General features: G+C 42.0%; 1 long non-coding RNA gene across 1 annotated transcript; it reads right to left on the bottom strand.

Annotated features, from left to right (window-relative positions):
• Positions 1–20,546: 20,546 nt before the first annotated feature.
• On the bottom strand, positions 20,547–58,118 carry LOC140191697 (uncharacterized). The gene is made up of 3 exons (XR_011883881.1): positions 57,995–58,118; positions 30,531–30,650; positions 20,547–20,612 (listed from the first exon to the last, which is right to left on the bottom strand). It is a non-coding gene; the product is annotated as an uncharacterized lncRNA (long non-coding RNA).
• Between the last annotated feature and the right edge of the window lie 2,395 nt (positions 58,119–60,513).

Raw genomic sequence — 60,513 nt, 5'->3', positions numbered from 1 at the left:
GTAAAACCTGCCACTTGGTTGCCAATTATATCCTAGTGCATGGGTGGTAAACTTATGGCATACATAGGGATGGCATGCGCAAGGATTCTGTTGGCCCATAGTATGCAGTTCCGTCTTTTGATTCTGTAAGCCCAATCCTTAATAAAAAGATATATAATGATTATCTTCACTGCCAAACGAAGCAGAAAATTATTTTACAATTCAAGAGCAATCAGATGTTTTCACAGTAAATCTCTCATGCAGGAGTGTGATGTTGGATGATACATTTTGAAATGCTTGCAGAATGGGTGTACACATCAGTAAGCTGTTATAATAACAATACTATTTAGAAATGATGTTATTTTAAAAATCTTTTTAAAAGATTAATCATTTTTAACAGGTTTTCTAAAATTAATTTATTTCAAACTGTTATATTAGTACATATAAATGAGCAATGACTCGTCCTTCTTCCTTAACTTTCATAATTATTGTTGCTAATTCATCAATGATAATCTGTACAAAAATTGTCCTGGCACATGAGAATTTTTAGGTGATAGCCAATTTGGTCCCGCTCCTGTCCTTGGGATTGTGCAAGAAATCGTAAGAGGAATAGGCCGCTTTGCTATTCAACAAGATCATTGCCATCTTTAATCCTTATACTGTATATAACTTATCCCTATATCCCTTAATTAGTCTGAATTTTCAGAGATCTATGTATCTTAGTTTTGAATGCAATTCTTGACTGAGCCCACACAGCCCTCTGGAATATGGAATTTCAAAGATCCACCACCCTCCAAGTAAAGGCATTATTCCTCCTTTCAGTATTAAATGACCTCTTATTTTTAATATTGTATCTGAGTTCTCAGTGATTTGTTCAAAGAACATCTACCCATTGAGGTACATTTTAAAGGTCGCTCCTTATCCTTGAAAATAGTAGCATGGTTGCCTCAATTTCTCCTAATTACGAAGCAGCAGTCCTAGGGAACCCCCTTGGTGAATCTTCATCATACTCCTAAAGCAAATAGATCTTTTTATGTTACGGTTATGGATCCCGCAACCCATCTTGGTCATAGGGGCCCTGAACAGATGAGCACTGTACCAGTTGCCTCCATCTTTCATGGTTGTGGGCGAGTGCCTGGGTTGTGGCAAAGCACTCTCCAGTCTACTCTGCAATGATATCTGTCCATTTCTTCTTTTGTCTGCCCCTTCTGTCTTTTTCCCCTGCACTGTTCCCTGAAGAATGGTCTTTGAAAGACAACTTGATCTTGTTATGTGGCCATATCATTTGTTTCCTTTTTACTGTGGACAGTAGATCTTCGTAGTGTCTCGTGCTGGATGATGGTTCTTCGTACTTCAAACATTTGAGACATGGGCTGTATAAGAGACACTGAGGAGCTGTCTGACACATCACATTTCTACTAGGATCTTCTGTAATGCCCTGGTTCATATTTTTACTGTTATGCTGTATGTATTTCATTTAGCAGCTTTGTAAGAGCAGTCTGTTCTGTTTTCAGCCTGTTTGGGTTATTGTTAAAGATAAGAGATGAGAAATGTGTGCCATCCGTTTAGGATGGTTGAATTTAGGGGAGGTTTCTCTGATGAGGGACACTAAGGTTGGGCTTGGGGCTTTTATTCAGCGGGAGATGAAGGGAGAAGGTGCTGGGGAGAACCGGTCGTAGCATACGATCCAGTGGAAGACCGGTTTGTTCGAGGTGGATTGCGAGTGATGGTCAGAAGGTGGTGTGGGCATTCACGCTGCCCAAGGAGCCCAGCGCATGAGTGACAGAGAAGTTCAAGATGAGCTCCAACTTGTGCACATTTGACTGTTTAATTAGAATGGACCCTTTTTGTTATTCTCTACTAACCCTTCAGTTAAGATTGATAAATATAATTCCTTTAATCGTATGCAGTGTCCTGTCTGTTATTTCATGACACTGAGTTGTAACAGGGTAGCAAATTACACAGCATCCACACAAATGGGGATTTGGGGTGGGACGAGCCATCTCAATCTTACAAGTTTGGGCGGTTCTTGTGTGTGTCTTCCCTAGACTTACACAGCCAAGGAATCCAGGGTGTATCACTTCTTTTGCAGTTCTGCTGTCAAAGTCCATGATTTGTGTGCATACAAGAAGATGGAGAGTACAAGTGCATGCAGGAGTTTCAACCTGGATTTGAGAGCGATGTTATTGCCTCTACAGATTGGTTTTAGTTTAGCCAGGGTTGCTGTTGTTTGAGCTGTCTATCCAAGGACTTCAGGCTTTAATCCTTGATTGATAATGGCACCAAGATACTTGAACCATTTGACAGTCTCTAGTTCTTGTTCATTGACTGTGATTTTTGTCGTAATTGGCTCCTCACTGTTTCTCATTATTTGGTCCAGGAAAATATTGAACAGCGTGGGTGAAAGGAGGCAGCCTTGTCGGACTCCAACTGATGTGCGGACCCACTCTCCAACTGTGACTTGAGCAAGTACTAGCTTTGGTGTAGAGCTGCTTGCTGGTTTGGACCAGCTTCTGGCCCATGTTGTATCTCTTCATTGTGGCCCAGTGTGTATCACACCCTATCAAAGGTGAAGTTTAATGTCAGAGAAATGTATACAATGTACATCCTGAAATGCTTTTCCTTCACAAACATCCATGAAAACAGAGAAGTGCCCCAAAGAATGAACGATAGTTAAATGTGAGAACCCCAAAGCCCCTCCCCCCATGCATAGGTGGCAGTGAGCAACGATCCCCCCTTCCCCCACCAGCAAAAATAAACGCACATCAGTACAATCACCAAGCCCAAGCGTGTGCTAAACAATAGCAAAGACACAGACCAAAGTTACCCCAAAAGCTTTGCATTTCATCCAAAATTTGACAACCCACAGGTTCTCTTTCTCCCTGACAAGGGAGAGGGAGATGTCCCCCATTTTTCACAGCGAGCAGGAGGCATAACAACAACTCGCTGGTTTAGGATGTTAAAAGTCCATATGGTCGCTTTTTTCGAACTCTGTGTCCGAAGATCACAAAGATCTCGGGTCTTTGGGCCCACAGCGAAAGATTTTCTGCTCTCCCCAACGACACACGAGTCTCCTACCGTGACACTGACCCTCGATCTGCCCATCTCCAAAGCCCTGAGATCTTGGGCTTCCGAATTCGAGCTGGACTCTCAGGCCAAACCCTTGGCGTGCCGAACAACAACGGCTGGTCCTGAAACCCCGAGAATGGGTCCCATTTTCGCAAAGAATCGAAGTCTGCGTGTAACTTCAGGTCACGGTCTTCAAAAGTACCCCAAAAGGGAGAAATAAAGATATTAAAGGTAGAAATAGTACCTTCTTGAAGTCTATGAACACATAGAAAATACCCTGTTGGTTTTGGTTGTATTTCTCGCACAGTACTCAAAGGCTGAATATCTGTTCTGTTGTACTTCTTCCACTTCTGAATCAAGCCTGCTCTTTGGCGATTATTTCTTCTGCCTGTGGTTTCAGTCATCACTTCGCTTTCAGGGCTGATAAGACCTGTGGTTCTAAAATTCTGGCACTGCTGTAAGTTGCCTTTCTTGGGGAAAGTGATAATCAGTGATTTTGTCCATGGGTGTTGACCATTCCCCAGTCTGCCAGATTTTGTTGCAGATATTGATGAAGAAATATCTGCAAAAATCTTTTTTATGTACAGAGATCAAAGTTGTACATAATACTTAATCTATAGTTTCACTAAGACCCTACATAGTGGTAAAAATTTGTTTTTGTACTCTTGCAATAAAGACTAACGTGTCATTTGCCTCCAAGTTTCCTGCTGCATCTGTATGCTAGCTTTCAATGACTTGCATGTGAGGATGCCTGGTTTCTTTTGGATCAGGTGAGAGGTGTGTTGGAATATAAGGCAGAAGTGATCTAGTCTGAAATGATTAGTAGAGGGAAAATGAATAATGTTCCAAGGATCACTCTGCTCTGCACAAGCAAATTATTCCTCTACATCAGTAAGACCCGACACACATTGGAGGACAGCTTTGTCAAACAGATTCACTCTGTCTGCTACAAAAGGTAGGATCTCCCAATGGCTACCCATTTCAATTTGACTTCCCATTCCCATTCTGACATATCTGTCCACTACTGCCATGATGAGGCCAAACTCAGAATGGAGGAGCAACTCCTCATTCCAACTGCATAGCCTCTAACCTGATGGTACAAGCATTGATTTCTCTAACTTCCAGTAACTTCTTCCCCCTCTCTCTTTTTCCATTCCCCATTCTGGTTGCCCTCTCCTCACCTTCGTATCACCTCACACTAGTTCCTTTCCTCCTTCCCCTTCTTCCACAGTCCACTATCCTCTCCTATTCCTCCTTCAGCCCTTTACTACTTCTACCTGTCACCTCCTAGCTACTGGCTTCATCCTCCTTCCACATCCATCATCTTGTCAATTTGTCCCACCAATCACCTGCCATCTTGTACTTCTTCCCCTCCCCCCCCACCTTCTTACTCTGCTTTCTGACCACTCCCTTTCCAGTCCTGATTAAGGGTCTCAGCTTGAAAAACGTCAACTGTTTATTCCCCACCATAGGTGCTGCCTAACTTACTGAGTTCCATCAGGATTTTTATGTGTTACTCAAGATCTCCAAAAACCGGAGAATGTTCTGTGTTTATTCCTTGCTTTTACTGGCATTTTCTTTGGGCTAACCCAGGAAGTGAGGTTTCGCAAGAACTTGTGATCTAGTAATTACATAAGTTTATTCAGTAGGTTTTGAACTTGTCACTACAGTAAGTAGAATTTCAAGTAACTGTGTGATAGGGGCCTCTTATTTTTCTCTGTTAGGTAACCAACAAAGGTGGAGGGGATGTGCTGGAGACTCAGCTTGAACATCAGAGCCTTGAGTATAATCACAATCCAAGATGAGCTTTAATTTGTTGCTGAACTTGTTTATAAAGATCAGGAACTCAATTATCTTATGCAAGCAATAGTTTGTTTTGATAAGATGTAGTGAAAGTTTTGTAGAATTCTGGGAATTCTTTACTTGGTTATGCCTGTTGAATATTTACGCAGTGCTTTTGTTTCACCACACAGTGGCACCAGAGGTTTGAAAATGAAAAGTAGTTGCGTTCCTTGCTTGGGGATATATGTATGAATGCCCACTGTTAATATTTTAGAAGAACTATTCCATTTCAAAGAACCATTTCAAAGTTATTTGAAATAAGCAAATATATGAAAATAAGCCCCAACCGATTGTGTAATCTCTAATCCAGAATGCAGTGACATTGGTGCCTGTTCTGGTTGATTTGGAGAAATCATCATATTCCAGATTCAATGAGTTTTTGAATGTAATAAGAATCACAATTATAGGGGATCCACCGGGTGGAGCCAGCCACCTTGTATATTGCTTCTTTTAAGAGATGGGAAGTCTGTGATTTTTAAAGTTCTAACAACTTATTCTGATCCCTTTTGTTAACATTCATGCGGAAGACAATATTTCTCCATTTGAATCGATTCTCATAAGGGTTGAAGGATCACGTGGTATGCAAATGTTCTAATTTATGTATTTATTGAGATGCAACACGGAAAAGGCCCTTCCGGTCCTTCGAGCCTTAGCCTAATCATGGGACAATTTATAATGGTCAACTAACTTACCAACCAGTACGTCTTTACACTGTGGGACGAAACCAGAGCACCCAGAGGAAGCCACACGGTCACTGGTACTATGTTACTATGCCGCCCCAATTTTGATTTGTGACTGGTTGCAATCTGACTGCTGCCCTTGAATGCACGAGATCATTTAACTGATTCCATTACTATTCTTCCTCAACTATATTTATACAGTTTCTTCTTCTATCTTAAAGATGCACAGGTTGGTGAGGTTAATTGGTGGCTGACAGGTGTGTCAATGGAGGGTGGGGTGGGGTAATTGATTGGTATGTGCAAGCAAAAAAGTTCTTCTTCTTAAGGCCATCATCCCTACTAGGGCGTAGGCCGCCAACAGCAGCTTGCCAGAGTCCTCTGTCCTGGGCCGACAGAGGGTTGATCAGCCCTGTGGCTATCGCTTTCAACACATGACTTCAATATGTCTTCTTGGCGAAGATCCTTCCTCTCCCAGGGATAAGATCTTCAGAGCTTCTATTGACATTTCTGTGGCACTGGATTTTTACAAGATGAGGCTGTTAACATTTCACAGCCTGGCTTCGGACTGTCCACGGTGCAATTGAAAGTGTAAATTTTCACAAATAAAATGCCGTAGCAACTCATTTTGAACACCAACAAACTGAATGCAAAACCTTTTATTTAATTACATCATCAGGTCAGACCAGCCTCTTAAAGTGAACTCCAACTTTAACCCCGGTTGTGAATCCTGTACATTTACACCAATTACATTACACTACACAGGCACCCCCTTTCCCCTAGAATTCACTAAAACCAGCATTGTGAACCTGTCTGGAGCTCAGACGAGCCACCCAGCTCGCGTCCTGTGTTCCATGGGTGAAGGAAGAGCAGGTCCCTCCTGCTTTTCCAGAGGTGTGTTGACACGCTCCTCATCATGTCTTGACAGCAGGGGCATAGGAGTGGAACCTTTGAATCTTGGTGGGCCAGTTTAAGGCAATCTATCGAAATACATTCAGGTTTACCCCTCTTATCTATGATACAAGTATTTTCTCCTCATTCCAAATCATGGAACAGTCCATCATAAGGGGGCCTAAGGGTTTGTCAGTGTGTGGCATGATGGATGGTCAGTCAACAGGAACCCAAGAGTGCTGTATGCCATGATGGGAGGTTGAGATTGGTGAAAAGGAATTGAATTTACTGAGGATGGTAGAATGCTCTTGAGAGGACGACTCAGGCATTTGTGGCGTCAGGAATGAAATCACTGGGCACTTGTAACAGCTGCCCGTATACTAACTCAACCACAGATGACTGCAAGTCCTTTTTTTAAGCTGTTATGAGCCACAGCAGGACCCACAGGGGACAATCATGCCTGCCTCCAGTTTGATGGCACGGTGGGGCAAGGGCACAACATCTGGTTGAGACATCGCACAACAGAGAAATCCCAGCTTCCCTGAGCTTAATGTCAGCCAACCGCAGGCCTGTGACTGCTATTCAGTAAGCCTGGACCTCTGGGTCAGTAGCTTCGTCAGCTGCCATGCCAGCATAGTCAACGCTGATGTGGATGGCCTCAATGGCTGGTCGTGAGAGGCAATCAGCTACGGCATTATTTTTCCCCCTTAATGAATTGTATATCTGTTGTGAACTCTAATATGTAGGCCAGTTGGCGTTGCTGGCGTGCAGACCAAGAGTCTGCTATTTTGGCTATCGTGCTTATGAAGGGCTTGTGGTCAACGAACGCTGTGAAATGGTGACCCTCTAGAAGAAAATGGAAATAGCGTACAGCCAGATAGAGACCGAGAAGCTCACCGTTAAATGTACCGTACTTCCTTTCGGGGGGGGGGTCGGAGCTGCTGGCTGAAGAAGATGAGTGGCTGCCACATGCCTCCGACCAACTGTTCATGCTCAGCACCCACAGAATAGTCAGAAGCGTCAGTAGTAATGGCTATGAGTACAATGGAGACCGGCTGTACCAGTAGGGTTGCATTGGAAAGAGCTCATTTGGTATCACCAAATGCCCTGGTTGTGTCCACAGACCAGTCAAACACTTGATTAGGGGTATTGTCTTTAAGCGCACTATACAGGGGGAGCATAAGTTCAGCAGCTCGCGGAATGAAGCCGTGATAGAAATTCACCATGTCTAAAAACTCCTGTAGCTTTTTTGTAGTGTGAGGTGGTGGGAAATCCATAATAGCAGCTACTTTCGATGGGAGGGGGTTCTCACCTTTTGTGGGGATGCGATAGCTGAGAAAAACAATGGTTGACAACACAAACTGCCACTTAGCAGGGTTAATGATCAACCCGTGTTGGCTTAAATGCTCGAAAAGTGTGCAGAAATGAGATACGTGTTTGGATTTGGACGCATTGTGACAAGTATGTAATCTAGGTAAATAAAAATAAAATCTAAGTCTTTTCCTACAGAGTCCATCAACCATTGGAAAGTCTGTGCTGCATGTTTCAGCCCAAATGGCTTGCACAGAAGCTCAAAGAGGCCAAACAGGGTTATCACAGCTGTTCTGGGAATGTCCTCCAAGCACACGGGCACCTAATGTTAGCCCCACATTGGAAAATATTAATTTTCTGGCTAAATCTGCTGAAAAGTCTTGGATGCGTGGACCAGGTAAAGATCGGGAGTGGTGGCCTCGTTAAGGTGTTGGTAATCACCATGTGGGCAGCAACCACCATTGGACTTGGGGACTATATGGAGGGGTGAAGCCCAGGGGCCATTCAACCAGCATACAATGCCAAGTCTTTCCATGTTGGCAAAGTCAGCCTTCATGGTTGCCAGCTTTTCTGAGTCCAGTCTAAGCCCGGATATGGACTAGCAGGCCAGTTGTGGAAATGTGGTGCTTGACTCCATGTCTTGTGACTGTAGTGGAGAATGTGGGCTTGGTGAGGTTTGGGAATTCACCCCAGTGGTCGAGTAAACTCACATGCGGGGGTGCATGTGACTCACAGAGTCATTGTGGGGAGCTTGCTGGGGGAGCAGGGTAACGACCCAAAGTCCTTGACATCCACAAGCCATGTCCTTGGGTACACAGGAAATCTTCATCGAACAGAATTCCCATGTCCCATGTGTAACATCGCCCACTGAAGCAGAGTGTCATCCATCATGACTCGTAAATCTGGATCCTGCTGCCATTGATGGCCTCCAGCGAGATTTCATCGCTCTTTACCTTCTGATCAACAGGCGATGTTGACAGCACACTCACTTGAGCACCCGTGTCATACAGGGAGCGTCGCCCTGAAAGGGTGTCTGTAATGAACAGTAGACGACCCTGGCAGCTGGAACCCATGGTGTTCATAGGCCTCTGATGTCCCGATGCACTGGCACTGTCACAGCTGCAAGGCGGTCAGCATTTCCAAGCATTCACACCAAAGCAGGTGTAGTAAGAACACAGGCCCAGTGTCATCTGTTTCTCAGCTGCAGGCATCCTTATGTTGGGGGCCTTGCTGACCTGGCTTATTGAGGTAGAGAAAGGAAGAGGAATGATGCATAGTCTACACTCAGCCAGGTAGCTATCAGCCATTTTAGCAAGCTCCCTAGAGTCATTCATGGGTACACTAGCAAGGGCTATGCGAACTTGTTCAGGCATCAACTGCATGAAGAGTTCTTTAAAAATAAAACAAGGATGGTGATTTCGCAGGAGAGACAGCATGTGGTCCATTAGCACCAAAGGCCTACCATCAGCGAGGCCAGGAAAGGAGAGCAACTGTTTGGCGTACTCAGTCTCCTGTAGTCCAAAAGTCTGTAAAAGGTTAAGTTTCCAGCGATCGGTATTTATTGGGTTCAGGCTGGTGTTCTAGTAGGCTCATTGCTCTTGCAGCCATAGAATTACTGAGCAACGCGACCACATAAAAGTATTTGGTGTCGTCAGCAGTGATTTCTTGCAGAGTAAAGTGGGCCTCGGCTTGTACAAACCAAGCAATGGCATTTTGCTCCCAAAACTCCAGCAGTTTCAAAGCAACTGTGTTGGCCGACATGCTCAATAACTCCAGAATCATCTGGGAATATCAGGGTCACCAATATAATTTTTCACAAATAAAATAGCAGAGGCAATTTATGTTGAGGAAAACTGTAGCAATTCATTCACTGAACACTAAAAAACTGAACATAAAGCCTTCTAAAACCCTTTACATAATAATGTCATCATGTCAGACCAGCCTCTTAAAGTGAAACCCCAACTCAATGTCAGTGGTTGTGACTTATTACCAATTATGATACCCTACAAGAGAAAAGTTTGCAGGGAAAGTAAGTGGGGGACAGGTTTTGGAAGCATGATCAACTTGATGGGCTTAATGAACTATATTGCAGGACTATAAGACCATAGGATATACTGTAGGAGCAGAATTAGGCCATTCGGCCTGTCGAGTCTGCTCCGCCATTTCATCATGGCTGGTTTATTATCCCTCAACCCCATTCTCCCACCTTCTCCACATAACCTTTGACACCCTTACTAATCACGAACCTATCAACCTCTGCTTTAAATATACATAATGACTTGTCCTCCTCAGCCATCTGGGGCAGAGGCCACAATAAACCACCAATGGCACTTGCCTCTTGGAGATTATGGCTGCAAGCCTCATCCTGTGATTAACATACAGTCAATTACAGCTCAATTACAGTATAGGTCGAGCAGCAGTGTCAGAGATGATATCTTATCAATCAACTTTTGACTTCAATCCTTTCTAGAAATGTTTGTAGGATTATGCAGCATCTTTGATAAAGTAGGGTGATAATATTCCTAATCAATAGCTAATTGGGCTCAGTGAACAAACAAGGAAGATGATGTTGAGTTGGGCTGATGGTATAGGTGTGCTTCTCTGTTAGTGCTACTGATGAAAAGGAAATCAAAGGTCTGATGGTATGAAATGTAAGTGGTATTTAATGACAAAAGACATGAGAGTCCATTTCAAAAGTTAATGGTGATGATACACCCTAACAAGCAGGTGAATGTGGAGAACTTTAAAAAGACTAAAGTTTATACAAAAGAAATAGTGCTCATAATTTGTAACAGTGAGTAGCTCTTTTTGAAATCCAATGGCAATGGTATCTTTAAACTTTTGTAATGCATACCTTCTTGGGTAGTAAATTCCTTCTGCACTTTGCACTACTCATTCAACATAAGTTTGATGGTGGTATGTAGCAACAGACTAATTTGTTGGATCTGACGGTGTGCATATTATCAGGCATACTTAAGCTGATAAGACACAGAGTCACTACATTGGTTGTCATTTGTTTTGGGGATGTCCTGAAATCAAAAAGTTGCTGTATAAATACACCCAGGCAACAAAACTGCAAATACACTTCCACAGATTAGGGTAAACCATCCAATCTTACTGCTGCAGGAAGCTTTTCTGAATTCCAATCAGACTGATTCAGAGCATTTTATCAAAACCATAGCAGCTATCAGATTTATTAGTCTTTATACATGGTAGAGCTGGGTTCTGGCATAGAGTGTAACACTATCAGCTGGGATTATCAAACATGTGCCAGTTCAAATTTCAGCAACAAATTGGTAATTAGAACTGTAACACACAAAATGTCATCAATGAAAATGCACACCTGACACCTACAGGTTTCTTCAAACAAGCTTTGCCTTGGGAAGTGTAAAGCTATTGTGTAAGGTTGTAAGGTTGTAATGTTCTGGGTTCATGGGATTGCATTTTAAATGTTGCAATGATTGTAACCAAACTAGTTAAATGAAGCCTTTAACTAGGTGTTTGCTAATGAAGTAGAAGTAGACTGAGCTTGAACTGTGGTTTGGGTCTTAAAAGGAATTATGTATTTGGCAAGAGTATGCACGTGAAATAGTTTCTCTTTCATTTGTGACTGTTATTACTAATTGTGAAGCTAATGCTAAGTGCTTCATAGCAAATTGACAGAGCGGAATTAACTTAAATCCATATAGTTATCAGGGTTGTACAACTCCATATGAAGATTACAGCACAATGTGCAAATTTCATTTCTTTAGCTGTGGTCAAGATTTTTGGTATCATGAAATATCAAGTAATGAAAGTTTCTTGAAAGTGGTTGTATAACAGAGATTTTGTGTGATTACAACAGACTTTATATTATGACACAAATCCCAGATTGTATTCATTGCTTGTAATGTGCAATTCACAATGTAACTTTTCTTAAGATATTCCCTAGCATAATAAACCAACAACCAAATTCAAGGCTTCTCAAAACTAAGAAGAAAAGGACCAAATTTCAAATCTATGAAATGCTGAAAAGATAAACAATAATTTTAAAATTGCTGGATAGATGGAGGCATTTATTTTATATGTTTGAGTTAGTTTAGCAATGTAAATTTATCTTTCAACATGTACTTTGTTTACACTGAGTAATTAAGTCAAACAAATTAGAGAATTTTAAATGGAATGGTGTGTAAATTGTGCAGTTGCTATAATTGATGTTTTGATTTTGAATGCTCACCTGGTGTTAGTTCTGATACATTGTGTTTTTCTAATTAGAATTCTGCAACAGTGTAGCTAATCTTAGAACTGAAATAAGTCACGTTGCAGTCATCTGCCTTTTAATAACACCCAGGACAGTTCATAATTGCTTCTTTGTTCCTTTGTATTGTTACCGTAATGAACTAGCAATAACTTGAAGAAGAGTCCAGTTATAGGACATAAGTTATCTAAATCACAGTTTCACATTGCCAGAATCATTTTGAATCAGTAAAAAATCAGTGACATCTGATACCAAACCAGTTCTTTAAGTCCATGAAGTGAATACATGTGAGTGGGTTTGCACCAAGAGCACAAGAACAACAGATGGCCTTTGTTGGTCTGCTTCCTTGCTGCAACACTTCATTGCTAATCATCCAAGCGCAAAGAGGATTCCAAAGGGAAAACATTCAGCATCAAACTTACTGCATACCATTTAATAAAAACCCCATCTGGTCCAAGTTCCCCTCAAACTAGGCTTTGTATTTATATTGCTTTCCTTCACTAAGTGGCTCTTTTCCTATCAGGAGTCTTCAACAATTTGTCTTCAACCTAACTTTATTAGTCGATGGCCATGCCCCCAACCTTTTGGTTGCAGGTTCCCTTCTTGCCATAAAAATTAGAAAAAGACAGAGTAAGCATGGTGTTTGATAGTGGGAATGAGTCACAGTATTTACAAAGTACCAAAATGGGTGAGGCAGTTAGTTTGATTGATATGCTTCTTACCGCTTGATAAATATGCATGTTTACATCATGTTACCACCAGAATACATTGGATTGTCTCTGAAACAGTGTGCGGTCATAAATGATATTTCACAAGTTCAGTAAGTACTGAAAACAAAAATAGCATTTAGAACATAAATTTCTGTATGTCAAAACATTTACTGTACTACTCGCATGGGTCCCAGCTATGCCAGTCTTTCTTTCCGCTATGTGGAACGATCTATGTTTCAAGCCTACAACGTTGTCACTCCCCAACGTTTCCTCCGCTACATTGACGACTGCATTGGTGCTGCTTCATACAAACATGCGGAGTTCATCAACTTCATTAACTTTGCCTCCAACTTCCACCCTGCCCTCAAATTTACCTAGTCCGTTTCTGACACCTCCCTTCCCTTTCTCAATCTCACTGTCCCTATCTCTGGAGACAGCTTATCCACTGATGTCTAGTACAAACCCGTGGACTCTCACAGCTAGATTGAAAGACTGCTTCGCCGAGCACCTACGTTCCATCTGCCAGAGAAAGCAGGATCTCCCAGTGGCCACACATTTTAATTCCTCTTCCCATTCCCATTCTGATATGTCCATCCATGTCCTCCTCTGCTGTCACAATGAGGCCACACTCAGGTTGGAGGAGCAACACCTTATATTCCATCTGGGTAGCCTCCAACCTGATGGCATGAACATTGATTTTTTGAACTTCTGGTAATGCCCCCCCCCACCATTCCCCATCTCCTTTTCCCTTTCTCATCTTATCTCCTTGCCTGCTCATTGCTTTACTCTGGTGCTCGTCCCCCCTTTTCTTTCTTCCATGGCCTTCTGTACTCTCCTATTAGATTCCCCCTTCTCCAGCCCTGAACCTCTTTCACCAATCAACTTCCCAGCTCTTTACTTCACCTCTCCTCCCTCCCGATTTCACCTATCACCTTGTGCTTCTTTCTTCCCTCCCCCCACCTTCTAGCTCTGACTCCTCATCTTTTGTTCACCAGTCCTGCTGAAGAGTCTCGGCCTGAAACGTCGACTGTACTCTTTTCCATAGATGCTGCCTGGCCTGCTGAGTTCCTCCAGAACTTTGTGTGTGTTGCTTGGGTTTCTAGCATCTGCAGATCTTCTCTAGCTTGTGAGAAGTCAAGATGAAGAAGGCAGCCAAGTGAATTTTTGAACACGAGCTCAATCCGTAACTCTGTAAGGGCCTATGTGTCAAATTCTGCACTATAATGCAGAGCTACAGCAGAGAATGACAAGCTATAGTGTGCCTATATATCCTTGAAAATACATGGGCTACCTCAGGGGTGAGGAGAAGGGAAGGGCGTGGGTGATGGAGAAATGGTGTCAAGCAGCTTTAGGGAGTTTGTGAGTGCTGGTAACTAGATGGGATGGCAGATGCTGTTGCTTGGGGTTGGAACTGCACCCAGATGTCACAATATCGGAGCAGCTTCTTTGAAGGTTCCAAGATTTACATATCCCAGTTTTGGATAAAAGTTTGAGGTAAAGTCTTATCCCAAGTCCATGGATCCTTAGTTTGGCTGTGAATGTGCTGAGTGGGGTGATAACTCTCTCCTGGTTTAGTGGCAATTCCAGTGGCTAAACTTAAAGAATCACTGGGGCATATGGGCTAATAAGTTAAAAGGGTGGATTGTTTGGGCACTATTAAAATGTTCTGGAAGTTTGCACATTTTCCCTGTGACTGCATGGGTTTCTTCTCACAGAACAAAAGAGTGTAGGTCAGCAGGTAAATTGGCCACTGTGAATTGCCTCAATTGTGGATGAGATAGAAAATTTGGGGGCATAGGGGTAAGGTAATGTGTAGGTGGGAAGAACAAAAGAGAATAGGGTAGGATTAGACATAAGACATAAGACAAAGGAGCAGAAGTCGGCCATTCGGCCCATCGAGTCTGCTCTGCCATTTTATCATGAATTGATCCATTCTCCCATTTAGTCCCACTCCCCCACCTTCTCACCATAACCTTTGATGCCCTGGCTACTCAGATACCTATCAATCTCTGCCTTAAATACACCCAATGACTTGGCCTCCACTGCTGCCCATGGCAACAAATTCCATAGATTCACCACCCTCTGACTAAAAAAATTTCTTAGCATTTCTGTTCTGAATGGGCACCCTTCAATCCTTAAGTCATGCCCTCTTGTACTAGACTCCTCCATCATGGGAAACAACTTTGCCACATCCACTCTGTCCATGCCTTTTAACATTCGAAATGTTTCTATGAGGTCTCCCCTCATTCTTCCAAACTCCAAGGAATACAGTCCAAGAGGGGACAAACGTTCCTCATCTGTTAACCCTCTCATTCCCGGAAACATTCTAGTGAATCTTCTCTGTACCCTCTCCAACATCAGCACATCCTTCCTTAAATAAGGAGACCAAAACTGCCCACAGTACTCCAAGTGAGGTCTCACCAGCGCCTTATAGAGCCTCAACATCACATCCCTGCTCTTACACTCTATTCCTCTAGAAATGAATGCCAACATTGCATTCACCTTCTTCACTACTGACTCAACCTGGAGGTTAACCTTAAGGGTATCCTGTACGAGGACTCCAAAGTCCTGTTGCATCTCAGAACTTTGAATTCTTTCCCCATTTAAGTAATAGTCTGCCCGTTTATTTCTTCTGCCAAAGTGCATAACCATACACTTTCCAACATTGTATCTCATTTGCCACTTCTTTGCCCATTCTTCCAATCTATCCAAGTCTCTCTGCAGACTCTCCGTTTCCTCAGCACTACCGGCCCCTCCACCTATCTTCGTATCATCAGCAAACTTAGCCACAAAGCCATCTATTCCATAATCCAAATCATTGATGTACAATGTAAAAAGAAGCGGCCCCAACACGGACCCCTGTGGAACACCACTAGTAACCGGCAGCCAACCAGAATAGGATTCCTTTATTCCCACTCTCTATTTCCTGCCAATCAGCCAACGCTCTATCCACGTATGTAACTTTCCCGTAATTCCATGGGCTCTTATCTTGTTAAGTAGCACCTTGTCAAAGGCCTTCTGAAAGTCCAAATATACAACATCCACTGCATCTCCCTTGTCTAGCCTACTGGTAATTTCCTCAAAAAATTGCAATAGGATTGTCAGGCAGGATTTTCCTTTAAGGAATCCATGCTGAGTTCTGCCTATCTTGTCATATGCCTCCAGGTACTCTGTAACCTCATCCTTGACAATCGACTCCAACAACTTCCCAACCACCGATGTCAAGCTAACAGGTCTATAATTTCCTTTTTGCTTCCTTGCCCCCTTCTTAAATAGCAAAGTGACGTTTGCAATATTCCAGTCCTCCAGAACCATGCCAGAATCTATCGACTTTTGAAAGATCATCGCCTAATGCCTCGGCAATCTCCACAGCTACTTCCTTCAGAACACGTGGGTGCATTCCTTCTGGTCCGGGAGATTTATCTACCTTTAGACTATTCAGCTTCCTGAGTACTTTCTCTGTCGTAATTGTGACTACGCACACTTCTCTCCCCTGCCACCCTTGAGTGTCCGGTATACTGCTGATGTCTTCCTAAGTGAAGACTGATGCAAAATACTCGCTCAGTTCCTCTGCCATCTCCTTATCTCCCATTACAATTTCTCCAGCACCATTTTCTATCAATCCTATATCTACTCTCACCTGTCTTTTACTCTTTATATACTTGAAAAAGCTTTTAGTATCCTATTTGCTATTATTTGCTAGCTTCCTTTCATAGTTAATCTTTTCCCTCTTAATGGCCTTCTTAATTTCCTTTTGCAAGCTTTTAAAAACTTCCCAATCCTCTGTCTTCCCACTAATTTTTGCTTCCTTGTATGCCCTCTCCTAATGTAAAAATGAATGCTGATGGTCAGTACGAGCTCAACGGGTTGATGAGCCTGTTTCTAAGCTGTATCTCTTCATGATTAAGTCTCTATAAATGGGATTTCCAGTAGTATCTGCACCTTAAGAAATGGTGGAATTCTCAAGCTTCAATTCCATCATATTTTAAATTGTTAAGATAATAAAATAATGTTGGAGCCAATTTTTACCCTCATCTCTCAGATTAAGACTAATTTATTGTTATATACACATATATTACAGAGTAAACAGTATACTGTACATAATAATAAATACAATGACAAGTGCAAACTGAAATAGTGCAAAAAGAAATGCTAAAGTAATAATAATGAAATAAGTGAGAGAGGTAACAGTAAGTATGTTAGAACATTGAGAAGGGATTGAGAATGGGATTCAGAAGTCTGATAGTAGAGGAAAGAAGCTGTTCTAAGTCTTATGTCTTCTTTTCCCTAAAGACTACTGATGCTGACAATACAACACCAATTTGAAAATGAAACTAAAGGATGTTCAACACAACATCTAAGGTCAACACTACACAAAGACAAAGAACAACCCACAACTTGTTCATTCGCCTGCAGAAATGACAGAGTGAGCAGAAAGTGAAAAATTACTTAGACCATAAGACCATACGATATAGGAGCAGAATTAGGCCATTTGGTCCATCGAGTCTGCTCCACCATTTCATCATGGCTGATCCATTGCCCTCTCAGCCCAATCTCCTGCCTTCCACCCATATCCCTTCATGCCCTGACCAATCAAGAATCTGTCAACCTCTGCCTTAAATATACATAAAGATTTGGCTTCCACAGCGGCCCATGGCAAAGAATTCCACAGATTCACCACTCTCTGGCTGAAGAAATTCCTCCTCACCTCCATCCTAAAGGACGTCCCTCTATTCTGAGGCTGTGTCCTCTGGTCCTAGACCCTCCCACCATAGGAAACATCCTTCCCACACCCACTCTGTCCATATATGTATGAAATTCTTGTGACCGAGTAAACTATACCTTTTCACTAAGTCATCTGATTCTGCTAGTTCAATCAAATATACAAAACAGCTAAAGTAGTTACTTGTGGAGGGTGAACATTGCTCCATTGTCTTTGGCATGTATTGTGCAGTTAATTATTTCTGGGTTATTATTACACTTTAATAAGTTCCGTATTGCATATCTTCCCATCAAAGATGCTGTTTTCCATGTTACAAGTCAGTACTAAAAAGACCTCTGAGCTGTATTTCATCTGTGAAGTTCAGATTTGTGGAAATCTGGATCATATTTTTAACGCGTTTGATTTAAGAACTACAATATAGTTTGTAGTTGGGTATCACTTTGCTTTTCCACGTAAATGCTGCGGTTTGCAAGTGCTGAAACCAATAAAGACCTCTTATCGTAATTCAAGCTTAGTAATACTCAGAATTTTCCAACTCTCTGAAGCCACTTCCTGCATCAGCAATTTCTGAAAGCTGCTGAAAGGAAGTTTAAGTGTTTTTATCAAAGGAAAGAGGGCAGCACTTTGCCACAAGAGAGGTTAGAGATGTGACATTTCATGCCTCTTGACGACTATCTCACAAAGCTGAAAATCACTTCAATAATGAAGATCATTATTCTTAAACTGTTTTGTTGTGATCCAGTGTTGTAACCCCTTCATCTGTTTCTCAACAGCTTTTGTGAACTCAGTCTTGTGATAGTTTACAAAATCTGAATCAACCGTTACTGTTACAGACAGAGGGCACATTCTGTGCTCCCTTGAACTGGATGAAAGAAAAGTGATCACAATCCTCTTACTGCTCAAAACCATTGAGTTGCTTAGATCAGTATTTTCTTCCTCTAAAAGTTTGCAGGCTTAATGTTAGTACCACCTTTATTCCCTCGTAGATTTCTGTTCAAAATATAATTTCATTCAGTTACAGAATGAGGCCAACAGTCATTGCTCACCTCTCACTCCTTTGAGAAGGTGATAGTTAACAGCCTTATTGAAGCATCATTTTGTAAGTATCATCCAGATTTCACAACTGGAAGGTTTCAAAAGGAAAAATTATTAAGGTAAGCCTTATTCTTGAGTTCTGACTTCATTGATGTGGAGTATTCTCTGTCTCAAATGTAGAACACACAGAAGCTTCCATAACTTTTCACCATGTATTCTCTCGAGCCATTTATTTCAATAGTTGTATTTGTCACAGAACAAAAACATAACATGCTCATGGAGTCAGGCACAGGATGTGACAAACATTTCTGCTTTTATTTCAGATTTCCACCATCAATATTATTTTAATTTGAATTCTACTTGTGCCATATTCAGATTTACATAATCTTACATATTTAAGTCAGTTAATAGATAGAAATTTCCATTGACTGCGTGTAAACAAGGGCAGTGCATCTAACCCCTACAACTATGCAATGCATAGAAGAAGAAGAAGAATATCTTTATTGTCATTGTTGTGGAGCAGCTCAACGTTTTGCAGCATGACAAAGAATATATACACAAAATAAACTCTAAAACCTCAGGAGTGCATTCCAAAATTAATAATATATGGATGGGGGCTAGGACTATTGCACACCTGTCATTCCTGGAAGTGTGATGCATTTAGCTGCTGCCGTCTTAGGAAGGGGGCAGGAGAAGGGAAGGGGGTGTTATACATTTCACTGCTTGTGGGTAGAAGCTGTTAAGGAGTCTCTTTGTTTTCATCCTTAATGCTCTGTATCTCTTCCCAGAAGGTAGAGGGGAAAACAGGTGATGTCCAGGATGAGTGGGATCCTTTGAAATACAAGTAGCCTTCTTTTGAAGTCTGCCAGTATAAATGTCTCTGAGGGAGGGTAATGTTGTGCCAATAACCCGCTCTGCTACCCTCACCACCCGCTGCAAGTCCTTCCTGTTCTGTTCTGTGCAGCTGGCAAACCACACTGCACAGCAATACATCAGGAGGCTCCCTATAGTTGTCCGATAGAAGTTGATCAGCAGGTGATGAGGGAGGAGAGCGTGCTTTAGCTTCCTTAGGAAGTAGAGCCTCTTTTGGGCCTTCCCCACCTGATAAGAGGTATGGGCAGTCCAGGTGAGGCCAGCCAAGATGTGGACGCTGAGGAACTTGAAACTCTCTACTCTCTCCACCTCTTTCCCGTATATGTGCAGAGCAGAGTGCTCGACGCGCTTTAATTTCCTGAAGTCTACTATCAGCTCCTTGGTTTTTGTGATATTCAAGTCCAGGTTATTATGACAACACTATCCTGTCAAATGCTGTACCTCCTCCCTATAGGCTGTCTCATCACAGTCTGATATGATACCTGTTAGGGTGGTGTCGTCAGCAAATTTGACAATGGTGTTGGTGGAGTGAATGGTAGAGCAGTCATGGGTGAAAAGAGAATAGAGGATGGGGCTGAGAACACACCCCTGTGGTGTACCGGTGTTCAGGATGAGAGTAGATGATGTGTGTTCTCCCATCCTGACACTTTGGGGTCTGTTACTCAGAAAATCCAGTATCCATGAGCACAGTGAACTGCCAAGGCCCAGGTTGCTCAATTTCTGCACCAGTTTGTAGGGGATGACTGTATTAAAAGCTGAGCTGTAGTCCACAAACAGCATTCTTACATAGGTGTTATCCTGATCCAGGTTTGTAAGGGCTGTGTGGAGAGCTGTGATGACTGCATCCTCTGTCGATCTGTTTGCACGATACGCAAACTAGTATTTATCAAGGTCAGCAGGTATGGCAGACTTAATATAAAACAGTATGAGTCTCTCAAAACATTTCATGATGATAGGAGTTAGAGCAACTGGGCGGTAGTCATTAAGGCAGTTCACTGTACTTTTCTTTGGTATGGGTATTATTGTGGCTGACTTAAGGCAGGTGGGGGACTACAGACTGTAGTAGCGAGAGGTTGAAGATGGTAGTAAATACTCCCGCTAGTTGATCTGCGCAGTCGTTAAGAATCCTTCCGGTGACTCCATTTGGGCCAGCTGCTTTCCTCGCATTGACTCCGGGCAGGGCGGATCTGACCTGGTGTTGGTGTAATTGTATAGGGTCATCCTTCTCTGTTAGTGCTGACTGGATGCCGACTTCTCCATTCTGACTGTCAAAGCAAGAAAAGAACTGGTTCAGAGTGTCTGGCAGTGTCCTATCTGAGGAGTTTGTGACTGTATAGCATATGTAATAAGGGCAGCAACATGCGATCTTAGCTTCAGATTAGGTATCTGGGATGTGCTATCCACAGAAAAATATAGACAGCTTACATTGATTCAAACAGGTCTAGTAAAGGTTGGAAAAAACTAACAAAAGGATGGCTCCAGGCACTGCAATACACTGTAAACTGCAGTTACACCAATACTTCCTCATTGGTATTCCAGGTGACAAGAATATCAGTACAAAATCAGGTTTGTTATCACTGATATATGTCATGAAATCTATTGTTTGCTGCAACAGTACAGTACAAGACATAAAAGTTATAATAAGTTACAAAAAATAGTGCTCCTAAATGGAAAGAATCTATTTTCCAGTTGGAAATTAGCAATGGTCTTTTGATTAAAATAATTGACTTTTATTTGCTGAATCCTACATTATATTGAATTTTGCATGAATCCATTTTTGTTAATTTTACTGAATAAAGACTTTTTTTGACTTGCTAGTTGGCATGTGGCCAAGTGGTTAAGGCATTCGTCTAGTGATTTGAAGGTCGTTAGTTCGAGCCTTGGCTGAGGCAGCATGTGGGTCCTTGAGCAAGCCACTTAACCACACATTGCTCTGCGACAACACCGGTGCCAAGCTGTATGGGTCCTAATACACTTCCCTCGGACAACATCGGTGGCGTGGAGAGGGGAGATATGCAGCATGGGCAACTGCTGGTCTTCCATACAACCTTGCCCAGACCTGCGCCCTGGAAACCTTCCAAGGCGCAAATCCATGGTCTCATGGGACTAACGGATGCCTATAACTTGCTAGTTGCAAGCTCTTTTTCTTTATTTTAAAATGCTTTTCAATAATTCGTTATTGAAGTTGAGAAGTTACTTTCATTTTGAAAAAACAACTGAATATCAAGATGGAATTTAACTTCCTATTGAGTATATTCTTCCATTGTTTCTTTCTCTTATATCCACGGAGTAATCTGGTGGAATTTGACATTGGTTAAGGGACATGTTGCTCTGCCACTAAACTGGTTTATTTTGGTTATATTTCAAACTTAGTAAAATTTGTCATCTTACAAATGAGGAAAATGTGAAAACTGTATTTCAAACAGTATAAGCAGGTTTCTCATTGAGTTGGGAGTCTTTCGAACACTGTCTTTCAAAAGATAGTGAAAATTAAGTCTATGAATACTTTAAAGGTAGAAGCAGACAGATTCTTAATGAGCAAGGGGGTGAAAGGCTACCAGGGTAGATGGGAATGCAGAGTTGAGGTTACAATATTCCTTGGTCCAGGTGTGAGTGCTGGATTGGTTTAATCCAGCTTCTCTGTGTGTTTGTGAGTCACCATGTTAATGAAAGTTACTGTGATAATTTGCTATCCCATACAGTCAAATCCACCCTAAAAGGGCACTCCAGACACAATTAATAGATACACCGAGCAACTCTTCAATCAACTGCTTTATCCACAGCGCCTTTCTTTTCTATCCCAGTTCACTTTGACCTTATTTCTCCTCTTTCAGTTCATCATCCCTGTTTACTAATTCTCAGATACTCTCTTCAATGGCTCTGACTCCAGTTCCACTTTTGCCTTGAGCCTGATGCTCACCATCAGTTGGCTTCTCAAGCTCCATTGTCCCATTCCTTTCTTCACCTCAATATCCAACACACACAAATAATGGCTTCAAGCTTCTCATTCCTGAGGCACAACTCTTAAGCCCTGAAGTGCCCCTGATTGCCATATCCCATAAGCAACAATGGCTTGAAGACTTGAAATCACGCTTGTAGCTCCAAGTGTTCTAAATGGCAGCAGTTCATGGATAGGTCCTTCAGCCCACTGAGTCCATGCCATCCCGTATATTTATATAGGTCCTACATTAAGATCTTTGTTTATTCTTCCTGCATTGTACTGCATCTAAATATGACATGTACACGATATATGATGCGCACACATGTGTTACAGGCTTGTTGGTACAAGAAGAATAGCCAAGAAGCAGAAATTTAAACAATTTTCTATGTTTCTTAGTGATTCATTATATTCCCAGTAGAAACCAGAGATTGTTGGCATAGTTAAAATCAGATGGAGTTTGCTGATCTGCCAAACAAGGACCGGATTTTTGGCCTACACCCACCTCTGGGCTCAGCAGAGGCATATTTAGAATCTACAAATCATGTATTGATCAAAATTGTGTCCTTAATTGGTGCAGAATGGTTGTTCTAAATGAAGAGATCAGCACCTTTAGGGGATATTAATGAGACTTTCCTCAACTAAATTTGACTTGTTTTTAAATGTCTCTTATCTGGACTTTGGGAAGCATACAAGGTAAACAGAGGTAGGAATAAGTGGATATTTAAACATGGATGATTGATTTGATTAAAGTCTCAACTCTCTGACATTTGATAGATGGTTTCTGTGATAAGATAGCTTTGCCTCACCCAATCAGGTACTTCCAAACAAATCTACTATTTTTATTAATTCCTTTTTAGTTGACTCCGAAATTTTAGAAGTTCGGAGGTTTTCGCATCCTAATGATAAAGAGTTCTCATTCTTTTCTCATGTATATCACAATTACTCTAGAATTGATAACTTTTTTATCGTCTCTCAATTAATTTTGGTCTGTTACTGCCTGTGAGTTCGATGTAATCACTGTCTCTGATCATGCACCCTTGAAACTTTCAATCAAATTAACTGATGTAACTTTCAGCACTAGACATTGGCGGTTCAATTCTACTCTGCTTCAGGACTTAAACTTTGTTAACTTTATTAAAGAACAGATTGCCTTTTTCTTTTCAACTAACTTTACGGAAGAAATTTCCAATGGGATAATATGGGATACTTTCAAAGTATATATCAGTGGGCAAATTATTTCATATTCTGCTGGATTGTAAAAAATGAATTATTAATGAAATATGTACATTGGTTGATAAGATTAAAGAAATTGATAAAAAAATATTCTGCTGCTCCTAAACTGGTGCTTCATAAAAAGAGAGTTGAATTTCAGATGCAACACAGTTTGTTATTAGCATCCCCGATTGAAAATCAATTACTTAAAACTAAGAGTCAATTTTATATACATGGTGATAAATTGTGTAAATTACTCACCAATCAATTGAAAGCTGCTTCGGCTAAACATCAGATTATTAAAGTTCGTAAACGGGATGGTATTTTGATAGTTGACCACGATGAAATGAATAAATCTTTTCAAAAATTCTATACCTCTTTTTACCAATCAGAATTTCCTGACAATTCTACCATAATGCATGAATTTTTAAGGAAATTGAATATTCCAAAATTACCACTTAATGAATGTTTAACACTAGATGCACCCATTACGGAAGAAGAAATAATGAAAGTAATTTTCTCAATGAGTTCTGGTAAAGCACCCGGTCTGGATGGGTATACAGTAGAATTTTTAAAATTTTTTTCAAATCTACTTTCTCCTTGGTTATGTAGAATCTTTAAGGATGCCTTATTTGTAGGTAAATTACCACAGTCCTTTTATGAAGCATCTATTTCTTTAATTCCTAAAATAGATAAAGACCCCACTGAATGTGCATCATATAGACTTATATCCATGTTGAATGTGAACTCCAAAATCTTTTCCAAAATATTAGCAATTAGATTGGAAAATGTATTGCCACAAGTTGTCTCTGATGACCAGACAGGATTTATTAAAAATCGTTATTCGTATTTTAATGTTAGGAGGTTAATGAACATTGTATATACTTATGTCTCCCCTTCCCCCACCACCACTCTGCAACCCCGTCTCCCTCAGATCCCACCGTCAGCTCCTGGGCCCTCAGAGGCTCCATCTTCCTCTCATCCCAACCATCCCCTCTCCACTGACACCCCCAGCCTCCCCCCTCCCCCCTCTGATCCCAGCTCTCAAGATTCCAGCCTTGAACTCCAGGCCGGGTCTTTATGTGTTGCTGTTGTGACTCCCGTCTACCCTTCCCCCAACACCACTCCGCAGCCCCGTCTTCCTCAGATCCCACCGTCAACTCCTGGGCCCTCGGAGACTCCATCTTCCTCTCACCTCAACCCCCCCCTCCATTGACACACCCAGCCTCCCCCCTCCCCCCTCTGATCCCAGCTCTCAAGATCCCAGCCTTGAACTCCAGGCTGGGTCTTTATGTGCTGCTATTGTGACTCCCGTCTCCCCTTCCCCCACCAATACTCTGCAACTCCGTCTTCCTCAGATCCCACCGTCAGCTCCTGGGCCCTCGGAGGCTCCATCTTCCTCTCACCCCAACCCTCCCCTCTCCATCGACACCCCCAGCCTCCCCCCTCTGATCCCAGCTCTCATCCGTGCCAGGTCTTTACCATCTCCTCCGACCTTCAACTGTCGGAGGCAGAACGCTCTGTCCTCAGTAAGGGCCTCACCTTTGTCCCCCTTCGCCCACACCTCAGCGAGTTCCGTGTTCGCCATGATGTGGAACTTTTCTTCCGCCGTCTCCTTCTCCAAGCCTACTTCTTCTGCAAGGACTCTTCCGCACCCACCGATGACCCCTTCTCCCGTCTTCAACCCTCCTCTTCTTCATGGACACCCCGCTCTGGTCTTCTGCCTGCTCTGGATCTCTTTATCGCTAACTGCTGACGGGCCATCAACCGTCTCGACTTCACCGCACCTTGTCCCCATTCCAACCTCACTCCTTCGGAACGCTCTGCTCTCCACTCCCTCCGCACTAATCCTAACCTTATTATTAAACCCGCCGATAAGGGGGTGCTGTTGTAGTCTGGCGTACTGACCTCTACCTTGCCGAGGCACAGCGACAACTCGCGGATACCTCCTCTTATTTACCCCTCAATTGTGACCCCAATAAGGAGCACCAGGCCATTGTCTCCCACACCATCACCGACTTTATCCGCTCAGGGGATCTCCCATCCACTGCTACCAACCTTATAGTTCTCACACCTCGCACTTCCCGTTTCTATCTCCTACCCAAGATCCACAAACCTGCCTGTCCTGGCTGACCTATTGTCTCAGCTTGCTCCTGCCCCACCGAACTCGTTTCTGCATACCTCGACACGGTTTTATCCCCCCCTTGTTTAATCCCTTCCTACCTATGTTCGTGACACTTCTCACGCTCTTAAACTTTTCGATGATTTTAAGTTCCCTGGCCCCCACCGCTTTATTTTCACCATGGATGTCCAGTCCCTATATACTTCCATCCCCCATCAAGAAGGTCTCAAAGCTCTACGCTTCTTTTTGGATTCCAGACCTAATCAGTTCCCCTCTACCACCACTCTGCTCCGTCTAGCGGAATTAGTCCTTACTCTTAATAATTTCTCCTTTGGCTCCTCCCACTTCCTCCAAACTAAAGGTGTAGCTATGGGCACCCATCTGGGTCCTAGCTATGCCTGCCTTTTTGTTGGGTTTGTGGAACAGTCTATGTTCCGTGCCTATTCTGGTATCTGTCCCCCACTTTTCCTTCGCTACATCGACGACTGCGTTGGCGCTGCTTCCTGCATGCATGCAGAGCTCGTTGACTTTATTAACTTTGCCTCCAACTTTCACCCTGCCCTCAAGTTTACCTGGTCCATTTCTGACACCTCCCTCCCCTTTCTAGATCTTTCTGTCTCTGTCTCTGGAGACAGCTTATCCACTGATGTCTACTATAAGCCTACTGACTCTCACGGCTATCTGGACTATTCCTCTTCTCACCCTGCCTCTTGCAAAAAACGCCATCCCCTTCTCGCAATTCCTCCGTCTCCACCGCATCTGCTCTCAGGATGAGGCTTTTCATTCTAGGACGAGGAAGATGTCTTTAAAGAAAGGGGCTTCCCTTCCTCCACTGTCAACTCTGCTCTTAAACGCATCTCCCCCATTTCACGTACATCTGCTCTCACTCCATCCTCCCGCCACCCCACTAGGAATAGGGTTCCCCTGGTCCTCACCTACCACCCCACCAGCCTCCGGGTCCAACATATTATTCTCCGTAACTTCTGCCACCTCTAACGGGATCCCACTACTAAGCACATCTTTCCCTCTCCCTCTCTCTCTGCATTCTGCAGGGATCGCTCCCTACACAACTCCCTTGTCCATTCGTCCTCCCCATCCCTCCCCACTGATCTCCCTCCTGGCACTTATCTGTGTAAGCGGAACAAGTGCTACACATGCCCTTACACTTCCTCCCTTACCACCATTCAGGGCCCCAAACAGTCCTTCCAAGTGAGGCAACACTTCACCTGTGAGTCGGCTGGGGTGATATACCGCATCCGGTGCTCCCGATGTGGCCTTTTATATATTAGCGAGACCCGACGCAGACTGGGAGACCGCTTTGCTGAACACCTACGCTCTGTCTGCCAGAGAAAGCAGGATCTCCCAGTGGCCACACATTTTAATTCCACATCCCATTCCCATTCTGACATGTCTATCCATGGCCTCCTCTACTGTAAAGATGAAGCCACACTCAGGTTGGAGGAACAACACCTTATATTCCGTCTGGGTAGCCTCCAACCTGATGGCATGAACATCGACTTCTCTAACTTCCGCTAATGCCCCACCTCCCCCTCGTACCCCATCTGTTACTTATTTTTATACACACATTCTTTCTCTCACTCTCCTTTTTCTCCCTCTGTCCTTCTGAATATACCCCTTGCCCATCCTCTGGGTCCCCCCACCCTCCCGACCTCCTTGTCTTTCTTCCCGGACCTCCTGTCCCATGATCCTCTCGTATCCCTTTTGCCTATCACCTGTCCAGCTCTTGGCTCCATCCCTCCCTCTCCTGTCTTCTCCTATCATTTTGGATCTCCCCCTCCCCCCCAACTTTCAAATCCCTTACTCACTCTTCCTTCAGTTAGTCCTGACGAAGGGTCTCGGCCTGAAACGTCGACTGCACCTCTTCCTAGAGATGCTGCCTGGCCTGCTGCGTTCACCAGCAACTTTTATGTGTGTTGCTTGAATTTCCAGCATCTGCAGAATTCCTGTTGTTTGTATATACTTCTTCATCTAAAACTCCAGAATGTGTTATTTCGCTTGACGCCAAGAAGGCGTTTGATAGGGTTGAATGGGAATATTTATTTAACATGCTTGAGAAATTTAATTTTAGCCCAAAATTCATATCTTAGATTAAATTGATATATCATAGACCTTTGACTTCTGTACTTACCAATAATCAGAGATTCCCCCTTATTTAGGCTTTTTCGAAGTACTAAAGGTCCTTTAAGCCCTTTACTATTTGATATTGCTTTGGAGCCCTTGGCAATCGCTCTTCATGATTCACCCAATATATTTGACATTATTTGTGGGAATGGGACGCATAAGGTATCACTATATGAAGATAACTTGTTACTATATATCTCTAACCCAGAGAAATCCATCCCTGCAGTAATATCAGTTTAGTAGTTTTTCTGGTTATAAATTGAAACTTAATAAGAGTGAGTTTTTCCCATTAAATATGCAAATTCCACTCTATAGACAATCACTATTTAGACTGGTTACTGATTATTTTACTTATTTGGGTGTTAAAATTACTAAGAAACATAAGGATCTATTTAAAATTAACTTTTTACCCTTAATTGATCATGTTAAACAACTGCTTACTAAATGGTCCCCATTGTCCTTATCATTGATTGGTTGAATCAATGCTATTAAGATGGTGGTTTGGCATTGCTGAACTTTAGATTCTATTATTGGGCAATTAATATTCAATATCTATCGTTCTGGACACAAGATTTGTATGAAATTCAATGTCCACGATGGGTGAACCTCGAGTGTAAGTCTGTACAGGGGTTTTCATTGGCTTCTGTTTTAGGGGCTCTGCTTCCCTTTGCACTTACTAAACTGAATAAACAAATGATTAATCCAATAACTAAACATACAATACGATTATGGTTTCAATTTTGTAAATTTTTTGGATTGAATAAATTTATCCTATCAAGTCCTATTATATCCAGTTTTTTCATCCAAACATCCAGAACTGATCAAGCTTTTCTTTTATGGAAAATGAAGGGAATAACATGTTTTTGTGATTTATTCATGGATAATTGTCTCATGTCTTTTAAACAGTTGTCTAATAAATATAATTTGCCTAGAACACATTTTTCCAGATATTTACAGATTAGAAACTTTTTGAATGTTATTTTACCTACTTTTCAGATACCACATCAAACTCAAATTACAGAAAAAAATTTTAGGATTAAATCCCTATCAGAAGAGTTTAATAGCAATTATTTATGATTTAATTATGAAAATACATCTAGGTATTTCTGATAAAATTAAGAATGAATGGGAAAAAGAACTTCAGACATAGAGAAATGGGAGAAAATTCTCCAACTAGTTAACACTTTATCAATGTGTGCTAGACACGCTTTGATACAACTTAAGGTGGTTCATAGAGCCCATATGTCCAAGGATAAGTTAGCTCGTTTTTATTGCCGTATAAATCCGGTCTGTGACAGATGTAATTCTGAGATAGCTTCCTTGACACATATGTTCTGGTCTTCCCTCTTTTAGAAAAATATTGGAAAGACATTTTTGATATTATTTCTGATGAAGGGTCTCGGCCCGAAATGTCGACTGTACCTCTTCCCAGAGATGCTGCCTGGCCTGCTGTGTTCACCAGCAACTTTGATGTGTGTTGTTTGAATTTCCAGCATCTGCAGAAATCCTCGTGTTTACGTTTGATATTATTTCAGTGGTTTTGTGTATTGATTTACAACCTCATCCTATTACTGCAATTTTTGGATTAGCAGTGATGGACTCTAGTCATTTATCCCTTTCAGCTTGTCATTTGATTGCACTTGTTACCTTAATAGCCAGACAATCCATTTAATTTAAATGGAAAGATTCTAATCCCCCTACTACATTTCAATGGTTTTCCCAAACTATAACATGGAAAAAAATAGGAGTGGTACTGTCGATCCTTCAGTTAAATTTGAAGAAACTTGAAGGCCATTTATTCAACATTTTCATATGATGTAAGCTGACCTTTTCCAAATCCTTTTCAATAACTTTTTGTTTGTGCATAGAGGAGTGAACTAATGACAAATAATGATTTTAACCGATGAAACATGCCAGCCCAGCCTTTGTTTTGTTTTTTTTTTTAAGTGTAGGGGGACTTTTTCTTGTATAAAATTTTCTGAATCTTTTTCATGTTCAGTTATTAAGAGATTGGGAGGCTTAAATTACATATGTTATTCGGAGTCTGTGTCTGTATACGTTAACTGCTATCAATGTAATCCCTACCTTTTTGTATCATTATTATTGCTATGTTTATCAATTCGAAACTTAACAAAAAAGATTGAGCTTTAAACATTGCAGCCTTTCAAACAAGATCAGCATAGATTTAACTGACAGCAAATCATATGGCTCTGCTGCCATGACAATGGTCAGGATAAACAGACACCTAGATTTGCCTCTTTTGTTGGAGTATCAGCAATATTAAAGACCAATCAATCAGAGTCAGCATTTGGAGCAGTTTATAAAAATACAATTAGTATGCATCCACTCAAAGAAGTTCATGCAGGTATATATAAGGTACCCTGGAACAGCTTTGATCCACACATATCTAACATTCCCAACCCTCTTCCTTCCAAGAAAGGCTGTTTATTAGAAGACAAGAGCCGCTTTCAGGCAGGGTTCATAACACTGTGAGGTACCCCAACAATGAGGTACATAAGTATTAATGGAAATACTTAGGAAGTCGGGCTACATGTGTAGGTAGTGAAAAATCAATATTTCAGGTCAGAGGCCATTTGTCAGAACTGAAAAGAAGCTTCCCTCTTCCCATAGTTGCAGCCAGACCTGCTGAGTATTTCATTTTTAGATTTTAGATTTTCAATATCTACAGTTCTTTTTGATTTTCATATACAATTCCAATTCAGGTAGAAATGTTTCCATGCAGATGGAGGTAGGGGATATGCTCACCATAGACCACAAGAAATAGGAGCGGATTTAGGCCATTCAGCCCATCGAGTCTGCTTCGCCATTCCATCATGGCTGATCCTGGATCCCAGTCAACACGATCAGGAAATTATCAACTTCCGCCTTAAACATACATAGAAAAACATAGAAACACAGAAAACTTACAGCACAATACAAACACTTCAGCCCACAAAGCTGTGCTGAACATTTCTTTACCTTAGAAATTACCTAGGGTTACCCATAGCCCTCTATTTTTCTGAGTTCCATGTACCTGTCCAGGAGGCTCTTAAAATACCCTATTGTATCCGCCTCCACCACCATCGCTGGCAGCCCATTCCACACTCTCAGCATAAAAAACTTACCCCTGACATCTCCTCTGTACCTACTTCCAAGTACCTTAAAACTGTGCCCTCTTGTGCTAGCCATTTCAGCCCTGGGAAAAAGCCTCTGACTATCCACACAATCAATTCCTCTCATCATCTTGTACACCTCTATCAGGTCATCTCTCATCCTCCTTCACTCCAAGGAGAAAAGGCCGAGTTCACTCAAACTATTCTCATAAGGCATACTCCCCAAACCAGGCAACATCCTTGTAAGTCTCTTCTGCACCCTTTCTATGTTTTCCACATCCTTCCTGTAGTGAGATGACCAGAGCTGAGCACAGTACTCCAAGTGGGGTCTCACCAGAGTCCTATATAGCTACAACATTACCTCTTGGCTCTTAAACTCAATCCCAATTTATTTTCCTTCCTCTCTCTTCTCTTCCCCCCATCCTCCCATCCATACTCATTGCTTAGACACCAGAACTCAGCTGCCACAAACCTGATTCAAAAGCGATCTAGTGGGAACTGAGGGGGTGGATAGGAAACACTTGGAGACAGATGCTGCTTCATTGCAACTCAGCATGCACATGTGAATGACACATGAAAACTAATCTTCATGACCACTCTCTCCCATATTTTCCATTTCATTTCAAATGTTGATGTTTAAGGGGATTCTTAACCAAAATTAGGAATATTTTATCTGACTGATGTGAGCAATGTTTTATGAATGGGAGTTTCTTGGGATTGTTTTTAGCATGAGGAGTCAGAGGTCTTTATGTTTCTTACATCTAGCGTCAAGTTCTTTCAGGTATTATGCAATGCTGGTTCGTTGTAGTGCAGAACTCCTGTAAATTCCACTTGTTATTCATGGAATGATCCTCATATTTTGCAAGAACAACAATCCACTTCTCATAATAGATTTTATCTGACTTTTTGAATAAACTTCAAAAAGCACAGATGTTGCAGGAAGTTTCTGCCATGACTTGAGGAGAAGTTAAAAGTTACACTTTTCAAAGATGGGCTGGATCTTCTCTCCAGAACTTGCTAGGCACCATAGAAGAATTTTTATTGGCTGTCTGGTCACTCTATAACAGTAAGGCATGCTTTTGAGCAAGAGTTCATGACTTAAATAGGTCTTTATGGAACATTGAACAGAAATGCGCTCAAAATGGTCATAATTGAGCATAAGTATAGCGGTGCTAGTCAGAAACAATAGTCTAATAATTGAACTTGAACCCGCACCATCTTTTCTATCAAAGTTGATGACCTTGCATTTTCCAAATTATATTCTATGTTCTTATGTATGTCTAATATGTTTTGCCCCTTTTCTTAACCTGTACATACTACATATCCCACAGAAATCTCTTCGCACCTTCCTCACAATGCACACTGCACCTAGTTTCGTATCCACAAATCTCTTTTCCATTCTGTATGAAACAAAGGAACTAATTGTCAAAGCTCATGATGGATAAATTAACATTGGCTGAACGTGTTAATTATCTTTACCTGTTCTGTCAACCCATGCTCAAAATGTCACAGCTTAATTTAATTACTGCACATACACTTGTATTTGGATGTCAGCAGTGGAAAGCAATATGGTGGAGGAATTGCAACACACAATTACTTGACATGTGACACAATCATTACAGGGCACACATATGACCTTTCAGTTGTGCACCCACTGTTGCCAGCTGCTGATTTGTTCTTTGCCACTTAGGAACCCATACAAAAGAATGTACCATGCAGGAGCAGGGCTGATTTAAGGATGTCATGGAAAGAGAACCATTCATTGTGTGTTTTCCTGGTGCTCTAGCTTCATTCTAGTACTGTAAACTACTCCTTATTGTGGGTTAATTACAAAAGAATCAAAGGGAAGTTGATGGGTGTGTGAGATACAGGATGAATTGCAATAGTGAGGAAAATAGGAAGGGGCTTGAACTAATAAGATTTCTCCCTTGGCAAGGATCTGATGGTGTAATGGCTTCTTCCGCATTGTTATAAAATAAAGGCATCTGAACTATCAGAGGACTGGGATCATTTGGGGATTTTAGGTTTAGGGTCCATTAAGTGAGTTCAGGAAGATGGACATTTGGGCATCAGGGGGTTGAGCATTAGGTCAGTGAGTTGGAGGGAGATGGGTTTTATACACAAAATATAGGACGCAAGTAATGGGGAAGGGAGGGAGTCCCAGTTCAGCCAGTGAAATCCATTTGTAGTGGGAATCACCATTTGATGCAAATGGACAGCAACGAATTTCCAGAGCCATAAAAAATGACCTGGAAATAGTCATTAGTGCATTTCCTAGAAATGAAATTTCTACAGCTGTATTATTGAATAAAGTACTTAGGTCAAGGAGCTTTAAAGGGCACACTTCACATTCCTGTTGTTGGGGAAGCCTTTTAGGACCGAGATTAGGAAAAACTTCTTCACACAGAGTGGTGAATCTGTGGAATTCTCTGCCACAGGAAACAGTTGAGGCCAGTTCATTGGCTATATTTAAGAGGGAGTTAGATATGGCCCTTGTGGCTACGGGGGTCAGGGGGTATAGAGGGAAGGCTGGGGCGGGGTTCTGAGTTGGATGATCAGCCATGATCATACTGAATGGCGGTGCAGGCTCAAAGGGCCAAATGGCCTACTCCTGCACCTATTTTCTATGTTTCTATGTCTGCAGTCCGCCACCAGGTCTTCGTACCTCGCAAGCTTCCTCTCATGAGCCTCTTGGCATCGGGTCTCCCATGGTACTGTCAGACTTATTATCAGAGAAAACCATATCAAATAAAGCAACAGAAATATCCATAAAATTTGAGAATAATTAAGAACTGTCTGAAGGATGAAAAGCAGTGACTATTGTTGGAAGAGTTATGTGAAAATATAGGATCAGAGTTAAGTGGGTACAATCTTGGGACACCTGACATTTCTAATCTGATTGCCAATTTTTAATCAGAAGCTATATATCAGTTAAATCGCAAGTTGGAGAAACTTTTAAGTCAGAAGGGTGGGGCCATATGGTGGGCAAGATTGTGGTCAGGAATTATAAAATAGTTTATATTTAATGCTGAGGCATTCATTCTCAGCTATTTCAAAAACTTTAATTTAGTACTTAGGGGGACCAGCTTGGAGCTCAATGGGACTTGGAAAATGCTCTATTCAGCCTTGAAAGTAAGTAGTTAGAAAGAGATCTGATGGATCTACATATACAGTTTTTGAAATAGCTGAGAATGAATGTGTCAGCATTAAATATAAACACTGTTTTCTGTTTAATTAAACTACAATCTGTGGAAAAAGAAACTACATCTGTTTCTCTTTCCACAGATGCTGCCTGACCTGCTAAGTGGTAAATCTCCTCTGTACCCTTTCCAATGCTTCCACATCCTTCCTATAGTGAGGTGACCAGAACTGGACACAGTACTCCAAGTGTGGCCTAACCAGAGTTTTATAGAGCTGCATCATTAGATCGTGACTCTTAAACTCTATCCCTCGACTTATGAAAGCTAACATCCCATAAGCTTTCTTAACTACCCTATCCACCTGTGAGGCAACTTTCAGGGATCTGTGGACATGTACCCCGAGATCCCTCTGCTCCTCCACACTACCAAGTATCCTGCCATTTACTTTGTACTCTGCCTTGGAGTTTGTCCTTCCAAAGTGTACCACCTCACACTTCTCCGGGTTGAACTCCATCTGCCACTTCTCAGCCCACTTCTGCATCCTATCAATGTCTCTCTGCAATCTTTAACAATCCTCTACACTATCTACAACACCACCAACCTTTGTGTCGTCTGCAAACTTGCCAACCCACCCTTCTAACCCCACATCCAGGTCGTTAATAAAAATCACGAAAAGTTATCATGGAAAAGGATAGAATCAGAGAGGACAGAAAAATTTTTAATTGGGGAAGGACAAATTGTGAGGCTATAAGGCTAGAACTTGCGGGTGTGAATTGGGATGATGTTTTTGCAGGGAAATATACTATGGACATGTGGCCAGAACAAAAGTCCCAGAACAGATCCTTGTGGGACACCACTAGTCACAATCCTCCAATCTGAATGTTCTCCCTCCACCACGACCCTCTGTCTTCTGCAGGCAAGCCAATTCTGAATCCACCTGGCCAAACTTCCCTGGATCCCATGCCTTCTAACTTTCTGAATAAGCCGACAGTGTGGAACCTTGTCAAGTGCCTTACTAAAATCCATATAGATCACATCCACTGCACTACCCTCATCTATATGCCTGGTCACCTCCTCAAAGAACTCTATCAGGCTTGTTAGACACGATCTGCCCTTCGCAAAGCCATGCTGACTGACCCTGATCAGACCATGATTCTCTAAATGCCCAGAGATCCTATCTCTAAGAATCTTTTCCAACAGTTTTCCCACCACGGACGTAAGGCTCACTGGTCTATAATTACCCAGACTATCCCTACTACCATTTTTGAACAAGGGAACAACATTCACCTCCCTCCAATCCTCCGGTACCATTCCCATGGACAACGAGGACATAAAGGTCCTAGCCAGAGACTCAGCAATCTCTTCCTTCGCCTCGTGGAGCAGCCTGGGGAATATTCCGTCAGGCCCCGGGGACTTATTCGTCCTAATGTATTTTAACAAATCCAACACCTCCTCTCCCTTAATATCAACATGCTCCAGGACAACAACCTCACTCATATTGTCCTCACCATCATCAAGTTCCCTCTCATTGGTGAATACCGAAGAGAAGTATTCATTAAGGACCTCGCTCACTTCCACAGCCTCCAGGCACATCTTCCCACCTTTATCTCTAATCGGTCCTACCTTCACTCCTGTCATCCTTTTTCTCTTCACATAATTGAAGAATGCCTTGGGGTTTTCCTTTACCCTACTCGCCAAGGCCTTCTCATGCCCCCTTCTTGCTATCCTCAGCCCCTTCTTAAGCTCCTTTCTTGCTACCCTATATTCTTCAATAGACCCATCTGATCCCTGCTTCCTAAACCTCAAGTATGCTGCTTCTTCCACCTGACTAGATTTTCCACCTCACTTGTCACCCTACCATTCTTTATCTTCCTCACCGGGACAAATTTATCTCTAACATCCTGCAAGAGATCTCTAAACATTGACCACATGTCCATAGTACATTTCCCTGCAAAAACATCATCCCAATTCACACCCGCAAGTTCTAGCCTTATAGCCTCACAATTTGTCCTTCCCCAATTAAAAATTTTTCTGTCCTCTCTGATTCTATCCTTTTCCATGATAACGCTAAAGGTCAGGGAGTGGTGGTCACTGTCCCCCAGATGCTCACCCACTGAGAGATCTGTGACCTGACCCGGTTCATTACCTAGTACTAGATCTAGTATGGCATTCCCCCTAGTCGGCCTGTCCACATACTGTGAAAGGATTCCATCCTGGACACACTTAACAAATTCTGCCCCATCTAAACCCTTGGAACTAATCAGGTGCCAATCAATATTAGGGAAGTTAAAGTCACGCATGATAACAACCCTGTTACTTTTGCACGTTTCCAAAATCTTGGTGTGGAGATGAAGTTAAGTCCTGGCTTGTCGTAGGATAAGTCCTGGCTCTATATCTATGTTCTGTCCTGTCTCAAGTTAGTGTTGTGGTAAAGATGAGTCCTGGCTTGTCGAAGGATAAGTTCCGGCTCTTTGTTGATGTTCAGTTCCCAGTCTGTCTCTCAGCTCCAGTCTCCGAGTTATCAGCCTCCGTATTTCAAGATGAAGGCTCCAAGCCGCAAGGATCCCAAGCCAAGCTCAAGCTCCAAGAACCCAAGCCTCGAGGATCCCAAGCCAAGCTCCAAGACCCCAAGCCTCGAGGATCCCAAGCAGCTCCAAGAAAACAAGCCTCGAGGATCCCAAGCCAAGCTCAGGACCCAAGACCCCAAGCCTCGAGGATCCCAAGCCAAACTCAGGACCCAAGACCCCAAGCCTCGAGGATCTCAAGCAGCTCCAAGAAAACAAACCTTGAGGATCCCAAGCCAAGCTCAGGACCCAAGACCCCATGCCTCGAGGGTCCCAAGCCAAGCTCAGGACCCAAGACCCCAAGCCTCGAGGATCCCAAGCCAAGCTCAGGACCCAAGACCCCAAGCCTCAAGCCATGTCATGTCCTTGCCTGGTTTCGGGGTCCGAGCCCTAGGCAAGACCCAGGTTCTGGGTCCTTGTCCAGTCTCGGGCTCGGAGTCCGAGCCTTGTCTTGTCTCCAAGCTCAGGCCTCTAGACCCCAGCCATGTCCTGTCCTGAAGCCATGTCATGTCCTTGCCTGGTTCCGGGGTCCGAGCCCGAGGCAAGACCCAGGTTCTGGGTCCTTGTCCAGTCTCAGGCTCGGAGTCCAAGCCTTGTCTCTTAGTCTATGGTTCCTAGTCCTAGTCCTGCTTTCCCTAGCCCAACTCTGCACTCTTGTCCCTGCTCCTTGCCTGAATCCTGTCACATTCCTACTCCAGTCAAGTCCTGCTCCTTGTACTTTAGTGTCTGTGTCTTGCATTTGGGTCCATTCCCAGCAACCCATTGTGACACCGACATTTTAAATATATCTGCCAGGGCCCCTGAAATTTCAACACTAGTCTCCTTCAAGGTCCGAGGGAATACCCTGTCAGGTCACGGGGATTTATCCACTTTAATTTGCCTCAAGATAGCAAGCACCTCCTCCTTTTCAATCTGTACAGTTTCCATGATCTCACTACTTGTTTCCCTTAATTCCATAGACTTCATGCCAGTTACCTTAGTAAATACAGACGCAAAAAACCTATTTAAGATCTCCCCCATTTCTTTTGGTTCCGCACATAGCCAACCATTCTGATCTTCAAGAGGACCAATTTTATCCCTTACAATCTTTTTATTCTTAATACACCTGTAAAAGCTCTTTGGATTATCCTTCACTTTAACCCAAGCCAAGCTCAGGACCCAAGACCCCAAGCCTCGAGGGTCCCAAGCCAAGCTCAGGACCCAAGACCCCAAGCCTCAAGCCATGTCATGCCCTGGCCTGGTTCTGGGTTCCAAGCCCGAGTCCGACGCAGATTGGGGCACCGCTTCGTCGAGCACCTCCACTCCGTCCGCCACAACAGACAGGATCTCCCGGTAGCCACCCACTTCAACTCTGCTTCCCATTCCCATTCAGATATGTCCATACATGACCTTCTCTACTGCCATGATGAGGCTAAACTCAGGTTGGAGGAGCAACACCTCATATACTGTCTAGGTAGTCTCCAGCCCCTTGGTATGAACATAGAACTCTCCAACTTCCGGTAATTCCCTCCCCCTCGCTTCTTCTATCCTTATTTCACATCACCTCCCTCATAGTTCCACCTCCTTCTACTACTGTGCATTGTTCTCCTGCCAATCACCTCCCTGCTTCCCCTCCCCCACCCCTTTGTCTTTCAAATTACTGTTTTTTTCAACTACCAGCATTCTTCAAACTCTCCCTAAAGTTCTTCCTTCAGTCCTGACGAAGGGTTTTGGTCCGAAACATCGACTAATCTTTTCAACTGATGCTCACTGACCTGCTGAGTTCCTCCAGCGCATTGTGAGTGTTCCTTTGACAACAGCATCTGCAGATTATTTTGTATTATCCTTCACTTTGACTGCCAAGGCAACGTCATGTCGTCTTTTAGCCCTCCTGATTTCCTTCTTAAGTATTTTCTTGCACTTTTTATACTCCTCAAGCACCTTATTTACTCCCTGTTTCCTATAGATGTCATACAACTCTCTCTTCTTCTTTATCAGAGTTGCAATATCCTTTGAGAACCAAGGTTCCTTATTCCTATTCACTTTGCCTTTAATCCTGGCAGGAACATACAAGCTCTGTTCTCTCAAAATTTCTCCTTTGAAGGCTTCTCACTTACCAATCACATCCTTGCCAGAGAACAACCTGTCCCAATCCACGCTTTTTAGATCCTTTCTTATTTCTTGAAATTTGGCCTTCTTCCAGTTTAGAACCTCAACCCTAGGACCAGATCTATCCTTGTCCATGATCAAGTTGAAAGTAATGGTGTTATGATCACTGGAACCAAAGTGCTCTCCCTACACACACCTCCGTCACTTGTCCTAACTCGTTTCCTAATAGGCGATCTAATATATGAAATACACTGTTAGGAAGTGTACGCTCATGCACTTTGGTAGAAGAAATGAAAGAGTTGACTGTTTTCTAAATTGAGAGAAAATACAAAAAACTGAGGTGCAAAGGTACTTGGGAGTCCTTGTGCAGGATTTTCTAAAGATTAATTTGCAGGTTGAGTCTGTGATGAGGAAAGAAAATGCAATGTTAGTGTTCATTTCAAGAGGACTAGAATATAAAAGCAAGGATGTAATGTTGAAACTTTATAAAGAACTGGTGAAGTCTCACTTGAAGTATTGTGAACAGGTTTGCGCCCTTTATCTTAGAAAGGATGTGCTGAAACTGGAGAGGTGCGAAGGAGGCTCACGAAAATGATTCCAGGATTGAATGCCTTGTCATATGAGGGGCATTTGATGGCTCTGGGCCTGTATTCACTAGAATTCAGAAGAATGAGGAGTGACCTTATTGAAACTATCAAGTGGTGAAAGGCCTTGATAAAATGGATGTGGAAAGGATGTTTCCTATGGTGGGAGAGTCTAAGACCAGAGGACACAGACTCAGGATAGAGAGACGTCCTTTTAGAATGGAGGAATTTCTTTAGCCAGAGAGCAGTGAATCTGTGAAATTCTTTGTCACAGGCAGCTGCGGAGGCCAAGTCTTTATATCTATTTAAGGCAGAGGTTGGTAGATTCTTGATTAGTCAGGGCTTGAACGGATACGGGGAGAAGGCAGGAGATTGGGTCTGAGAGGAAAATTGGATCAGCCATGATGAACCAGACTCAATGGCCTAATTCTGCTCCTGTACCTTATGGTTTAACTTCTGCCTTGTCAATAGTGAAAAGGTTTGATGTGCCATAATGTGTTCCTGTTGGGTTTCTGGAAATAATGACCTGACAAGGTGTTAATGAAAATGTCACTGAATGACAGAATAGGCTCAAAATACTTATTAGCTTATTGAATTCCTTTGAATGCTCATGCTTAACGGAGCGTAGTAAAATGTATGTGGATTCAGTGCAGTGTACAACATGAGGCTGCTGTGAAAATGTAATCAAAAATATATTAATATCAGTATTTGAGTCTTTTTATCTGGTGTCATGTGTGATGCCAAGCAGAGCTACCGGACGGATGAGGCTAATGAGAGAGATAATGGAAGACAATGGAGAAACATTCAAAATGCTAATAAGAGAGAAGAGAGAGATTAACAAGAAAGAAACACAATTCAGATATTGACGGACTGTTTGCTTTGAACCTGAAGTGTCTTAAGTTTGATAGACAGGTGATACCCCAGCAGGGGGATAGAAACAGCAGGTTTGCTAAGGCATGACACACCATGAGACCCTGGAAAGAGCAGTGTGCCCCCACAAGTTGGTGAGTGTTTGGAGGACCGGTTCACGGGAATTGGTCAGAGGCTCACAGGGTGTAAAGGTATGATCGGTGGGAACCTGGGGTGTGTGTCCGCCCTTGCCTTGGTGCCCGGTTCACCACGGAAGAACAATCGTATCCGGAACGGAGGGGTCACAGTCGGTGACCACAGCGGGATCAGGAGACATCAAAAGGTCTGCCCAAAACCAACTGCGTCTCTCTCTCTCTCCCCCCCCCAACGGTACAACAACAGCGATTACTTCGAACTGCACTAAACCGAACTGACCTCTGCTTCACTTACCCCTAGACTGAGATAGAGCTTGGTTGATTCCTATTATCCTATTTCTGTGTACATGTGTGTATTATCATTGCTAACCTGTTACATTTATATCTTTGCGAATAGTGTACTGCATTACTTATTTCTTTAATAAAACTTTATTAGTTCCTAGTAATCACAGACTCCAACGAGCGTTCCATTTCTGCTGGTTTGGCAACCCAGTTACGGGGTACGTAACATAAGTGGGGATCTCATCCGGGATTTTAAACGCCAAAATTGGGATTGGGTATATTGATTCGGTTAAAATTCCCGAAAGAAAAAAAGGGCAAACAGCAGAAATGGAGATTGAGGTATTTCTAAAGGCGCCAACCTTGGAGGTATTAGAGGATGCCAGGAAATCAGAATTGGCCACTGTTGCCAAATGGTTGAATCTTTTTAAGGGGAAGTCGACAATGAGGAGAGCGGAGATGCACAGAGCTATCATTGAGCATTATGTATCTAAAGGTGTGTTTCCCCAAGGGGAGCTGGAGGTGGTGTCTATGAGCAAATCTGGTGGAGAAGCAGTGCAGCTGCAGATGGAAAAATTAAGACCCGAGCACGAGTTCCAAGTAAAGCAATTAGAACGAGAAGAGAAGCAGTTAGAACGGGAAGAGAGAGTAAGGCAGTTAGAATGGGAAGAGAGAGTACGGCAGTTAGAATGGGAAGAGAGAATAAAGCAGTAAGAATGAGAAGAGAGGGAGAAGGAAAGGGAGTTTGAGCTGCAGAAGTTAAGGATGGAGCTAGAGAGGGGCCAAATGCCGAACCAAGGTGGAGGGTTCAGGGCGACCCAGGAGGTTAGGTTGGTTCCCCCATTTGAGGAGGCCGATGTTGATCAGTACTTTCTACATTTTGAAAAAGTCGCTGCAAGTCAGGGCTGGCTGAGGGATAAGTGGGCTGTTTTGCTTCAGAGCGTACTTAAGGGGAAGGCTCAGCAAGCTTACTCGGCATTGTCAGCAGAAGATGCCCAGAGGTATGATGTGGTGAAAGAGGCTATACTCAGGATTTATGAGTTGGTCCCAGAGGCATACCAGCAGAAGTTCTGGAATGTGAGGAAGCAGCGGGGCCGCACATATTTAGAGTTTACCCATGAGATGCAGATGTATTGTGAGCGTTGGTGCGCCTCGAAAGGGGTCACTGAGAATTATGACAGACTGCTACAGCTAATACTGATTGAGCAATTTAAAGGTTGTGTCCCTGAAGGTATGAGGCCCTATCTAGATGAAAAAGAGGCAGAAACCTTAGCCGCAACTGCTAAGTTAGCGGATGAATACGTGTTAACACACAAAGCGAAGTTTACCCCGAGTAAAAGCTACCACAAGGGTAGTCGAGAGGGCGGAGAGAGTCCGCTGGAAAAGCCAGAAAGTAAGCCGAGGACTAGTGAGAAGGATAAGGAAGACAGGAAGCAGTTTGGTAGGAAGTCTCCTGAGGTCGTATGTTATAATTGTGGGAAAGCCAGTCACTTTGCGTCCAGGTGCTTTGCCCCAAAGAAGGAGACGGGGAAAGGGAAAACGACTCCGATTGGCTGTATTGAGCCGGCAAACAAACCGCTAGGGGAGAAGAGGTCTGATAGAGTTCAGGAAGGGCGCAAGAAGTTTATTTCAGCCGGATTGGTGTCGGTGAAGGAGGGGTCAACCCCAGTTCCAGTACGGATCTGGAGACACTGGGGCTTGTCAGTCATTGATCTTAAGGAAGGTGTTAGAATTTAGTGCAGAGACCGAGACTGGGGAGGTCAGTGTGATAAAAGGCATTGGGAAAGGGACTGACGCAGTACCTTTGCACCAGGTACACCTAAAAAGTGACTTGGTCTCCGGACCGGTCACAATAGGGGTGAGGCCCGAATTACCGATGGAAGACATGGAGGTCTTACTCGGTAACGACCTTGCAGGTGGAGATGTGTACCCAGCAGTAAAGCTGACGAGCAAGCCTGCCAGGACTGAGGACCCGCCCATGGACTCACAGGTTTATCCCGTTTGCGCAGTAACTCGGCGCATGTCGAGGAAGGCTGCCGAAGCGAATGTAGATTTAGCTGAGACGTTTTTACCAGCCTTGTACCAGGAGGGGTTAGAAAGTGAGAAGAAGGAGCATAGTGGAGTGGAAGGAAGTGAGGGAGTTGAGGTAGATTTATCATTAGCGAGGAAGGAATTTATACAGGCACAGGAACGAGACGAGGAGCTGATGGTTTTGACTGAGACAGCTCTCTCCGAAGCAGAAATAAAAAGGGAACCCGTGGGCTATTATGTGAAGGAGGGAGTACTGTTGAGGAAGTGGAGACCAAGTACCATGCCCGCAGATGAGGAGTGGGGGGTGGTACACCAGGTGGTAGTGCCGAAAATTTATAGGGACGAGATTTTTAACCTGGCCCACAAGATACCCCTCGGTGGACATTTTGGGGTGAGGAAGACAGTCGATAGAATTATGAAAGAGTTTTACTGACCGAACATGAGGAAGGATATTATTGAATATTGTAGACTGTGTCATTCCTGTCAGGTGGTAGGAAAGCCGAACCAGGTCCTGCCTAAAGTGCCCCTTCGACCGATACCCACTTTCGGTGAATCTTTTTCCCAAGTAATTGTGGATTTTGTCGATCCCCTGCCCAGAACTGCAAGTGGGCAAGAGTATGTGATGACTATGATGTGTGCCACCACCAGGTTTCCAGAGGCGGTGCCCCTGGCAAGCATCAAGTTTCCCACAGCAGTAAAGGTGCTTGTGAAATTTTTCACTACGGTGGGGCTGCCCAGGGAAATCCAGTCAGATCAGGGGAGTGTCTTCACATCTCACACATTCCAACAGATGTTGGATGAGATGGGAGCAAAGCAGATTTTGGCCTCCACGTACCACCCGGAGTCCCAAGGGGCATTGGAAAGATTCCACGCAACATTAAAGACCATGATTAAAATTTATTGTCAAGAGAACGCTAGGGGCTGGGATGATGCCTTGCCTCTCCTGTTATTTGCTGTAAGGGACACGGTTCAGCCCATTCGAGCTCGTCTTCGGTCATCGGCCCAGAGGACCTCTGACCTTACTGAAAGAGCAATGGTCTCTGGTTACAAGTTAAATCTTAGTAAGAGTGAACTTTTCCCAATTAATAAGCAACTTCCCTTGTATCAGAACCTTCCATTTAAATTGATTAATAATCATTTTTCATATCTTGGGAATAAAATTACCTGTAAACATAAAGATTTATTTAAGACTAATTTCTTACCCTTAATTGATCATATTACTCAACTTTCATTTAAATGGTCTCCATTTTATTTAACCTTGATTGGTCGTATTAATGCGGTTAAGATGTTTATTCTGCCAAAATTTTTATATGTATTTCAGGCACTACTGATTTTTGTTCCAAAATCCTTTTTTGACAAAGTTGACTCTAAAATTTCTTCATTTATTTGGCAAAATAAAAACCGGAGACTGGGTAGAATACATCTACAGAAAGCTAAGAGAGATGGAGGCTTGGCATTGCCTAACTTTAGATTCTATTATTGGGCAATTAATATTCGACACATGAAATTTTGGTTACTTGATCAAGATACACTATCCATTCCTAAATGGGTAGTATTGGAATTACAATCTGCTCAAGGTTATGCACTTGGCTCCATTTTAGGTTCTTCTCTTCCTTTTGATTTGAAACGCTGTAAACTGGTTTGTAACCCGATAGTTAAATATACCTTATGTATTTGGTTTCAATTCCGAAAATTTTTCAATCTTAATCAATTTGGGCTTGTGATTCCTATTTTAGGCAACATATTCTTTCTCCACTCTTCCACGGACTATGCTTTTCATATTTGGAAGACTAATGGTATTTCACGGTTTTTGGATTTATTTTTAGATGGTTCCCTTATGTCTTTTGAACAATTATCTAATAAATATAACTTACCAAGAATACATTTTTTTTAGATATCTCCAAGTTAGAAATTTCCTAAGTACTATACTCTCTTCCTTTCCAACGTCACCTCCTACATATATTTTAGATACTATAATTAACCTTAATCCATGTCAGAAAGGTGTAACGGCTATTATTTATAATACTATTATGAAATTTAGGAAAGCTCCATTTGATAAGATTAGGTCAGATTGGGAAAAGGAATTGGGCTTTATTATTTCGGCGGATGACTGGTTGCATATTTTACAACTAGTCAATACTTCCTCTATCTGTTCTAAACACTCCCTAATTCAATTTAAAGTTGTCCATAGAGCCCATATGTCCAAAGATAAATTAGCTCGTTTTTATTCTCATATTAATCCTCTTCGTGACAGATGTCATGTGGAGATAGCCTCCTTAACTCATATGTTTTGGTCCTGTCCTATTCTGGAAACTTTTTGGAGAGACATTTTTAATATTATTTCAAAGGTATTGAATATAGATATCTCTCCCCATCTTATTACTACTATCTGGATTACCTAAAATTTCCAGTAATCTTTCTCCTTCAGCCCGTAGAATGATTGCATTTCTTACTTTAATGGCGAAAAGATGTATTAGTTGCACGGTGGGTTTTTTTTTGGGGGGGGAGGGTTTGGGTTTTTTTTTTCTTTTCCTTATTGATTTGTATGAAAATTAGTATACTATTATATTATCTTATATCTAAACTGCACTGTTTGTACTAATTTTTTTTGTGTATTAATATCTTTTGTAAAGTTATATTGCAACAGTGCATTAGTGCCTATATGGTTTACCTTTTGTGTACTAATTCAATAAAAAGATTTAAAAAGAAAGAAAGAAAGAAAGAGCAATGGTCCAGTCCAACTGTACAAGTCAATATGATTGATTATGTTTTAAAATTTTTAATATTATCTCAAAGGTATTGAATAGATATTTCTCCCCATCCTATTACTGCTATCTTTGGATTACCTAAAACTTCCAGTAATCTTTCCCCTTCAGCCCGTAGAATGATTGCATTTCTTACTTTAATGGCAAAAAGATGTATTTTACAACATTGGAAGGAGATTAATGCCCCAACTACAGTTTTTTGGTTTTCTCAAACGATACTATGTTTAAATTTGGAAAAAAATCAGAAGTAATCTTTACGATACTTCAGTTAAATTTGAACAGACCTGGAGATCTTTTATTTAACATTTTCATTTAATGTAACTTTTTTTTCTCTTTGACCACATTTGCATTTCCTTCTTGGTTTTTAACTGTTATTAATGGAGGTCGGGTTTGAGGTCGTGATTGTTTAAGTTGTTTAAGTCTACTTGATACCTAGTTAGCCCATTGCTTTGCTTTGCTTTGTAGGTTAGTTGCACAGTGGGTTTTTTTTGGGGGGGTCTTTTTTTGGGTTATTTCTTCTCTTTATTGATATACATGGAAAATTAGTATACTACTATATTACCTCATTATTTTATAACTAAACTGCACTGTTTGTACTTTTTTTTTAATGTATTAATATCTCTTGTAAATTTATATCGCAACAGTGCATTAGTTTCTATATGTTTTACCTTTTGTGTACTAATTTAATAAAAAGATTTAAAAAGAAAAGAAAGAAAATTTTGTGAGAGGCTTACAAGGATCTGTGACCTTGCCAAAGAAAATCTACGACACTCCCAAACTAAAATGAAACAGTGGTATGATAGGCATGCCCGCGAACGAGTGTTTCAAGTGGGCGATAGGGTCTTAGTTCTGTTTCCAGTGGTAACCAACCTCCTCCAGGCGAGATTCCACGGTTCATACAAAGTGATTAAAAAGATAGACTCTTTGAATTATGTTATTGAAACGCCGGACAGACGTAAGCCGACACAATTAGTACATATTAATATGTTAAAAGCTTACCACGATCAGAAAGCAGATCTAGTCAGTGGTATCACAAAAATAAGTGAGGCTGGGGTGCCAAATGATAAGGGGAAAACCCATCTTGAAAAGATAAATATGGTGCCAACCAGATTGGAGAACTCTATTGTTTTGGCCAACTTTGCTGATAAGGTCTCTCACTTAACCCCTGAACAGAGCGAGCCATTGATAAAGCTAATTAACCGGCATGCAGATGTATGTCCGGATGTCCCGAGGCGATGCAAGGGGACAGTACATGATGTTGTCGTTACATCAGATCAGCCTATTAAGCAACAACCCTATAGGATGAACTTGGAGAAGGGCAAGCTAGTTGAGAAAGAAATTGAACACATGCTAGCCACAGATATTATTAGGCCATCCAAATCAGAATGGGCCTCTCCCTGTGTGGTTGTCCCGAAACCCGATGGGAGCATACGATTCTGTACAGATTACGGAAAGGTGAACGCCATCACAAAAACTGATACCCATCCCAAGGGTAGACGATTGCATCGATAAAGTGGGGAGAGCTAAGTACATCACAAAGATCGATTTGCTGAAAGGGTACTGGTGTGTTCCTTTAACTGACCGGGCTAGAGAAATCTCAGCATTTGTCACTCCATCCGGGTTATACGAGTATAATGTTTTACCTTTTGGCATGAAGAACGCCCCAGGGACCTTCCAAAGGATGATTAATTCAGTGATAAGAAGGTTAAAGAACACAGAAGTGTATATTGATGATTTAGTGGTCTGGAGTGACACATGGGAGGAGCACATTGTGGCAGTAGAGGAGCTGTTTAAACGGCTGTCTGAAGCCAACCTGACAGTGAACCTCGCGAAAAGTGAGTTCGGCCACGCTAAGGTCACATATCTGGGATTTGTGGTAGGACGGGGCAGCTGGCACTGATGCAGGCTAAGGTGCAGGCTATCTCTGAAGTTCCCATCCCAACGGACAAGAGAGCCCTGAGAAGGTTCTTGGGGATAGTGGGGTACTATTGGAAGTTTTGCAAAAACTTTGCGGATAATACCCTCCCTCTCACTAAGCTCTTGCCGAAGAATGCGAAGTTTGTGTGGAACGACCTTTGTCAACAAGCCTTCAAGAGTCTGAAGGCGATTCTGTGTCACCACTCTGTATTGAATGCGCCTGACTTTTCAAAACCCTTCTCTCTAGCAACAGATGCTAGCGACAAAGCAGCAGGGTGGTGCTGTTGCAGACAGACAAAGAGGAAATTGAACACCCAGTGACTTATTTTTCTAAAAAGTTTAATGTCCGTCAGAGAAATTATTCCACTGTGGAGAAGGAATTATTGGCTATCATACTGGCATTACAACATTTTGAGGTTTATATTTGTCCAGCACGGAAACCACTGATAATTTACACTGATCACAATCCATTAGTGTTTTTGGCCACAATGAAGGATAAAAACAAACGCTTATTAAGTTGGAGCCTGGTATTACAGGAATTTGATATTAAGATAAAACATATAAAAGGAACTGACAATGTGATTGCTGATTGTCTGTCAAGGTGTTAAATCTTAAAGTTCTCTGTATTAGCCAAATAGCTGATGACTACCTGTATATTAGTGTGTATCTTATAATGTGCATTCATGCCCATAATTTTTACCCCGGTAAAAATCCTTTTAAGGGTGGGGGTGTCACGTGTGACACCAAGCAGAGCTACCAGACAGATGATGCTAATGAGAGAGATAATGGAAGACAATGGAGAAACATTCAAAATGCTAATAAGAGAGAAGAGAGAGATTAATGAGAAAGAAACACAATTCAGATATTGACAGACCGTTTGCTTTGAACCTGAACTGTTTGAAGTTTGATGGACAGGTGATACCCCAGCAGGGGGATTAAAAAGAGCAGGTTTGCTGAGGAATGACACGCCACAAGACCCTGGAAAGAGCAGTGTGCCCCCACAAGTTGGTGAGAGTTTGGAGGACCGGTTCGCAGGAATTGGTCAGAGGCTCACAGGGTGTAAAGGTACGATCGGTGGGAACCTGGGGTGTGTGTCCACCCTTGCCTGGGTGCCGGGTTCACCACGGGAGAACGATTGTATCCGGAGCGGAGGGGTCACAGTCGGTGACCACAGCGGGATCAGAAGACATCAAAAGGTCTGCCCAAAACCAACTGCATATCTATATTTCCCTCTCTCTCTCTCTCTCTCTCTCCCTCTCTCGCTCCAACGGTACAACAACAGTGATTACTTCGAACTGCACAAAACTGAACTGACCTCTGCTTCACTTAAGACTGATCATTTTACCCCTAGACTGAGATAGAGCTTGGTTGATTTCTATTACCCTATTTCTGTGTATATGTGTGTATTATCATTGCTAACCTGTTACATTTATATCTTTGCGATTATTGTACCGTATTACTTATTTCTTTAATAAAACTTTATTAGTTCCTAGTAATCCAGACTCCAACGAGCATTCCATTTCTGCTGGTTTGGCAACCCAGTTACGGGGTACGTAACACTGGTACATTGACTTTTATGCCATGTCTGTTTATGCATTCTTCTTTATTTTGGAATATTATTGAAAATGATTTGATAAATAAAGTCTTTCATTTAGAGAAGTAAAAATAGCGCAATATAAAGGAAGAATGGCTTTCACTTTTGCAAAAGCATTGAAAATTACAAAAAAAATTCACCTGCAGCTTGCATTGGTATGATAGAAACTTGCAAAATGCATCACTTTGTGGCAAGATTCTCAGTGTAACCAACTTTACTGGGATCCTACTGACAGAAATAAACAGGAAACAAAGTACAAGTCAAGGCAGGCCACTCTAGCACAACAGCTAAATTTCAGTTATAATGTGGCAATACAACAAACTGATAAACAGGTTAACTAGATAAACAAGTGTTTGGCTTATCAGCAGAACATAAATGTAGAGGACAGCATTTCATTAGGATGTATGCATTATGCAATATTACATTCTGGAGTTTTGCATCCAAGCAATATATTTGAGGTTGCCTTCACACATCTCATTCAACAGCTTTTTAATTGTCTTTTCACAATACTGTATATCCCTGCCTCTTTTTTTACTGGACCCCCAATTCCTTACATCAGCTTGTCTATTGAGTTACTAGTTTATTATGCATTGTCTCTGCTGCTGTGTTATGACTAATATAAATTTAGTTCTATAACTGCATTCTTGCATTCAGCACTGTCTGTCATTGTTTTAATTTTTCTAAGCTTGATAACTTCACGAGGGTTTACTCTCACTGCTCTGTATCTACTTAAATGATAATGTAAGTGTTACAATAGCTATTCATTGTAACCCAAAATAAATTTTTACTTCTGCACTTTCACAGTCTCCAGGAAGTGTAATGATTAAAATGTTTGCTGAAGGAAGAATTGAATCAGCCAACACTGAGTTATTTCACAATAAAGTGAACATGACTGTGATCATAAACACAAGAGATTCTGCAGATGCTGGAAAGACAGAGCAACACGCTTGCTCCATGATTCTCTTATCCATTCGCCTCTCCCCACTGAACTCCCTCCCAGCACTTACCACTTCAAGTGGAACAAGTGCTACACCAGCTCATTCACCTCCTCCCTCACCACCACTCAGGGTCCCAAACAGTCCTTCCAGGTGAGGCAACACTTCACCTGTGAGTCTGTCAGGTTCATCTACTTTATCCGGTACTCCCAGTGTGGCCTCCTCTACATCAGTGAAACCAGACATAGATTTGGGGACCACTTTATTGAGCGCCATTGTTCCTCCTACAACAAGCATGACTTCCCGGGGGCCAGCCATTTTAATTCCAGTTTCCATTCCCATACTGACATATTGGTCCATGGCCTCCTCTACTGCCGGAATGAGGCCTCTATCAGGTTGCAGGAGTAACACCTTATATTCCATCTGAGTAGCCTCCAGTCTGACAGCATGAACATCAACTTCTCTAACTTCCAGTATTTTCTTCCCCCTCCCCCCCCCCACTTTCTTCTCCTCTTCCATTCCCCACTCCGGCTCCCCTCTTACCTCTTCTCTTCCCTTTACCTGCTTATCACCAACCTCTGGTGCCCTCTACCTTCCCTTTCTCCCATGGTCCTCTCCTATCAGATTCCTTCTTCTCCAGCCTTTACCTTTTCCACCTATCACCTGCCAGCTTCTCATTTCACCCCCTCCCCCACCTACCTACCTTCCCCCTCAGCTGGCTTCAGCATCACCTTCTAGCTTGTAGCCCTTCCACCACCCGCCATCCCCCCCCCCAACCGTTCTTCTTATTCTGGCTTTTACCCCATTCCTTTCCAGTTCTGAAGCAGGGTCTTGGTCCAAAACATCAACTCTTGTTCCTTTCTGTAGCTGCTGCCTGATCTGCTGAGTTCCTCCAGCATTTTGTGTGCGTTACTGGTAATTGTGGCCATATCCAATTAACTCAGCTACACTATAATGTAGAAAACTCAATACAATTGCCCACAGCAGATTTAAACAGTCACACCTAAAATTTGGCTCACGTATAAGTGTATCAGTATAGAAAACTTGTACTTCATACAAGCATCATCAATAATGTGAAAATTCTGTTATTTTCAAACTTCCTATCATGATAAGCACCAGAGTGTATCAGATTTTCAGCATGTAGAGCACACTCTGAGTGATATCATCCACTCTATTTTGTAGTACTCCATTCAGAGTAATGGCACAATTTAAAAGACAATCAGTTCACTTAGTTGGCAATTATGTCTGCAATCTAATACAGGAGGAGGCTGACTGCAGACTTGGAGATTGCCGATAGTCAACACACAGCATCCAGGGGACCTATTCTGCAAATTGTAGATTACTATGATTTAGCTATTAATTTTCTGTCATAATCCCTATGGTGGTGCTGCAGGAGCCACCAAGAGAAACAGAGCAGGCAAGCACAGAGATCCCAAGAAAGAAGGGAAAACAAGGGCTCATGTCCAATCTGATGAATTTTTAATCTGGTAATTTAATATTTATGCTATGTCTGTTTAGGCATTCCTCTTTTTATTTGTCAAGAATGTTCACAGAATCTTCTCTACGGTTTCTCAAAGAACAAGAGGCTAAGTGTTTCCAAACCATGAAGACAAAGAACTATCACCTGCTGTAGACAGAACTACACCAGGCACCCATATTTACATTGCTCTGTCAGAGATAAAGGTCAGTATCGTCCTGAACTTCACAGTCTTTGGATTATTCCAGGAAACAGTAGATCTTCAATACCACATTTTCCAGTATGCTTCACACAAGCTTTAAGAGTACAGCCACTCAAAGATAAAGCCCTTCATCCTCATTAGCTTTAGAAGATAGACTGGGCATGATATTAGAGCATCATACACTTCCCCAGGGAGTGACAGATCTGTTTTCCTACCTAGTTCCATTTACACAAGTCCAGAGCACAGCTTTTCATCTGTGTACCTATCCAAATTTCTCTTAAGTGTTGCAATTGAACCTGCATCCACTGCCTCCACTGGCAGCTCATTCCACCCTCTGAGTGAAGATGTTTCTCCTCAGGTTCTGCTTGTATATTTCACCTCTCACTTAAACCTATAACCTTTAGTTCTAGTCTCACCCAACCTGTGGGGAAAAAGCTTGCCTGCTTTCACCCCATCTATACCCTTTGTATACCTCTATACGATCTCCCCTCAGTCCCCTACGCTCCAGGGAATAAAATTCTGACCTATTCAACCTTTCCTTATAACTTATGTATAATGCATTTCTAGAAAAGCTTCACATGGATCAGGACCAATGGAAGATCTTGGACCATGTATTTTCTCTAACTGATTTGAGACAGTCTGCTTCTAATACAATAATAAAAAAGAAATTACATTTTTAAAAACAAGTCAATGTAAATAACTGTCAAATATAAAGCAGATATTTTGCACGTATGTACCAGAGAGAGTTAAACACCATGGAATCAGGTCCTTTGGCCCAACGCATCCATAGTTCAATACCTAAACTAATCGCATTTGCCTGTGTTTAGCCCCTTTCCCTCTAAACCTGTACTTTTAATCAGTGGTTCTCAATGTGAGGTATTGAGGGGTCACAAGTAAAAAACAAGAAACTGGGGGCCACAGGAGGTTTCTGAATGGACCATGATAAGTTTACTGTTTTAATGAAATATTATTAAAATATATTAAAAAAAAGTGAATACATGCAAATTAATTGGAACCCTAAATGAAATCAATGGGGAAATATGCTAGATGATGCAAATGAGGCAGCAGAATGGCTTAGCCTGGGTGTGGGAGAGGGGGTGGTGGCACGTCAATCATTATATCGGCTCTTGCTTGACATTTTACACGCTGCAGGGTAGACCACTAAGCACAGCTCCATACCCATCCCCAAATGACAAACTGCAGACTGGGCAGGTGGGGCTTTCTGCAGCAAGGCGAATCAGCAAGCATGCAGCAGGAGGCTGGTTCTGTTTGCCTTCCACTGACCCATGCGCGTTATAGAACATAGAATAGTACAGCACAGTACAGGCCCTTCAGCCCACAATGTTGTGCCGACCCTCAAACCCTGCCTCCCATATAACTCCCCACCTTAAATTCCTCCATATACCTGTCTAGTAGTCTCTTAAACTTCACTAGTGTATCTGCCTCCACCACTGACTCAGGCAGTGCATTCCACGCACCAACCACTCTCTGAGTAAAAAACCTTCCTCTAATATCCCCCTTGAACTTCCCACCCCTTACCTTAAAGCCATGTCCTCTTGTATTGAGCAGTGGTGCCCTGGGGAAGAGGCACTGGCTGTTCACTCTATCTATTCCTCTTATTATCTTGTACACCTCTATCATATGTCCTCTCATCCTCCTCCTCTCCAAAGAGTAAAGCCCTAGCTCCCTTAATCTCTGATCATAATGCATACTCTCTAAACCAGGCAGCATCCTGGTAAATCTCCTCTGTACCCTTTCCAATGCTTCCACATCCTTCCTATAGTGTTTTATAATACTTATAAAACATGACACGGAGGCTGCAGTTACTGCAGTGGGGTCATCTTCTAGAAATGGCTAAAATGCACAAAGGCGTGAAGTCTACCTCTGTATCATGACCTAACATCACAACTGCCATTAAATCCCTGGTGCAGCATATTTTAAAAGGAAGTTCAATTCACTTTTCTTGGTTTATTACTCTTTATTGCCACAGAATTTGCATATATAATAGCATTTAAAAATATTTGCTTACAAAATTAAATCCTGATTTGGTGGTGGATTCATTTGGGGTGAATGTGAATGATGTTGACACCACACTGAAAGAATGTCTCATTGACCTCTGTGCAGAGTGATAGAACAGCTCAAGCAAACTTCAAACGCAGCAAGCAAAATTTCTGGATAACTAGTGATATTCAAAATAAGTTTCCACAGCTCTGGGATAAAGCAAAGTTGTTTTTAATTGGATTCTTATCTAATCGAATGTGGCTTTAGTCAAGCCTTTCACCTGCCATCAAAAGACTGCCATCTTGATGTTGTGAAAACAGGTGATCTTTGATTATCTTTAACCAAGTTGCAACCAGATATTCAAAAGCTCACGAGTTTGCATCAGTTGCAGGATCTCACTAAATACCCAAATAACATTAAGTGTTTTTTGTTGCTGGTTGGAAGGCAATTATATATATAATAAATAAAGAGCTTTGAAATTATTTTTATTTTTCCACATACACCTGTAACATTATATGTAACATGTAATACCCAAAACCTGTTAAAATATAAATATTGACTGTATATCAGAATATTTAGTACAGTTGATAAAAAAAACTTTAGCAACTAATGGAGACTTTGGAGGGTAGGGCCTCCAAAGATAGGAAGCTTCTCGTTCTGAACTCTTTGCTCTTACAAAATAGCACTCTGCTCCCCAGTGACGTCAAGCAGAGCAGTGATTGGAGTAGTCCGAAACTCCACGGGGATAGAAAGATTTTGACTGCATCAATGGAAGCAGAAATTAGCTCAGCATCCGGTGCCCCTGGGAGTTTCTGCACCAGTGGCACTGAGGATCCACCCGAGACAAGTTTCCAGTGATGGATTCCAGAGCTTGAGTAGGTCCCTTATGACCTATAATGAAGCAGGTCTTACAAGAACTTCTGCATGAGTGACCAATGTTATTTGTGGGCTGAATGTGTGGTTCAGAATCATGGGAGTGGCATTCTGGTGAGTGCTGCACACCATTGTACATGTGTAGAGTTCTCTGAGCCTTTTTCCTTTCAATTGATTTCAATCATAATTAAATCACATAGGTGTGTAAGGTGTGTAATTTCACACTCGGATTTCTCATCAGTTATATTTTCTTCCATGCTGTACACATTTGGCCGGTAGATGTTATATGTACTTCTTTTCACATTTGCATTTCATGGGGACATTTTAATGTAGTTTAGCAGTTGACAGGGAATCATCAGTGCAAATGAGAGGTCAAAGATTTATTTTCTATATATTGTAATTATTTGGCACTAAATTATATGTCAGTTTTTTTTCCATCGGCTTTCTCTATTTTTGCAACTGTAGCATTCTAACCAAGGTTTCACCAGTGCAAAATGAGATGGTGTCAAACATGTATACAGTTTATATATTGCATCCTCTGGAAAGTATATACACCTCCATACAAATGCAGCAGCAATAAGTAACCTAAAGTGCAAACGTGTATTGCAAATATCACACTATCATTGGTCAAATTGGTCAAGGAGCTACTGTATGATGGTCCAGCCCAAGAAGCTGATAGGAAAAGGTTTAAAAAACAGTTAGTCATACAGGCTGTATTTTTGTTTGTGTTGTTTTAATTCAAACGTTGAAAACTGATGAATTTGGCAGTGGAAGGTCTAGAGCAGAGACATGGTTCTTTGATGTGGGAATCAATAGAATACCAGGTAAAATGTCAATGCTTAGATGTTGATGAGTGATAACATAGTGGCAAAACCTCAGGTTAAAAATATTCAACATGCAAAGCATTCGCTAAACTGAAATATAAAGAAACAGGAAAGATGCTTACCCATTAAGAATGTTAGTAACATTCAGATTTTGCAGACAAAAGAATTATTTTGTCTCTGATCACAAGCACATTCAATTTGATTCATTAAAACAAGTCATAACACCATCAGTTAAAAATAGTTATATCTAGTCTCTGATTAGTGACTCAAAATATCTAGCAAGGCTTTATCCTACACCACTGCATTGTCACTGATGGCATGTGCCATTGTGCCTTGTTTCGCAAATCATTAAGGCTAACAAGAAAAAAATAATATACTATTACCCTAAAAGTCATGAGAAAATTATGACTATATATGAATCTGCAATAGCATCAGTGCTCCCTAAGTGGCTACAAAATATTTTGGCCAAATTCCTGATTTTCCACACCCCCCCTCCCCCCAGTCCTGGAAAGAACATGTGTTGACAACAGGATGGTCTTCCCTGTGAGGTGCTTTCTTTCACTCTCTGGATTTGCACATCATAATTAGGTACTTGATAAAACTAATTGCTGTATTTGTATTGCAAGTGAACATGCACATGCAAGTGAGCAAACTGCTACATTGAACAAATGTGGAATAGAAGTAGCTGCTTATTTTTCTTTCTTTTTTATTCTTTCTCTCACTCTCCTTTTTCTCCCTCTGTCCCTCTGAATATACCCCTTGCCCATCCTCTGGGTCCAACCCCACCTCCCTCCTTGTCTTTCTTGCCGGATCTTCTGTCCCATGACCCTCTCATATCCCTTTTGCCAATCACCTGTCCAGCTCTTGGCTCCATCCCTCCCCCTCCTGTCTTCTCCTATCATTTTGGATCTCCCCCTCCCCCTTTCAAATCCCTTACTCACTCTTCCTTCAGTTAGCCCTGACGAAGGGTCTCGGCCTGAAACGTCGACTGCACCTCTTCCTAGAGATGCTGCCTGGCCTGCTGCGTTCACCAGCAACTTTTATGTGTGTTGCTTATTTTTCTCTTAGTATTGGCCTACACAGTTTGCATAGTGCCTCTAATATAATGTCCCTAGTCTTTATTCATGATTACAAATCCCAGATTTATTGTTGTCTTTTCCCATTCTCTCCCCTCCCAATGTCTCCACTTTCCTAGTCTCTTCTCCTCTTCATTACCCTGATCATATGGAGTGATTAATGCCTGACCTTTAATGCAATGGTGAAAAAACAATGAGCAGTCCTTTTCTTTCAGAGCATATTACTGTCATCCAGGTTTTTAACTGAGCTGAAAACCAAGAGTTTTGTTTTTCAATATATTCTTTAGTTTGTGTCTGGCAAGAAATACCACAACCAGGAATTAAATGCTGAATAATGAAAGAGGAAAAGCATTAGTAAGTTGTTTTTATCTAACTCACTTTTTGCTCTGATTAGGTAATGTTTTCCTTGTTATATCAATATATATGTCAATAGAAAAAAGTTGAAAGAGCAATTTATCATAAAGGCAAACACTGGACATATTTTTAAAAGTAATTACTAGTTATGTATTTGAACACCAGAGTTTTGAGCACAATGAAAAAAATTGATAAAATTACTCATAATAAGCAACCATTGTTGCAGACTTATTATTTTTACTTATTATTAGCACCTTTCTCATAGCTTTTCATTCACCATCATATTGAGATAGCCTTTCATTTTCTGCACATTCTCCAATATATAGAATAAACTTCTTTATTCTGTAAATAGAATATCACATGAATCACCTTCATTTTCTCTTACAAAATAAGTTGCACAATATGCAACTCTGTCACCCACATTCCTCCCACAGCTTACACCCACAATATAGTTTCTCCCTATCTTCTTCTCCATAACCTGTGTTGACCCTGATAGACACCCACTCACAGAACCAGAAATTGCGGACAAGTTATCTATCCTCCTTCTGTAGCACAAGGCCACATATATCTGCAACAGGAAGTGTGTCTAAATTGCTGTCAGAAGATATCCAGCTCAGTTCTGACTATAATAAAAAAAGAAACTTGACCACAGACATTAATTCTGTATCTCTTTACACAATGCTGCCTAACCAATTGAAAGATTCTAGCATTTTTGTTATTTCAAATTTGTAGCATTTGTAGTTTTCTTTTGATTTTCTTACCTTACTTTATTCAGAGCCAGTAAATGGTTTTCTGAGGATTGCAATGTGGTGGTTATTTCGCTAGCTGTCACAGGTGCTGTCTGATGCTGAATCCATCTTGAAGTTAAGTCCTTTAGAAACCTCCAGCTGGGTCAATAATGGTGCTATTCCCCATATGGGCAAAGCAGTTTTTCTCTCAGAGCATATTAAAATATGTCCATCCAACCAATACACTGTCATCCTCCTTTGGCCTATAAATTTCTTCCTCATTATTAACAAGAGTAAATTTTGATTCCTTTTAATCATAGACCTTCCATTTAAATCCAAATCTATAATATACCAAGAAAGTAACCACTCTCATACTGAGCATTGTAAAAATTATCCACTTCGAGTCCTCCATTCACAAAACTGTCAATTGTGACTCATAGCTTTCTCCCACTGAGCTAATTTTTAATCCAATAACACGTTCCCTTAGATCCCATGAATTTTACTTTGCTAATCTGTTGCATATGGAACTTTACAGCATAAACAGGTGATCATTCAGCCCAGCGTGTTCATGCTAATCGAAAGCTGACCTTCCCAGCTTGTGTTCCATTACCTTACAGCAGCGGTCCCCAACTACCGGGCCGCGAGGAAGCGATATGATTTGGCGATATGAGTCAGCTGTACCTTTCCTCGTTCCCTGTCACGGCCACTGATCAGCCATTACGCATGCGAGGTCATCCGTGTCAGGGTGGGAAGGCGATCAACTCCTCGAGCTTGCAAATGTCGGCGGGCTGAAAAGTATGTTTGACATAACATCTGTCGGCATTTTGGATCAAAGTCAAGGCTAAATATCCTGAGATAGCCACGAAAGCACTGAAAACGTTGCTTCCATTTCCAACATTTTTCTGCGAAGCGGAGTTTTCTGCAATGAATGCAACGAAAACTAAACTGCGGAATAGACTGGACATAAGGAACCCCCTTCGAGTATCGCTGTCTCCCATCACCCCTCGATAGGACCGTCTTGTTGCAGGGAAACAAGCCCAGGGCTCCCACCGATTCAGCGATATTGGTGTGTTGCAATGATTTTATATGTTCATACGGGGAAAATATGTGCTGTGTGTTTAACATCCAAACGTTACTTAAAATGTTATGATGCTATTGACTTATATAACCATATAACAATTACAGCACGGAAACAGGCCATCTCGGCCCTTCTAGTCCGTGCCGAACGCTACTAAGACCTGCACACAGCTCATAACCTTCCATTCCTTTCCTGTCCATATACCTATCCAATTTTTCTTTAAATGATAATATCGAACCTGCCTCTACCACTTCTACTGGAAGTTTGTTCAAAACTTACTTCAAGCTCCCCTGTCCTCCCCTGATAATTGACCTATCACTGTATTCATGCGAGGAAAATATGCGCTGTGTGTTTAATATTAAATTCGTTAGATAAACTCTTTTAGATACAAAATTGAGTGTATTACCCACTTATCGCCTATATTCCAGTAGTGATTAACAGCCACCCCCACGAACAGAATCGCCAAAAGGGATTTGCTGGGGGGGGGGGGGGGGGGGGGGAGAGATCAGCAGGTCACGATGCGCATGCGCACTGGTGCCCGCGCAGGGCTTCATGGTCATTGTAGTCTTTCTGGGTAAACAACGCATTTGACTGCTATTCTTGTCCATTGGCAACCCTACCCCCCCCCACTCCCCACCCGCCCTCCCCCCCCCCCCCCCCCCCCCCGGGTCGGCCGGTCCCCAAGAATATTGTCAATATTAAACCAGTCCGCAATACAAAAAAGGTTGGGGACCCCTGCCCTACAGAGTATAGCTCTCCTGAGCCTATCCAGACACAATTGAAACAAAATGGGGTATTTGCCACGACTGCCCTTTTAAATAGTGAGTTTCAGATCTTTTAGTACATTTTCCTGTCTTTTCCTTAGTTTTCTAATCTTTCTCCTGATTAACTTAAATCATGTTCCCCTGAAATTGATCTTTCTGTTAAAGGGAATAGATCCTCCTTATATATCTTGTCTAGACTTCGTAATTTTATACACCACAGTTCAATCTTCCAACCTATCCAGTCTTCGCTCATAATTAATTCTCCAAACCTGGCAATGTTCTCATAAATCCACTCTGCATCATCTGTACCAATTACATCCACTCTGCAGTATGGAGACCAGAAATGTACACAGTGCCTTAACTAATGTTGGTACTTCTGCCATGATGTCTGTCACAATGTGCGCTAGCAATATCCGAACCCAAGTGGACTCTGATATGGAGACGGCAATGAGAGCTTATTCATAAGAATTCCGAAAGAACATCAGTGGCTCAGCTGAATGACACTACATTCTCAAAAGAAGGATCCTGCAATTAGGCTAATCAGCATCCACTTAAGTAATACAAGTAACATGGAATCCCCGAGCCTATCAAAATAAACTTAGCAAGCTTAAACAGGTAGCACCAGGAGACCGCATTACAAAGAGTGAGTCGCTTGAGAAAAACAGAATCAGAATCAAAATCAAGTTTAGTATCACCGGCATATGTCATGAAACTTCTTGTTATGCAGCAGCAGTACATTGCAATACATAATAACAAAAAAATGTAAATTACTATATCTACATATCTCTGTATATACATATATATATATATATTTAAAACATTGAATGATATAAATAGTGCAAAAAGAGAAAAAAAATAGTGAGGTAGTATTCATGGGTTCAATGTCCATTCAGAAATCATTTGGCAGAGGGAAAGAAGCTGTTCCTGAATCACTGAGTGTGTGCCTTCGGGCTCCGGGACCTCAATCATGATGATAGCAATGAGAAGAGGGCATATTCTGGGTGATAGGGGTCCTTAATGATGGATGCTGCCTTTTTGAGGCATCGATCCTTGAAGATGTCCTAGATGCTGTGGAGGCCAGTGCCCCATGATGGAGCTGACTGAGTTTACAAATTTCTGTAGCTTGTTTTGATCCTGAGCAGTGCTACACAGTTATAGGTGTAGAGGGAGCAGAGCAGTGGGCTAAGCACACGTCCCTGAGGTACACAAGTGTTGATTATTAGCAAGGTGGAAATGTTATGTCCAATCAGCACAGGCTATGGTCTTCCAGTGAGGAAATTGAGAATCCAGTTGCAGAGAGAGCTATAGAGAGAGCTTTTTGATCAGAACTGTAGGAATGATTGTATTAAACGCTGAGC

This window comes from Mobula birostris, chromosome X (genome assembly GCF_030028105.1).
Source record: "Mobula birostris isolate sMobBir1 chromosome X, sMobBir1.hap1, whole genome shotgun sequence".
Taxonomy (NCBI): domain Eukaryota; kingdom Metazoa; phylum Chordata; class Chondrichthyes; order Myliobatiformes; family Myliobatidae; genus Mobula; species Mobula birostris.
The sequence above is the reverse complement of the archived record's forward strand: the minus strand, read 5'-3'. Positions and strand labels throughout refer to the sequence as shown.